The sequence below is a fragment of the Bufo gargarizans genome, chromosome 2 (genome assembly GCF_014858855.1).
Source record: "Bufo gargarizans isolate SCDJY-AF-19 chromosome 2, ASM1485885v1, whole genome shotgun sequence".
In the NCBI taxonomy this organism is placed as follows: domain Eukaryota; kingdom Metazoa; phylum Chordata; class Amphibia; order Anura; family Bufonidae; genus Bufo; species Bufo gargarizans.
In genome coordinates, this window is record NC_058081.1 from 634,373,627 (window position 1) to 634,445,715 (window position 72,089).

Here is a 72,089-nt window from a genome sequence, read left to right on the forward strand (position 1 = left end):
TAGCATGGAGCCCTGGTGCTCTACAAGCTACTTCCTTTTTGTGGCTCCTGCTCCAGCTCAAGAACACTTTCATCTGGCTGCTACTTCTTTCAGGTTTTCTCAGCTCCAATATGGAGTCTAAACTGGAATAATCTAGAACTGTAACCCTTCCCTTCTGGTAGGAAGCGGATCTGGTCCACTTCTGCCTAAAGGGGAGAGAATGGAATTGTAAGTTCCATTCTATCTAAGGATAGCTCTGCCATACATGCTGCCACCTGCTGGTGAACCTGGCACATTACATGAACATAACAGTTTCAGACCAATATTATCAATGCACAGTGTTGAAGGACCTTGGAATAAATACAAAAATGATATTTATGTTAACCATTAGAGACAGTAGCGGAGTGCAGAAATGGTAATACCACTCTGGGGTATTACACATGGCTGCAAAAATACGCCAATGACCCTGACAGCAGTGTGGAACATGGGTAGTCAGACAGGATATAGTACCTTCACTGGTATATTAGACAATAAAAACCTAAAGCTCAGGCAACATCCTGTGCACTGGCCCTTTTAGATGCTGGGAGAGTGTGTGCACCCTATCGGACACCAGGATATATTAGCAAGAAGCAATGCACACAGGCCACAGCCTGCAAAAGACACTACATGTGCCAGTGGCCAAGAATGGCCAGGAGAAGAGTGGGACTGGACTAGGAGAGGGCCATCTGGGTGAGAAGTGTGGCTCCCATGTCCGCAGGGAACAGAGGGGCACCAGTGGGCATGGGGCACTGACCAATAATATGTAAATGTCCTGGTAACCCTCTTTAATGATAAGTTTGATAACCTCTCTAAGAATGATTTAAAGTGATTGTCCATCATTTAACATCATGCTGTTTTTAGGTAAAATATTAATTTAATATTTTTATTTTCACTTTTTGTCACAAATCTCCAGATTCCCAGCTTCCTTTTACACAAGGAGAAAAGATGGCTAGAAGGTTGGAGGAGTGTTTAAACTAGGGACTGGGGGAGGGAAATTACATTATAGGAGGGGAAGATAGTGCAGATAGAGATGGGGGCAAGGTAGTGGGACTGGGGGAGGAATGGAAGGAGGGACTTGAACAGTTCAGAAGGAAAGGTGTAGGGAAAAAATATACATAAACCTCTCAAATGTATGTATACTAATGCCAGAAGCCTGACTAATAAAACTGGTGAACTGGAATTAGTGATGTGTGAGGAGGACTACGACATAGTGGGAATAACTGAGACATAGCTGGATGATAGCTATGACTGGGCAGTTAATGTACAGGGTTACAGTCTGTTTAGAAAGGATCGTCAAAACCGGAGAGAGGGAGGGGTCTGCCGTTATGTAAAGTCCTGTCTAAAGCCCACACTCCGTGAAGATATAAGTGAGGGACATGAACATGTGGAGTCACTGTGGGTAGAGATACATGGAGCTAAAAACAATAATAAATTACTAATAGGAGTTTACTATAAACCACCTAATATACCAGAGTCCACAGAAAATCTTCTACTAAATGAGATAGACAAGGCGGCAAATCATAATGAGGTGGTTATTATGGTGGACTTCAACTGCCCAGATATAGACTGAGAAACTGAACCCTGGCTTTCCCTAAGATGAGCCCTAGATAGTGAATAGGGCGGTGGGAACACTAGTCCGCACCACTAACTCTAAAGGAAAACACCAAGGGGAGGACAGACAATACAGACAGCATATAATCCCAGGTGGGCGACAACAGAAGACAACAAAAAGCCCAACAGAGATCCGGAGGGTAACACTCTGGAACAACAACCAGGATTCACAGCTCCAGTGGGTCAGTATAGAAGTCCAGGCAGGAAGCTCTATATCTGGCAACCAGTGAAGTGAGAGAGGAGAATATAAGGAGATTGGGAGTGACAGACAAGAAACAGCTGAGGAGGAGAAGCTACGGATCCCTGAGTGAGACAAAAAGGATAGTAAGGCAAACACAGAAAACTATCATTAAGAAACAGCGTGATCTTTAGACATAGAGCGCGCAGCCACCCGCTGCGACTTCCTGACCCCGGGTATAACGGAGTCAGACGTGGCTCTTGACACCCTCGTGACAGTACCCCCCTTTCTACGAGGGGCCTCCGGACACTCAGCACCAGGTCTCTCAGGATGAGAGGCATGGAAAGCCTGAACTAACCTGTTGGCGTTTACCTCTGACGCTGGAACCCACATTCTTTCCTCGGGGCCGTAACCCCTCCAATGCACCAGATACTGAAGAGAGCGGCGGACCAGACGAGAATCAACAATTTTGGATATTTGAAATTCCAGATTACCATCCACAATAACAGGAGGGGGTGGCAGTGGTGATGGTTCTAGAGGTGGAACATACTTCTTGAGTAACGACTTATGGAAGTTGTTATGGATCTTAAAAGTCTGAGGTAGCTCCAGGTGAAAATCCACGGGGTTAATGACGGCTACTATTTTGTAAGGACCAATGAACCTAGGACCCAGTTTCCAAGAGGGAACCTTCAACTTAATATTCCTAGTAGATAACCACACATAGTCATTCACTCCTAGGTCCGGACCTGGCGACCGTTTCTTATCAGCCATGCATTTATATTTGCCTCCCATATTTTTCAAGTTAGCTTGCATCTTCTGCCATACAGATGAAAGAGATGAAGAAAACCGTTCCTCTTCGGGAACCCCAGACCCCCCCTCTTTGAAAGTACAGAATTGGGAATGAAAACCGTATGCACCAAAAAATGTTGCCAGTGGATTCCTGACGGCGATTATTTATGGCAAACTCGGCTAACGGTAAATATGATGACCACACCTCTTGATTTTCAGACACAAAACACCTTAGATATGTCTCAAGGTTTTGGTTGGTACGCTCAGTCTGTCCATTCGACTGAGGATGGAAAGCTGAGGAAAAGATAAGTGTACCCCCAAACGGGAACAAAAAGCTTTCCAAAACTTAGAAATAAATTGGGTTCCCCGATCCGAAACCACATCGGAAGGGACCCCGTGAAGCTTCACGATTTCACTGATGATCACTTGAGCAAGAGTCTTAGCATTAGGAAGTGCGGGTAACGCAATGAAGTGTACCATTTTGCTAAACCTGTCTACTACAACCAAGATAACTGTTTTACCTGCAGACAAAGGTAAGTCAGTGATGAAATCCATTGACAGATGTGTCCATGGCCTATTGGGAATGACAAGTGGCAATAAAGACCCTGCAGGACGTGTATGAGAGACTTTCGCGCGTGCACAAGTAGAACAAGTAGACACAAAATCCATTACATCCTGACGCAACCTTGGCCACCAAAAACGACGAGACAATAGCTCCAAGGTTGCTTTACTACCCGGGTGCCCAGCAAGTGCCGAATTATGATGTTCCTTTAATAATTCGAGACGCAGGTTTAACGGTACAAACAATTTCTCTGAGGGGCAAGAGACCGGGACGTCCCCCTGGGCTTCTAACACCTTCCCCTCCAGAACAGAGTGTACAGCAGAGACAACCACTCCTCTTTGTAAAATGGATACCGGATCACTAACATTACCCCCTCCAGGGAAACTACGAGATAATGCGTCTGCCTTGGTATTTTTTGCCCCAGGACGATAGGTGATGACAAAGTTAAACCTGGTAAAAAATAGCGACCACCTAGCTTGTCTAGGGGTGAGACGCTTAGCCGATTCGAGGTACAGAAGGTTTTTGTGATCCATAATCACCGTGACGGGGTGGATTGCTCCCTCTAAGAAGTGACGCCATTCTCCAAACGCTAGTTTAATCGCTAATAGTTCCCTATTTCCAATATCATAGTTTTTCTCAGCTGTAGATAATTTTTTTGAAAAGAAAGCACAAGGACGCCATTAGCCAGGAGACGGACCCTGAGACAGTACAGCCCCCACTCCCACCTCTGACGCATCTACTTCAACAAAAAAAGGCTGGGAGACATCGGGTTGAATTAGAACAGGTGCCGAAGTAAATCTCTCTTTTAGAGAGGAAAATGCAATTTTAGCGGCGTCAGACCATTTAGAAAAATCAGTCCCCTTCCTAGTCATGTCAGTAAGGGGTTTGACGATCACTGAATAATTTTTAATGAACTTTCTATAGAAATTTGCGAAACCCAAAAACCGTTGTAGAGCTTTAAGGTTCTCAGGAAGATCCCAATCTAAAATTGCCTGGACCTTCCTAGGATCCATACAGAAACCTGAAGCAGATAATAGATATCCTAGGAACTGTATTTCCTGAACGGCGAAGACACACTTTTCAATTTTCGCATATAATTTATTCGTTCGTAGGACCTGCAGTACCTGTCTGACATGTACTTCATGTGTTTTCAGATCAGCCGAATAAATTAAGATATCATCTAGGTATATCACCACAAACCTGCCGATAAGATGACTAAAAATATAATTGACGAAATGTTGGAAGACAGCAGGAGCATTGGTCAGACCGAAAGGCATGACTAAATTTTCATAATGCCCCTCAGGGGTGTTAAAAGCTGTCTTCCACTCATCCCCTTCCTTGATACGAATCAGATTGTAGGCCCCCCAAGATCAAGTTTGGAGAACCACTTAGCACCCGCAATCTGATTAAAAAGGTCAGGAATTAGAGGAAGAGGGTATGGGTCTCGGATGGTTATCCGGTTTAGCTTGCGGAAATCTAGGCAAGGACGCAGGCCCCCATATTTCCTTTTAACAAAGAAAAACCCTGCAGCCACGGGTGAAGAAGAGGGTCTGATGTGTTCCTTAGCCAGACTCTCGGAGATATAATCTTTCATGGCTTGTCTCTCGGGACCCGAAAGATTATATAACCTGGTCTTGGGTAATTTTGCACCGGTAATCAGGTTAACCGGGCAATCATAAGGACGGTGAGGTGGTAACTTCTGACAGGTAAGTCCTTTTCAGAAAAAACGTCCTAAAAGTCCGAAATAAATGTAGGTAGGGTAGCTATGGAGGCGACTAAGCAATTGCTATTTAAGCAATTTTCTCTGCAATGCTCACTCCACTTCAATATCTCCCTGGCCTGCCAATCCACCACAGGATTGTGCGCTACCAACCAGGGAAGACCCAATACCACAGGAGAGGGAAGGCCCTCCAGAACGTAACATGAAAGACACTCATTATGGTGGTCCCCTACCCGAAGGTGTAAGTTATGGACAATGTGAGTGAGGTTTCTCTGAGACAGAGGAGCAGAATCAATAGCGAATATGGGAATAGGTCTCTGCAGCGTACAGAGAGACAAACCCATAGTGCGGGCAAAATGGGCATCAATCAAATTTACCCCTGCTCCACTGTCTAAAAAGAAAGAAATAGTCTCAGTCTTAACACCAAAAACAATAACCGCTGGCAACACAAATTGAGATGTTCGTATGGAGGAAACGTATACCCCCCGGCTGACATCCTCCACACAGCCTGGGGTTAGTGGTTCCGACGGTCTTTTGTTTTTGAGAAAGGAAGGACAGACATAAATGAAATGACCCCTTTCCCCACAGAAAAAACAAGCCCCACGCCTACGGCGAGCCTCAGGAGGATGGACCTGACGAGTAGTTCCTCCTAGCTGCATTGGCTCGTCTAGGTCAGTACAGACTAACTGCTGCTTGGGAGAGGTTACCAATTGCTCAGGAATTTTCAATCTCTCCCCAAGACGTCTATCTATTTTGATAGAGAGGGACATAACAGCATCAAGGGAAAGGGGAGTCTCATACAGCGCAAGCGCATCCTTAACCCTTTCGGATAACCCAGAGCAGAACTGACTCCTGAGAGCCGGGTCGTTCCACTGAGTATCCGTAGCCCACCTATGGAACTCTGAGCAATATTCCTCTGCTGGCCGATCTCCCTGTAGGAGTCTCCGTAACTTCGACTCAGCCAGGGCGACTCGGTCAGGGTCATCATATATGAGACCCAAGGCCCCAAAAAATTCATCCACTGACTGCCCTGACGTCCCTAGACGGGTTCCTCACCGTAAGCCGATCGCGTGCCTAAAACCCTGGCTTTCCCTAAGATGAGCCCTAGATAGTAAATAGGGCGGTGGGAACACTAGTCCGCACCACTAACTCTAAAGGAAAACACCAAGGGGAGGACAGACAATACAGACAACATATAATCCCAGGTGGGCGACAACAGAAGACAACAAAAAGCCCAACAGAGTTCCGGAGGGTAACACTCTGGAACAACAACCAGGATTCACAGCTCCAGTAGGTCAGTATAGAAGTCCAGGCAGGAAGCTCTATATCTGGCAACCAGTGAAGTGAGAGAGGAGAATATAAGGAGATTGGGAGTGACAGACAAGAAACAGCTGAGGAGGAGAAGCTACGGATCCCTGAGTGAGACAAAAAGGATAGTAAGGCAAACACAGAAAACTATCATTAAGAAACAGCGTGATCTTTAGACAAAGAGCGCGCAGCCACCCTCTGCGACTTCCTGACCCCGGGTATAACGGAGTCAGACGTGGCTCTTGACACCCTCGTGACAGGAAACAGGTTCTTGGCAATAACCAAAGACAATTACCTCTCCCAACTGGTTCAGGACCCGACTAGAGGGACGGCCATACTGGACTTAGTATTAACCAATAGACCTGACAGAACAACAGACGTGCAGGTTGGGGGACACCTGGGAAATAGTGACCATAAAGTAATAACCTTCCAATTATCATTCAAAAGAGCGTTTCTACAGGGAGGAACAAAAATACCAAACTTCAAAAAAGCTAAATTTAGCCAACTAAGAGAGGCCATAGGCCAAACTAAATGGGATAAAGTTCTCACAAATAAAAATACAGCCACAAAATGGGATATCTTTAAAAGCATCCTAAAATCTCATTGTGAGAAATACATAGCGTATGGGAATAAAAGGTTAAGGAACAAAAAGAAACCAATGTGGATAAACAGAACTGTAAAGAAAGCAAATGACAAAAAGAAAGCATATAAAACAGTAAAACAGTAGGGTAGCACGGAAGCACTGAAAAACTATAAGGAAAAAAAATAGAACATGTAAAAAACAAATAAAAGCAGCCAAACTAGAGACCGAGAGATTAATTGCCAAAGAGAGTAAAACTAACCCTAAAATGTTCTTCAATTATATAAATGTTAAAAAGTATAAATCTGAAGGTGTCGACCCTTTAAAGAGTAATGAGGGGGGAGTTGTAGAGAGCGACGAGGAGAAAGCAAAGCTGTTAAATATTTTTTTCTCCAATGTATTCACTGAGGAAAATAAACTGTCAGATGAAATGCTGAATGTTGAAATAAATTCCCCATTAAAAGTGTCCTGTCTGACCCAGGAAGAAGTACAACAGCGACTTAAAAAGATACACACCCGCATCCTAAGGGAATTAAGTAATGTCATAGCCAGACCCTTATTTCTGATATTTGCAGATTCTATACTGACAGGGAATGTCCCACAGGATTGGCGCATGGAAAATGTGGTGCCAATATTCAAAAAGGGTCCAAAAACAGAGCCTGGAAACTATAGGCCGGTAAGTTTAACATCTATTGTGGGTAAACTGTTTGAAGGTTTTCTGAGGGATGCTATGTTAGAGCATCTTAACGGAAATAAGCAAATAACGCCATATCAGCATGGCTTTGTGAGGGATCGGTCATGTCAAACTAATTTAATCAGTTTCTATGAGGAGGTAAGTTCTAGACTTGACAGCGGAGAATCAATGGATGTCGAGTATCTGGACTTCTCCAAAGCATTTGACACTGTACCACATAAAAGGTTAGTATATAAAATGAGAATGCTCGGACTGGGAGAAAACGTCTGTAAGTGGGTAAGTAACTGGCTCAATGATAGAAAACAGAGGGTGGTTATTAATGGTACACACTCAGATTGGGTCACTGTCACTAGAGGAGTACCTCAGGGGTCAGTATTGGGCCCTATTCTCTTCAATATATTTATTAATGATCTTGTAGAAGGCTTGCATAGAAAAATATCACTTTTCGCAGATGACACTAAACTGTGTAAAGTAATTAACACAGAAGAGGACAGGATACTACTACAGAGGGATCTGGATAGATTGCAGGCTTGGGCAGATAAGTGGCAGATTAGGATTAACACTGACAAATGTAAAGTTATGCACATGGGAAGGAATAATGCAAGTCACCCGTACATACTAAATGGTAAAACACTCGGTAACACTGACATGGAAAAGGATCTAGGAATTTTAATAAACAGTAAACTAAGCTGCAAAAACCAGTGTCAGGCAGCTGCTGCCAAGGCCAATAAGATAACGGGTTGCATCAAAAGGGGCATAGATGCCTGTGATGAGAACATAGTCCTACCACTTTACAAATCACTAGTCAGACTACACGTGGAGTACTGTGTACAGTTCTGGGCTCCAGTGAACAAGGCAGACATAGCAGAGCTGGAGAGGGTCCAGAGAAGGGTAATAACTGGAATGAGGCAACTACAGTACCCTGAAAGATTAACAAAATTAGGGTTATTCACTTTAGAAAAAAGACGACTGAGGGAAGATCTAATTACTATGTATAAATATATCAGGGGTCAGTACAGAGATCTATCCCATCATCTGTTTTTCCCCAGGACTGTGACTGTGACGAGGGGACATCCTCTGCGTCTAGAGGAAAGAAGGTTTGTACACAAACATAGAAGAGGATTCTTTACGGTAAGAGCAGTGAGACTATGGAACTCTCTGCCTGAGGAGGTGGTGATGGTGAGTACAATAAAGGAATTCAAGAGGGGCCTGGATGTATTTCTGGAGTGTAATAATATTACAGGCTATAGCTACAAGAGAGGGATCGTTGATCCAGGGAGTTATTCTGATTGCCTGATTGGAGTCGGGAAGGAATTTTTTATTCCCCTAAAGTGAGGAAAATTGGCTTCTACCTCACAGGTTTTTTTTGCCTTCCTCTGGATCAACTTGCAGGATGACAGGCCGAACTGGATGGACAGATGTCTTTTTTCGGCCTTATGTACTATGTTACTATGTTACTATTATGTACTATGTTACATCTATATAATTAAATTACAATCATATTGCTGCCTATAGTGATCACTAAATGGAGCTTACTGCATACTACTTTATCATGTTATGTTCAGGGGTTAGAAGAACCACTGAATATATCGCAGGAGTTTGCAGACAAGACATAAGAACACAGAAAATGCAAAAGTGAACGCTAGTACAAGTACAAGACGAACATAATCAAAATCAACCTGAACATAAGGCCAGCCATGCCCATGCTGTGGACCGCAAACTGTGGTCTGCAATGCATGGGCACCGACCGTGTGCCTGCTGTCTGCAGATGCAGATCCATTCACTTGAATAGGGTATGCGATCTGCATCCAACAGTCTGCACCACAAAAAAGTAGTGCTTTACTTTTTTGAGGTTGCGGGGGCAGGGTCAGAGAACCTGCTTCTGTGGGCTTCTGATCTGTGCCTCGTTCCGCACCAGATTTGCAGACCCATTCAAGTCAATCGGTCTGCATCCGTGAGTTTGCAGGCCGCAATACAGGCATGGGCCACCTAGTCGTGTGCATGAGTCCAAAGGGTAGGGAAAAGTGCAGAGCTAGACTCACCCCACCACTGTCCCTACCTGCTTGGACAATCTGTCCTAAACGACAGCCCTCAACTGGTCGACAGTCCCTATGCTGGCTGATCTTTGCTGCTCAAAAGCCTGCCCAACATGTGGAATGTGGAGTTCCGCCATGTGCTCATGTCGCACAACAGACGGTGAGCTGTCAATTGTAAGCGCTGCTGCAACAGTGACAGACCGGCAGACGCTATCAATGACTTGCAGAAATGGGCACACATGTGCTGCACCTTCACCAGTAGCTCAGGCAAATTTGGGTAGGTTTTGAGAAAGTTGAAGACGTGGGTTTGGCATGGTATGTGTGTGAGCTTCCCAAGCTCCAAAGCTGCCACCAAGTTACGTCCATTACCAGACACAACCATGCCTGGTTGTAGGTTGTGTGGCGAGAGCAGCAGCTCAGTCTGGTCTCTTATCCCCTGCCACAGCCTTGCAGCGGTGTGCTGTTTGTCACCTAAGCAGATCAGCTTAAGCACGGCCTGTTGATGCTTCCCCACTGCAGTGCTACACTGCTTCCAGCTACCGACTGATGGCTGACTGGAGCTGCAAGAGGATAATTCTGAGGTGGAAGTGGAAGAGAAGCTGGAGGAGAAGAAGTAGGGGTTGGATCCACTAACGTAGGTGGTGGCGGAAACCCTGATGGAATTAGAGCCCTCAATCCTTAGCGTCTGTAGAACCTGTGCCATCCCAGAGTACGACTCGCTCCTGGCCTCCGCAACATTCACCCTCAGTGTCCACATTTCCAGGGCCAGCAATTTGAAAAGGTGCACATTTAGCGCTATAGCCTGTGGATGGGTGGCTGGGTATTTGCGCTTTCATTCAAATGCCGGGGGTAAGGACATTTGGATGTGGTCACTGATGGTGCTTGCAAAGGTCCAGGTGCCGGACGGGAGTTATCCGGGCCTGCGCCTTTGACAGGGGATTGGCCAGCACGTAACACAGGGGAAGAGGAGGCAGTGGTGTGACCCGCAGACACAGATTGTGGACCCAGGTGTTTGGCCCACCTATTACGGTGCTTGGATGCCATGTGGCGGATCATGTTGGTGAGGTCGCTAGTGTTCACGCCTCTGCTCATTTTTGTATGGCACAGGTTGCAAATTACAATTCTTTTGTCGTCCACACTTTCCTCATAAAAGCGCCAGACTGTGGAATACCTACACCTTGGCTAGTGAGATTTCTGTATGGGTGTGCTCTGGGGAACATTTGCGGACCAGTTTGGTGTGAACCGTCTTCTCCCTTTTGCCAACCCACTGCCTCTTCCAGCCTGTTGCAGTGCTGCGGATCCCTCCCCCTCTGTACTGCTGTCCTTGCTTGGCTTGCCACCTTCCCAGGTTGGGTCATTGACTTCATCATCCACCACCTCCTCTTCCACTTCCTCACTCTGCTCATCCTTCTGTCCTAAAATTACATTAGTGGTAAACGAGTCCCTATCAGACTGGAACAGTTTCAATGGAGTCCAGGAGAAATGGGACTACTTAAAAGTGGTACTATTGAAGGCAACCGATAATTACATTAGGCTTGCCAGTAAAAGCAAAAAAAGGAAGAGACCACTGTGGCACTCAGCAGAAGTGGCCAAAATCATTAAAAACAAAAAGATAGCATTTAATAATTATATTTAAAAAAACAAAAAACGAGGATGACAAGGAAATTTATAAGATTAGGCAGAGAGAGGCCAAGCAAATTATAAGAACTTCTAAAGCACAGGCAGAAGAGAAATGAGCTCAGTCAGTGATAAAAGATGAAAATACATTCTTCAGATACATAAATGAAAAAAGGAAATTAAAACAAGGAATTACCAAATTAAAAACAAAAGATGGAAGGAGATAAAGAACTAGCCTCAATGAATACTTCTGTTCCGTTTTTACAAAGGAAAATAAAGGAAAAGGATCTCAGTTAGGGAGGAAGACTAATGAATATTTTTATGCATGTGTCTTTACAGAGGAAGAGGTTCTAAGTCAGCTGTCTAAAATGAATACAAATAAGTCACAGGGGCCTGATGGGATACACCCAAAGCTATTAAAAGAGATTAGCAGTGTACTAGCAAAACCATTAAAAGATTTATTTAACCAATCACTGGTAACAGGAGTCATCCCAGAAGATTGGAAATTAGAAATGTTGTGCCCATTCACAAGAAAAGTAGTATGGAGGAATTGGGTAACTATAGGCCAGTAAGCCTGACATCAATAGTGGGGAAATTAATGGAAACCATACTTAAGGAGAGGATTGTGGAACATCTAAAATTCCATGGATTGAAAGTAAAAAAACAGCATGGGTTTACTTCAGGGAGATCATGTCATACTAATTTTATTGATATTTTTGATTGGGTGACTAAAATTATAGATGGCGGAGGTGCAGTAGACATTACTTATCTAGACTTTAGTAAGGCTTTTGATACTGTTTCACATAGAAGGCTTATCAATAAACTGCAGTCTTTGAGCTTGGACTCCAATATTGTTGAATGGATTAGGCAGTGGCTGAGGGACAGACAACAGAGGGTTGTAGTCAAGGGAGAATATTCTGACCATGGTCTTGTTACCAGTGGGGTACCTCAGAGATCTGTTCTGGGACCCATATTGTTTAATTCTTTATCAGCGAAATTGCAGAAGGCTTTGATGGTAAGGTGTGTATTTTTGCTGATGACACAAAGATTTGTAACAAGGTTGATGTTCCTGGAGGGATATATCAAATGGAAAAGGATTTAGGAAAACTAAAGGAACGGTCAAAAATCTGGCGACTAAAATTTAATGTTGATAAGTGCAAGATAATGCACCTGGGGCGTAAAAACCCAAGAACAGAATATAAAATCTGTGATACAGTCCTAACCTCAGTATCTGAGGAAAGGGATTTAGGGGTCATTATTTCAGAAGACTTAAAGGTAGGCATACAATGTCATAGAGCAGCAGGAAATGCTAGCAAAATGCTTGGGTGTATAGGGAGAAGCATTAACAGTAGAAAGAGGGAGGTGCTCATGACGCTCTACAGAGCACTAGTAAGACCTCATTTGGAGTATTGGGCGCAGTACTGGAGACCATATCTCCTGTAGGATACTGATACTTTGGTGAGAGTTCGGAGAAGAGCTACTAAACTAGTACATGGATTGCAGGATTAAAGGACCTTAACATGTATAGCTTGGAAGAAAGACGAGACAGAGGGGATATGATAGAAACTTGTAAATACATAAAGGGAATCAATATGGTAAAAGAGGAGATAATATTTAAAAGAAGAAAAACTGCTACAAGAGGACATAGTTATAAATTAGAGTGGCAAAGGTTTCAAAGTAATATTAGGAAGTATTACTTTACTAAGAGAGTAGTGGATGCATGGAATAGCCTTCCTGCAGAAGTGATAGCTGCAAATACAGTGAAAGAGTTTAAGCATGCATGGGATAGGCATAAGGCCATCTTTCATATAAGATAGGGCCAGGGGCTATTCATAGTATTCAGTATATTGGGCAGACTAGATGGGCCAAATGGTTCTTATCTGCCGACACATTCTATGTTTCTATCATCATCATTCACCTCGTGAAACACTAATTGCCATTCCCCACCATCATCTTCTTGTGACTGTGAATGCTCAAGAGTTTGGGAATCAGGGCACAAGATCTCATGTCCCTCTTCAAGCGGGCTTGTTGAGGGGCCCAAATGAAGGATGGGCACTGAAAAGAGCTCCTCGGAATATCCAAGTGTGGGATCACTTGTTTGGCAAGACTCTCCATGGTGGGAGGAAGGAGGATCAGGGTGAGGATTGTGTTGACCAGACTCTTGGCTACTGAGGCTGGACTTGTTGGAAGACAGGGTGGTGCTCAACCGACTGGAAGCATTATCTGCTGCAATCCAACCGACCACCTGTCGCACTGGTATGACTTCGAGAGCGTTGTCCTGCGCCGCCCTGCAAACTGGGACATGAAGCTAGGTATCATGGATGATTATTTTCCTTGTGCTCTTGCAGCAGGCACAGTTTCAACGCGTCCAGGGCCAAGGCCTTTGCGTGCACCATCATCATCATAGCCACTTCCCTGTCCCTTACTCCTCTCCTTCTTCATATTAAATGTTAAATATGCTTAAAAGTATGTCACGCATACAGTAGCGTAGGATTTGTAAGTGTATGCACAATTTTTTTAAAAAAGGCATTTGGGATGTGGAAACGTCACACAGGAGAAATACCGTAGATAATGTCACTGAGTTCAGCAGCGGCTAATATAAAATTACAGGGAATGCCACAGGTATTTGGGATGTAGAAATGTTACACAGGAGAAATACTGCAGATAATGTACCTGATGTCACCAGCGGCTAATATAAAATTACAGGGAATGTCACAGGTATTTGGGATGTGGAAACGTTACACAGGAGATGTACCCCAGGTAATGTCACTGTTTGCAGCAAACACCATCTACGGAAAAAGTACACTGGATGTCACTGATATTTTCTTGGATGTGCCACGTTACACAGGAGATGTAGCTCAGCTAATGTCACTGTCTGCATCGGACACCGTCTATCGGAAAAAGTACACTAGATGTCACAGATATTTTTGGGATGCACACATGTTACACAGGAGAAATACCGCAGATAATGTCGCTGATGTCAGCAGTGGCTAATATAAAATTACAGGGAATGTCACAAGTATTTTGGATGTGTAAACGTTACACAGGAGAAATACCGCAGAAAATGTCGCTGATGTCAGCAGCGGCTAATATAAAATTACACGGAATGTCACAGGTATATGAGATGTGGAAACGTTACACAGGAGATGTACCCAAGGTAGTGTCACTGTCCACAGCGGACACGTATACGGAAAAAGTACACTGGATGTCACTGATATTTTTGGGATGTGTACACGTTACACAGGAGATGTAGCGCAGCTAATGTCACTGTCCGCTGCGGACACCATCTACAGATAGTGTCGCTGTCTGCGTGTAATGACCGGCGTCACGCACAGGGAGGGAAAAGGGAAAGCCCTGCCCAAGGGAGAGGGAAAGGTGGTGACCCCTGACTCACCTTGCGGCTGGCACCTGACTGCCCTGACATCCCTAGACGGGTTCCTCACCCGTGCGGCGATCACGTGCCTAAACCCTGGCTTTCCCTAAAATGAGCCCTAGATAGTGGGATCGCTAGTCCGCACATCTGACACTAAGAGGAAAAACACCAGGGAGAGGACAGACAATACAGACAAACACATAAACCCAGGTGGGCGACCACAGCAGACCACAAAGGTCCAACAGGGATCCGGAGGGAAACGTTCTGGACCAACAACCAGAGAACGCAGCAACACAGCTCCAGTGGGTCAGTATAGAAGTCCAGGCAGGAAGCTCTATATCTGGCAACCAGAGAAGTGTGAGAGGGGAATATAAGGAGGTTGGGAGTGCTGGACAAGGAACAGCTGAGGAGAAGGAGCTACGGATCCCTGAGTGAGCCAAAAAGGGTTGCAAAGCAAACCCAGAAAGCTACCATAAGGAAACAGCCCTATCTTACTACATAGAGCGCGCAGCCAACCGCTGTGACTTCCTGACCCCAGGTATAACGGAGTCAGGCGTGGTTCTTGACACCCTCGTGACACTGCAGCGGCCTAACTATTGCATGCTATTTAGCACAGGATGCGATAAAAATAGATATTGCTGCCACACACAATAGTCCTCAAAAGGACTTTTGGGTCTGTAAAGTTTTAGCAATTTGGCGCAGGTTCCGCAAAAAATATATATTGCTTCTTCCACACACAACAATAGTCCTTAAAAGGACTTTTGGGTCTGTAATGTTTTAGAAATTTGGCGCAGGTTGCGCTAAAAATATATATTGCTGTTGACACACAACAATAGTCCTTTAAAGGACTTTTGGGTCTCTGACAAGTTTTTCAACTTAAAAAAATAAAATAAAAAATCTTTCCCTACACTATCTTTCCCTTCCTAAGCACAGCTCTCCCTGACTAACACTTAGCCAAACACGTGCCATCAGGTGCTATATAGCACCTGATGACGCGTTCCGGCCAGCCAATCACTATTGTGGCAGTAACTAACATGGCTACGGCATAAGGCATTACAGTGAAGGGCAGTACTTACCTGCATGTTTATTAGCTGTGTAACAGCCAACAAACATGCAGTGAGGAGACTCGAGCTTTGCACTTGAGCACATGCGGTATTCGGCCGAATACCGCCATCTGCCGAACATCGAGATGCTCGAGGCGAACTGGTATTCGGCCGAGCATGCTCGATCAAAACTACTACTTACGCCTCACAGTATGAGCGTCCATCATTTGCCTTAGCTACCTCTACCAAAGGTCCTCATTCAGCACTCACCCCCAGCAGGAGTGGGGGATGATATTATAATCAGCAAACTATCATTGCATCTGTTGAATGCTTGTATTTGGGCTCTTTCCTGCCTCATGTAAGTGGGTGATGCAATAGCTGTGTTAATGCTCATCCTAGCAAAAGGGGACATCCTCCTTCCTCTGCTCTTACTATACAGAGGGCAGCAAAGCATATTGATTTGTGGTGCAATATCTGGTATTGGGACTTAAAGGCTATGTACACCTTTGGAGGCAATTTATTTTTATGATTGCATTTTACAAATTTTTGGCTAAAAATCATATCTTTAATTGGCCTTTATTAAAAATATTGAGACACTCTGTCACAAACGGTTAACTGTTTGTCTAGCTGTGTGAATAGTACTATCACTTTTACTTTGTGCAGTCATCTAATAACCCTTCTCTCTAAACTATTGAGAAGTCATAAACACTTATTTAAGCCACATTCTTATCAGTAATATAAGGATTGAGCTTTGATGAGTGTTTATAATGTGAGAGCAGAGATAAGTAGTCTTGATCGAGCACCAAAGTGCTCAGGTGCTCTGGTGCTCGAGTAGAACACTTTGGGATGTTCAGGTGCTCTACAAAGCACCCGAGCACAATGGAAGTCAATGGGAGAGCCAGAGCATTAAACCAGGAACCCACTGCTCTAAAATGGTTTGGGAACAGAATGGGAAGGATGTCTGGATGCATCTTGGACTCCCAGGTCGCTGCTGGGAACTATGTTGTCCGAGTAGTAAGCCACTTTTCCAGACTGACAATAATCCGCACAAAACTGGAGATAAAATCGATTTTAAAGTAAAAATTGTTAGGAAACATTCTTTCCTGTATATTTATTTGTATATAAAGTGCAAGTGCTAACAAAAATTACAAGGAAGAGGCACTCCGATACAACCTGTATATCACATAAAGGAGGGCCTCATTCACATTGTGGTACAATTGTTCAGGTAGTGGGTCTCCTACACTTATAAAGCCTATGCACTAAGTGAAAGGGCTGACAAAAATTACAAGGATCCATAACTCCAATACATCCTTTATTACACATAAAGGAGGGCATCATACACACCCTTGAAAAATTATGATTAATGGCCTGCTGGTGACCCTCAAAACAATTAGGAGCAAGGGCCTGCGGGTGAGCCTCTAAAACATTAGGGGCGAGGGACTGCTGCTGATCTGACCATCTAAAACATTAGAGGTGAAGGTCTGCTGCTGAGCTGACCCTCTAAAACATTAGGGGCGAGGGTCTGCTGCTGATCTACCATCTAAAACATTATGGGAAAGGGCCCGCTGCTGATCTAACCGTTTAAAAGATTAGGGGTGGGGGTCTGATGCTGAGCTGACCCTCTAAAACATTAGGGGAGAGTGCCTGCTGCTGAGCTGACCCTCTAAAACAGTAGGGGTGAGAGTCTTCTGCTGAGATGACCCTCTAAAAGGAGTGAGGGCAGCCTCATAAGCATGTTGATATGATGGAAGAGGAGGAGGACGAAAAACGTAATATTGAACCATATACCTTTTTTTGTGGTGGAAAGGGTGCATGGGAATACAGTGTATTCAATACACCATAAAAGCCACATATAAAGTGCCTTTATGTTCAGCCGCTTTCCTCTGATGGAGTGGAGAAGTCAAGGGCAATCCTGGCCTTGTTCATTTTGATAAGAGTCAACCTGTCAGCGTTTTCAGTTGACAGGCGGATGCACTTATCAGTTATTATGCCCGCACTAAATACCCACTCTGACAAAACGCTGACAGCAGGGCAGGCCAGCAACTCCAAGGCGTAGAGCGGCTGTTCGTGCCACGTCTCCAGCTTTGACACCCAATAGTTGTAAAACACAGAGGGATCACTGAGGACGCTGACACGGTCTGCTACGTACTCATTCACTATGATTCCCTCCTTGTGACACTAGGCCGCGCATCAGTGTGAAGGTGTTGGCGGGGTGTCAAGAAACTGTCCCAGGCCTTGGAGAGTGTTGCCCTGCCTCTGTTGGAACTGCTGTGTGTCTCCCCTCCTTGGCTGCCCAAGGAACTACGTACTCTGGCGCCAGCGTAGTCAGCTGGAAATTTTTGGAGCAATTCTTCCACAATGACCTTCTGGTATTGCACCATTTTTCTAGTCCTCTCCACCACAGGAATGAGAGATGAGAAGTTCTCTTTGTAGTGGGGGTCGAGAAGGGTGAACAACCAGTAATCAGTGTTGGCCAAAATGCGTATAATGCGAGGGTTATGGAAAAGGTAGCATAAGATAAAGTCAGCCATGTGTGCCAGAGTCCCAACAGACAAGACTTTGCTGTCCTCATCAGAAGAATGACTCTCAATCTCCTCATCCTCTTCCTCCTCTTCATCCATGGAAAAAACCTGCTATGGGTACAACCCTCTGTAGCGGAGGGAACCGTATCCTGCTCCTCCTCATTATCATCAAATTCGAAGAGAAGACAAACTGAGGGTGGTCTGGCTATCACCCTGTGTACTGTCTTCTCCCATTTACACCTCTTCCACATGCAAAGCTCCCGCCTTCATTGTGAGCAGCGAGCGTTTCAGTAGACACAGAAGTAGGATGGGTACGCTGATAATAGCAGCATCCTCTGTGTTGATTCCTCAAAGTTGCGTAAAACCTCACAAAGGTCAGACATCCATGCCCACTCATCGCTTGTAAAGAGTGGAAGCTGACTGAAAAGGAGACGGCCATGTTGCAGCTGGTATTCCACTACTGCCCTCTGCTGCTCACAAAACATGGACCACATGTGGAACGTGAAGTTACAGCACATGCTCACGTCGCACAACAGTCGGTGAGCTGGCAATTGCAAGCGATGCTGCAGCGTTGCCAGATCGGCGGCAGCTGTAGATGACTTTTGGAAATGGGCACACATGCGGAGCACCTTCACCAGTAGCTCATAAAAATTGGGGTAGGTTTTGAAAAACCTCTGAACCACTAAGTTGAACACATGGGCTAGGCATGGTATGTGTGTGAGCTTGCCGAGCTCCAAAGCCGCCACGAAGTTACGGCTATTATCAGACACAACCATGCCTGGCTGTAGGTTGAGTGGGCACAGCCATAGTTTAGTCTGGTTCATTATACCCTGCCAAAGCTCTGCAGTGTTGTGCTGTTTGTCACCTAAGCAAATTAGTTTCAGCGCGGCCTGTTGCCGCTTCACCACTGCAGTTCTACACTGCTTCTAGCTACTGACTGATGGCTGACTGGTACTGCAAGATCATAATTCAGAGGTGGAACTAGAGGAGAAGGTGGAGGAGGAGGAGAAGGGAGGGTTGCAGCCACTAATGTAGGTAGTGGCGGAAATCCTGATGGAAGTAGGGCCTGCAATACTTGGCGTCGGTAGCTCCTGTGCCAGTCCAGGGTAAAACTCGCTCCCGGCCTCAACAACGTTCACCCAGTGTGCCGCCAGGGAAATGTAGCGCGCCTGGTCAAAAGTACTTGTCCATGTGTCAGTCGTTAAGTGGACCTTCCCAATAACTGCGTTGGTCAGGTCACGGGTGATGTTACGGGACACGTGCTGGTGTAAGGCGTGGACAGCACATCAGGAAAAATAGTGGTGGCTGGGGACTAAGTAACGAGGGACAGTCACCACCATCAGTCTGCGAAAAAGCCTCAGTTTCCACAAGCCTAAATGGCATATTTCCAGGCCCAGCAATTTGGAAAGGAGAGCATTTAGTGCTATGTGGGTGGGTGGCTGGGTATTTGCGCTTTTGTTCAAAGGCCTGGGGTATGGACTTCTGTATGCTGCGCTGGGACACAGAAGTGGATGTACTAGATTATGGTGCTTGCAAAGGTCCAGGTGCCGGGCGGGAGGCATCCGGGCCTGCATCTTGGATAGGGGATTGGCCAGCACGTAACACAGGGGAAGAGGAGGCAGTGGTATGACCCACAGACACTGATTGTGGACCCAGGCGTTTGGCCTACCTATTAGTGTGTTTTAAGGCCATGTGGCGGATCATGCTGGTGGTGGTGAGGTTGCTAGTGTTCACGCTCCTGCTCATTTTGGTACGGCAAAAGTTGCAAATGACAATTCTTTTATAGTCCCCATTTCCCTCAAAAAAGCACCAGACTCCAGAACACCTACCCCTTGGTAAGGGAGATTTCTGCAAGGGGGTGTCTGGGGAACAGTTGCGGGCCTGTTTGGTATGGCCCGCCTTCTCCCTTTAGCCACCCCACTGCCTCTTCCAGCCTGTTGCAGTGCTGCAGATCTCTCCCCCTCTGTACTGCTATCCTCGCTCAGCTTGCCTCCTTCCCAGGTTGGGTCCGTGATTTCATGGTCCACCACCTTCTCTTTCACTTCCTCACTCTGGTCATCCTCATGACTTGTGGACCTAACAAGAACCTCAGTTATTGACAACTGTGTGTCACCCTCATCATCAACCTCTTGATACACTAATTGCCGTTGACTTATTGGCAACTGTGTCTCATCATCATCATCCACCTCGTGAAACACTAATTGCCGTTCCCCACCATCATCTTTTTCTGACCATGGATGCTCAAGAGTTTGGAAATCAGTGCACAAGATCTCCTCATGTCGCTCTTTAAGCAGGCTTGGCGAGACGGCCAAATCAAGGAATAGCGATGAAAAGTGCTCCTCGGAATATCCGAGTGTGGGATCACTTGTTTGCCAAGACTTTCCATGGTGGGAAGAAGGAGGATCAAGGTGAGGATTCTGTTGACCAGACTCTTGGCTACTGAGACTGGACTTTGTGGAAGACAGGGTGGTGCTTAACCGACTGGAAGCATTATCTGCTACAATCCAACTGACCCACAGTCGCACTGGTGTGACTTTGAAAGTGGTGTCCTGCACCACCCTGCAAACTGGTGGTGTCCTGCACCACTCTGCGCCCAGGGCCACGGCCTCTGCGTCCACCATCAGCAGTACGGCTACTTCCTCTTCCCATACTGCTCGCCTTGAGCATATTAAATGTTATATATGCTTGAAAGTATGTCACACATACAGAAGAGCAGGTTTTGTAAGTGTATGCACAAATAAATCACACTGAATGTCACAGATATTTAGGATGCGCAAAGGTTACACAGGAGATGTAGCGCAGGTAATGTTGCTGACACCAGTGGCAAAAATATTACACTTTATGTCACAGATATTTAGAATGCGCAAACGTTATACAGGAGATGTTGCGCAGGTAATGTCGCTTTCACCAGCGGCTAAAAAAAGATTACACTGAATGTTACAGATATTTAGGATGTGCAAATGTTTTACAGGAGATGTAGTGCAGGTAATATTGCTGTAACCAGCAGCAAAAAAATTACACTGAATGTCACAGATATTTAGGAATGCGCAGGTAATGTCGCTGTCATCATCAGCAAAAAAATAAAACTGAATGTCACAGATATTTAGGATGCGCAAACGTTACACAGGAGATGTAGCGCAGGTAATGTCGATGTCACCAGCAGCGAAAAAATTGCACTTAATGTCACAGATATTTGGGATACGCAAACGTTATACCAGAGATGTAGCGCAGGTAATGTCGCTGTCACCAGCGGCAAAAAAATTACACTGAATGTCACAGATATTTTTGGAATGTGCAAAAGTTATACAGGAGATGTAGCACAGGTAATGTCACTGTCACCAGCAGCAAACATTTTTTACTTAATGTCACAGATTTTTAGGTTGCGCAAACGCTACACAGGAGATGTAGCGCAGGTAATTTTGCTGTCACCAGTGGCAAAAAAATTACACTGAATGTCACAGATATTTAGGATGCGCAAATGTTATACAGGAGATGTAGCGCAGGTAATGTCACTGTCACCAGCAGCAAAAATTTTTTACTGAGTGTCACAGATATTTAGGTTGCGCGAACAATACACAGGAGATGTAGCGCAGGTAATGTCGCTGTCACCAGTGGCGAAAAAATTAAACTGAATGTCACAGATATTTAGGATGCGCAAATGTTATACAGGAGATGTAGCGCAGGTAATGTCGCTGTCACCAGTGGCGAAAAAATTAAACTGAATGTCACAGATATTTAGGATGCGCAAATGTTATACAGGAGATGTAGCGCAGGTAATGTCGCTGTCACCAGCAGCAAAAAAATTACACTGAATGTCACAGATATTAAAGATGCGCAAACGTTTTACAGGAGATGTAGCACAGACAATGTCGCTGTCACCATTGGCAAAAAGAATTACACTGAATGTCATAGATATTTAGGATGCGCAAAGGTTACACAGGAGATGTAGTGCGGGTAATGACGCTTTCACCAGCCGCAAATTTTTTTTACTGAATGTAACAGATATTTAGGATGCGCAAACTATATACAGGAGATGTAGCGCAGGTAATGTCGCTGTCACCAGCGGCAAAAAATTTAAACAATGTCACAGATATTTAAGATGCGCAAACGTTATACAGGAGATGTAGCGCAGGTAATGTCGATGTCACCAGCAGCAAAAAAATTACACTGAATGTCACTGATATTTATGATGCGCAAACGTTATACAGGAGATGTAGCGCAGGTAATGTCAATGTCACCAGCGGCAAAAAATTTTGAATGAATGTTACAGATATTTATGATGCGAAAACGTTATACAGGAGATGTAGCGCAGGTAATGTCAATGTCACCAGCGGCAAACAAATTACCCTGAATGTCACAGATATTAAGGGTGCGCAAACGTTACACAGGAGATGTAGCGCAGGTAATGTAGCTGTCACCAGTGGCAAAAAAAACTCGCTAAATGTCACAGATATTGGATGCGCAAAGGTAACATAACAGATGTAGCAGAGTTTGTGTCACTGTCAGCAGCGGCCAAACAATTGCACGCAATTTATCGCAGGTTGTGCTAATAATATATATTACAGTCAGTTAAAGCAATAGTCCTTAAAAGGACTTTTGGGTCTCTAACACCTTTCAACACGAAACCCTGCCTAAAAAAAAAAAAAAAAATATTCCTGTCCCTACACTATCTGCTCCTTTTGCTGCAGCTCGCCCTGACTAAGGCCTCATGCACACGACCGTTGTGTGCATCCGTGGCCGTTGTGCCGTTTTCCGTTTTTTTTCGCGGACCCATTGACTTTCAATGGGTCCGTGGAAAAATCGGAAAATGCACCGTTTTGCAGCCGAGGCCGTGATCCGTGTATCCTGTCCGTCAAAAAAATATGACCTGTCCTATTTTTTTGACGGACAACGGTTCACGGACCCATTCAAGTCAATGGGTCCGTGAAAGAACACGGATGCACACAAGATTGGCATCCGTGTCCGTGATCCGTGGCCGTAGGTTGCTTTCATACAGACGGATCCGAAGATCCGTCTGCATAAAAGCTTTTTCAGATCTAAGTTTTCACTTCGTGAAAACTCATATCCGACAGTATATTCTAACACAGAAGCGTTCCCATGGTGATGGGACCTAGTTAGAATACACTACAAACTGTGTACAAGACTGCCCCCTGCTGCCTGGCAGCACCCGATCTCTTACAGGGGGCCTGTGATCAGCACAATTAACCCCTTCAGGTGCGGCACCTGAAGGGGTTAATTGTACTATCATATCCCCCTGTAAGAGCTCAGGGCTGCCAGGCAGCAGGGGGCAGACCCCCCCCTCCCCAGTTTGAATATCATTGGTGGCCAGTGCGGCCCCCCCTCCCTCCCTCTATTGTAATAATAGCTTGGTGGCCAGTGTGCGCCCCCCATCGGGCCCCCCCTTCCTCCCTCTATTGTAATAAATCGTTGGTGGCCAGTGTGCGCCCCCCATCGATCCCCCCCTCCCTCCCTCTATTGTAATAAATCGTTGGTGGCACAGTGTGCGCCCCCCATCGGCCCCCCCCTCCCTCCATCTATTGTAATAAATCGTTGGTGGCACAGTGTGCGCCCCCCTCCCTCCCTCTATTGTAATAAAACGTTGGTGGCACAGTGTGCACCCCCCATCGGCCCCCCTCCCTCTATAGCAGTAACAACATTGGTGGCCAGTGTGCGGCCTCCCATCTCCCCCCCCCCTGATCATTGGTGGCAGCGGAGTTCTGATCGGAGTCCCAGTTTAATCGCTGGGGGCTCCGATCGGTAACCATGGCAACCAGGACGCTACTGCAGTCCTGGTTGCCATGGTTACTTAGCAATAGTACAATAGTAGAAGATTCATAGTTACCTGCTTGCTGCTGCGATGTTCGTGTCCGGCCGGGAGCTCCACCTACTGGTAAGTGACAGGTCTGTGCGGCGCATTGCTAAAGAACTGTCACTTACCAGTAGGAGGAGCTCCCGGCCGGTCACAGACATCGCAGCAGCAAGCAGGTAAGTATGAATCTTCTACTATTGTACTATTGCTAAGTAACCATGGCAACCAGGGCTGCAGTAGCTTCCTGGTTGCCATGGTTACCGATCGGAGCCCCAGCGATTAAACTGGGACTCCGATCGGAACTACGCTGCCACCAATGATCGGGGGGGGGGGGGGTTAGATGGGAGGCCGCACACTGCCACTAATGTTGTTACTGCTATAGAGGGAGGGGGGCCGATGGGGGGTGCACACTGTGCCACCAACGATTTATTACAATAGAGGGAGGGAGGGAGGGGGGTGCGATGGGGGGCGCACACTGTGCCTACCAACGATTTATTACAATAGAGGGAGGGAGGGGGGGGGGCCGCACTGGCCACCAATGATATTCAAACTGGGGAGAGGGGGGGGTCTGCCCCCTGCTGCCTGGCAGCCCTGATCTCTTACAGGGGGATATGATAGTACAATTAACCCCTTCAGGTGCGGCACCTGAGGAGTTAATTGTGCTGATCACGGCCCCCTGTAAGAGATCGGGTGCTGCCAGGCAGCAGGGGGCAGTCATGTACACAGTTTTTCAGTATATTCTAACCTGAAGCGTCCCCATCACCATGGGAACGCCTCTGTGTTAGAATATACTGTCGGATCTGAGTTTCACGACTGTAGCTCATATCCGACAGTATATTCTAACATAGAGGCGTTCCCATGGTGATGGGGACGCTTCAAGTTATGTTCGGGTGTCCGCCTGGCCGTGCGGAGGCAAGCGGATCCGTCCAGACTTACAATGTAAGTCAATGGGGACGGATCCGTTTGAAGATGACACACTGTGGCTCAATTTTCAAACTGATCCGTCCCCCATTGACTTTCAATGTAAAGTCTGGACGGATCCGTCTGAGGCTACTTTCACACTTAGAAATGTTTTAACAATATAATGCAGACGGATCCGCTCTGAACGGAGCCACCGTCTGCATTATATGAACGCAAGTGTGAAAGTAAAGGGACTCCTGACTTTACATTGAAAGTCAATGGGGACGGATCCGTTTGCAATTGCACCATATTGTGTCAACGTCAAACGGATCCGTCCCCATTGACTTGCATTGTAATTCAGGACGGATCCGTTTGGCTCCGCACGGCCAGGCGGACACCAAAACGACTTTTTTTTCATGTCCGTGGATCCTCCAAAAATCAAGGAAGACCCACGGACGAAAAAACGGTCACGGATCACGGACCTACGGACCCCGTTTTTGCGGACCGTGAAAATAAACTGTCGTGTGCATGAGGCCTAAGACTGAGCTGAACCATGTGTCATCGGGTGCTATATAGAACCCGATAATGCGTTCCAGCCAGCCAATCACTGTAATGCCAGTAACCAACATGGCTACGGCATTACAGTGAGTGCCAGTACTTCCCCGACTCGAGCATCAGGGGAAAATGGTGTTCGGCCGAACATGCTCGCCCAACACTAGAGATAAGGAGTCCTCTTCTTCCCACAAAAAAATCCACGGGCAGCTAGTAGAGTATGTCAGCTCTGTACTTAAAAAAAGATTTCATATTTTTAATAAAGACTTATTTAAAAAAAATATTTTTAGCTCAAAATAAGTACAATACAATAATAAAAAAAAATTCCCCCCAAAGGTGTACATAGCCTTTAAAGGGTTTTTCGAGGTTGTGATATTGAGGACCTTTCCTCAGGATAGGTCATCAATATGACATTGGTGGGAGTTGGACATCCAGAAATTCAGCCAATTAGCTGTCTGAGGAGGCCACAGCTCACCAAACCCAGCGCCGTCCATTGTATTATGGCTGTGCTTTGTATTGCAGCTCAGTCCCATTCACTTGAATGAAACTAAGCTGAGCCTAGGACACATGACCAATGAACTTGACGTCACTGGCCTGGCAAAAGGCTTGATAAGCTGTGTCCTCTTCAAACAGCAAATCAGCGGGGGTGCCAGAATCTTGTTAACCCTTTTAACTTGCCAGTGTAGTAATGCCACTTATGTCCTTAAAGGAGCCACGCTGCTTTCTTCTCTAATTCCCCCTTCTTACATGCCGCTTGGTACAGAATGTAAAATAATCATCAAATTGAAAGGTTACATTTATGCTTTATTTAAAGATGATTTTTCTTTACGGCTGACAGACACCATTAAGCGCATCCATATGGCTAATGCTGTGTTTACACAATGTTCCTGCACATTTGTAGTTGGTGTTTAAAGGCTTTTCAGCCCATCAATTACTTGCTTTCTGCGAGTTCCAGAGGGGCAGCGAGCGCTTCCATTGCAGGGTGACCCCAATTAAAACCTTTACTTTAGCAGGCAGAAAGTACTTTCAACTGAGAGATGGTTATCTATCAACAGGATAAAAGCCAGGACTTAGGATACTGGTAATTTCAGAGTTTATTTTCTATTTAATCACAGAGAGATGTTTTAGTATTAAGTAAATCTTTGAAAAAAAACTGAATATATCCAGGAGTGTACAGCCCATAAAATTAAAGGGCTCATCTCATAAAATGATTGATCACCCATCCACAGAACAGGTAATACATTTAAGGAGTATAACCTCTGGGGTCCACCCAGGGGTGTAGCTATAGGTTCATGGGCCCGGGTGCAAGGGTTCAGTTTGGGCCCCCCCTTACCTCAATACCGTTTCCTAACACGATCAGACCCCTGCACGCCCACCATGCCCAATGGCAGAACTAAAATCTCACCGAGAAAATACATTTTAATCCAATAAGTGCATGCACAGCTGCTCTCCATTCATTTTCTATGGGGTGGTGAAAATAGCCGAGCGGTGGCTCGTCTATTTCCGTCGAGCCCATAGAAGTGAATGGGAGCGGGGGACGTTCATGCGCGGTACGCTCCCATTCACTTCTATGGGGACCCGGGTTGGTGATGGCCGGACTGGAGTCCTCCAGCCACCACCTTGCGGTGCTCCGTTCCCGATATGGGTGCGGGTCCCAGCGGTTGGACCCGCACCTATAAGACAATGGGGGCATATCCTAGCGATATGCCCCCATTGTCTATGATGACACAACCCCTTTAAAGGGATAATTGACTTAGGGTTAGGCTGCTAAGTTCACATGGCTATGGCGCTGCTGTGCCTGTGGCACCACAGCTATGTGAATGTACAATACTTGACATTTTAAGTCAATTCGAAAACGGGGATACATCAGAAGGCAAGGTAGTGGCAGTGTACCCCCCAAACTGAGGTGACAAGCTGTACAGTCACATTACAGCAGTGTCACTCACCCAGTCCAAGTAGAACCCAGCCCCATCCCAAGCCAGCACAATCTGGGGAAACCAGTAGAAACTAGCCACTTTATACACAGACTTTAGCAACTAGGTCCTGGGCCCCTGGCCCTATCAGCCTGTAGCAGGGGTGGCCGACCCTTTCACATCAGTCAAGCCTCCACTGCGCTGGAGACCTTTAAGCTCATGCTGGCTGCTGTGCTGGTATCTCCCAGACAGTCCCTATTCCTTCCCACCCGGCACCATCGCTTTGTAGAGCTCTGCTGGTCACGCCGCCTCACCTCACTCACTCCCTGCAGCAGCCATGCACAGCTTCACCTCAACGTCCGGCTCACAACTCTACCACACACTAACAATGGGAGCGGGGCCACTCCCTCTCCTGGCTGCGCCTGCACGTACACACGCTCTGCCTCTGCCCCCACCACTTAGCCGGAATTGTATGTAAATCACTCTAGCACTGCCTGCAGACAGTGCTGAAGCAGCACTTTCATTGTTTACTGGGACTCTGTCTCTCCTGGGGGGCCCCATGGGCCCCCTGACTTAGGGGCCCGGTCGCAATTGCGACCGCTGCGACCCCTATAGCTATGCCACTGGGTCCATCTGCCATCCCAAGAACCAGAATCCCCCAGTCTCCTCTCTAGATGGAGTGGTAGTGCGCATGTTGGTCCACCTTGCTACTCATTTATATCAGGCCTACATAGACAGCGCTCCGTCAGAGCCTTGGAAATGAATGGAGCAGTGAACTGACATGCACACTTACCAATCCATTCAGAAAGGGGACTCGGGAAACTCTTGCTCTTAGGATCCTGGGGTCTGACTGCTGGTATAGGTAATAAATCATGTTTGTTAGATAACTCCTTAAAGGGTTTTTTAACCCCTGAGGACCTCTAGGGCAGACCCCCTAGTGTGGCCGGACCTACGGAGGGAATCATACTTATCTGACCCTCACTGCTGAGTTCTGGCTCCTTTACTCCCCTGAGCTGCTGCAGCTCTTAGGTCTCCCCACGTCAACCTCCAGTTTGACAGGGGTATCCTGTCCACTGCAGTCAATGACTGGCTGCAGCACTGATGTGTCTCCAATGCATGAAGTCACTGGGTCATATGATTTATGGGAGACAAGTCAACACTGCAGCCAGTCTTGTCATAAGATCAGAGTTTTGTTTCTCCGTGTTCTCCAGAGTTGTGTTCTCTGGAGCTCAACGGGTTAAAAATTCCAAACTCTGCAGCAGGAAAAGCTGTTAATGGGCTTGTTAATCATCTGGGAGCATGTTGGTTTAACCCTCTCGTTTCCAGAGCACACAGCTTTATTTGAAGCTTTTTAAAACGGCATACAGCAGGTAGACTAAAAGAGAGGCTGTTATAACCAATTAGCTTGTTGCCTCACGTGAGCCTGTAACCATCAAGCTAGTTGTCTCCTATAAGACCAATGTAACTGCCACGCTGGTTGCCTCGCTTGTGATCAGTAAAGTCATTACTCCAGTTCCATATGTGTTGGTCGGATTCCTTATACCAACCTTCAGTAGGTAACTGGCCAAAGAGATCCTCCATAAGGTCTGAACCCCTTACAAATCATTACAATTTTTGCTCAGATTTTTCTTTAAGGGAATGGTCATCCCAGATCACTATTTGTGTAGTTGAACTAGGTCCAACTTTCTAATGATACAGTTCCAGAAAATATTTTGTAGTAATTGGAGCTTTTTTTTGTTCTGCGTATATCTTCAAATGCTCTGCATAGACAGAATCGAATAATAAAATATTGATTGACTGCAGCAACCACTAGGTGGAGCTCACAAGCTTTTTTATTTATGAAAAACAGATTTTTTTTTATAGATTTGTAGCAAATACTTAGGCTACATTCACACGACCATATGTGTTTTAAGGTTCACAAATTGCGGATCCTCAAAAAAAAAAAAATGATGTTCCGTATGGCATCCGTTTTTTTTGCGGATCCATTGTAACAATACCTATCCTTGTCAGCAAAATGGACAAGAATAGGACATGTTCTATCTTTTTTGCGGGGCTACGGAACGGACATACGGATGCGGATAGCACACGTTGTGCTGTCCAAATTTTCTGTGGACCCATTGAAATGAATTGGTCTGCATCCTATCCGCAAAAATAACGGAATGGACACGGAAACAAAATACGCTCGTGTGAATGTAGCCTTATGGTGTGAGAGGACTAATTCTTTGATGGTTTCCCATGCAGGTTACATTATAGCATGATCTTAATTAAGTTTATGATACACATGTCACTGTAAATTGTGTCCTTAGAGCTTCCAGACAAAATAAAATTGTGTCCTAACACAAGAGAAGTGAACACTGGTCCTTCTACACAGACTGAATTCAGCCTGAAATTAGCAAAAATCAACAATTTCACCAGTCACTTGTTATTGTCATTTGCACTCATTTAAAGGACCTGTCACATGGACCAATGAAATCTGAAAGTCAAATGGAGAATTGTTAGTAACATCATTTCTCCCCATTCAGTTTGCACATAGGGAGATGTGCTGTCGGCCAGCAGGCATGTTTAACCCCTTAAGGACACATGACATACCAGTACGGCATGTTTCCCGAATCCTTAAAGGGATTCTGTCACCTCCCCTAACCCAAAAAACGATTTTAAAGCAGCCATGCAGCACAGCTTACCTGGATTAGGCTGTGCTCTTCTATCTTGTAATCCGTCCAGCAGTTTCTGCAAAAAACGACTTTGATTGATATGCAAATGTATCCTGAAGGTGCCCATAGGGGCGTTTTGTTCTTCTTAGAGAGCCCAGTACCGCCCCTCTTACAGTGCCCAGCCCGCCTTCCTTGCACTGTCTAACCGCCGCCCCCAGCCTGCCACAGCCTCTCCTCCCCCTCCCTCACGCCGAACGAACTCTCGCACAGGCGCAGTACCCACTGAGGGCTGCGCCTGTGCGATCAGCAGGAGACTGAGGGCAGGAGCTTCATCCTCGTCACTGGGCATGCGCCGACCCCAGTGACGTCCGATGCTCGCTCTTCCCTGCTGACTGAGGGAAGGGCGAGCATCGGACGTCACTGGGCTCGGCGCATGCCCAGTGACGAGGATGAAGCTCCTGCCCTCAGTCTCCTGCTGATCGCACAGGCGCAGCCCTCAGTGGGTACTGCGCCTGTGCGAGAGTTCGTTCGGCATGAGGGAGGGGGAGGAGAGGGAGGAGAGGCTGTGGCAGGCTGGAGGCGGCGGTTAGACAGTACAAGGAAGGCGGGCTGGGCACTGTAAGAGGGGCGGTACTGGGCTCTCTAAGAAGAAAAAAACGCCCCTCTGGGCACCTTCAGGACACATTTCCTTATCAATCAAAGTCGTTTTTTGCAGAAACTGCTGGACGGATTACAAGATAAAAGAGCACAGCCTAATCAAGGTAAGCTGTGCTGCATGGCTGCTTTAAAATCGTTTTTTGGGTTAGGGGAGGTGACAGAATCCCTTTAAGGACACATGACGTACAGGTACATCATGAGCGATTGCGGCGCTGCGGGGGTTAATCGGAACAGGATGACCCCCACGTATCGGCGATCGCAGCAAACCACAGGTCAATTCAGACCTGCGGTTTGCAGCGCTTTCTGCAGTTTCTGATTCCCGCGGTCCCTGACTACTTCTATAATACGTAGTACTACCTGATGTCTTCTTTCCAAACGCAGGCGCAGTACGCACAATAACAGTGTGTATGCGCCGGTATCTCCTCTCCGGCTCCGGTCAAAAAAGCACTGCGCATGCGCTGTTATTTCCTCTCCGGCTCCGTTTAAAAAAGCACTGCGCATATGCGAATATCGCCAATGAGGTAATCGGGATTTTCATACACTACTCACATTACAAATATAATACATTATATTTTGTTTTATTTAAACTTTGGCAGGCATTTGGTTTGCTATATTCAAAAAAAGTTTTTTGCAGTGATTTGTTTTTAGCTCACATTAGCTCCATAATAATAATCAGCCCGGGTCTAGTTACTTTTCTGGCTCCAAAAGGTATCTAATATGTCTCTCTCTCTCTCTCTCTCTCTCTATATATATATATATATATATATATATATATATAGCAAAAAACAGGTTTCACAGCACTCCTTAAAATATAAAATGTGCTCTTTTATTCACACATATCAAGTGACAACGTTTCGGTTCTCTCACAGAACCTTTCTCAAGTCAGGTGAAACATAAAGTGCAATGGTGCCAATATAAATACATAGTAAGGTTGTTACCAATCAATTCATCAACCAATACAAAAATGGTACACTCCCCTTTTGTGGACATATTACAATTCATTCATTTGTGACTCGTGTCTATATAAACAGACCAACAAGCCTTGTCTATATATACCATAGTGTTGTAACCGTACTGCATAATCATAGTGCATATATAAAGTGCCAATAATAAAGTGCATAGTGCAGTTAAAAATCCTTAATTTCTATACCTTGCTGGGGGTATATGCAATGAGCTGAATGGATGGCGTCTTGACTCGTGTAGGTACGCGGTGATTCTCCACGTCTCGTCCTCGCCACTGCGCATGTGCCAGTCACTCACCAGCTGTTAGGCCGCACATAAACTTCATGCGTCACCAACAGGCGGAGTCAAAGCGCCGTGACGTCTGGCATACTGCGTCACACGTAACCCGTGCATCATGTGCCCGAGCGTCCGCCGCCGCATCAGCCCGCGTCACTTCACTTATCTTTTCCGCCATTTTACAGCAGGGCAACCTTTTGGGCAATAACTCTATCTACCGTCCTCCTTATTCCCATTACTTCCTACAGACCTAAGTACCATCCCAGCAAGATAAATTAGCAGTGCTGCTGTACAGTAATCAAACAACATAACCAGTCATGTTGTAATATAATTAAAAAGCATAATTTTCCACGGGGTTCACCCAATACAGCATTCTGGACACACAAGAAGAATGGACAACAGGGACGGGGCATTAGCCCACCATCCCCCCTGTTACCCTAAACTCGACGTTTAATCCTTTTGGTTTCAAAGTATCCAAACAGAAAATCCATCTGAGCTCATTTTTCTTTAAAGCAGTTAACCTGTCCCCTCCTCTTTCTAATGGTTTGACATGATCCAAGATCATAAATCTCAAATCACTTTCTTTATGATTCTTCTCCACAAAGTGTTTTGACACCGGTAGATCTTTTCTTTTATTTCTGATGGATCGTCTATGGTTATTTAACCTAGTTTTCAAATCACATGTGGTTTCACCCACATAAAGCTTTTTGCAAGGACACCATAACACATAGATTACCCACGATGAATCACATGTGAGATAATGTTTAATGTTAAATATCTCTCCTGTTTCGGGATGTGTGAATGCCGACCCCTTATGCATGAGTCTGCAATTCACACACCCCAAACATGGGAAACATCCTGTGCGTTTCGTCTTTAAAAAGGTTTGTCTTAATTGATTTTTCTCAGGGACTTTGGAATGCACCACTTTGTCCCTGATATTCCTTGCTCTTTTATATGCCATCATAGGCGGTTCCTTAAAGGCCGCTATGGTAGGGTGACCGCTGCTTAATAACCCCCAATGGCGCCTCACTATACGCTCTATATTTGGACTCAACTCATTGTAAGATGACACAAAAGGTAATCTCTCACTAGCCTGTTTTGGTTTAGTAGTTAACAACTCCTCTCTGGACATGCCTCTCACTTTATCCGCATGTCTTTTTACCAGATTTCTGGGATATCCCCTATTTACAAAAGATTGCTCCATATTTCTTAATGCCTGATTCATATTATCATCCTTATCCACTATTCTCCTTACTCTGAGCATTTGATTAAATGGTAAAGAATTTACCATTCTTCTTGGGTGTCCACTTGCAAAATGCAGCAATGTGTTCTTATCAGTGGGTTTTATATTCAAATCCATGTGTATTTGTTCATTCTCTATATAAACCTGAGTATCCAAATACTGCACCCGGTCCACCGATGCCGTTAATGTAAACTGGATCTCCTTATCTAAGGAGTTCAAGTATACATGAAAGTCCATCAGTGCATCCATGGTGCCAGTCCAAATGAGGAAAATGTCATCTATGTATCTCCACCACGTCAAAACTTGATTGAAGTGGGGAGATACATAGACAAGACGTTCCTCAAATGACCGCACAAATATGTTTGCATAAGTCGGCGCGGCGTTGGACCCCATCGCCGCGCCCACCATCTGCAGATAGAACTGTCCTTGGAACACAAAATAATTGTTCCGCAGCGGCAGCTCCAGTAGTGTCAAAATGAACTGGCGAGTATGTGCAGGATATTGCGAATCTCGCAACATCTCAGCAACAGCCAGCAAGCCCTTTTCATGATTAATTGAGGTGTACAATAATACAATGTCAAAAGGTGCCAATATAGCCCCCTTCGGGATCCGTATCCCTCTTAGTTTGGTGAGGAAGTCTCCAGTGTCCCTGATGTATGATTTTGCACCCATGGCATATTCTCTCAATATTTTGTCAAGAAAGACATTAATATTTGAGAAAATCGAGTTCCTGCCAGAAATTATCGGCCGCCCCGGAGGATCTTTTAGCCTCTTATGTATTTTGGGTAATACATATATAGTTGGGGTAACTGGAGACTTCACAACCAAAAACTCCTTGAGTTGTTTGTTAATAATGCCAAACTTAGCTGTACCTCTATTGTTTTGACAATCTCAAACCTGGGGTCCTTACCCAATGGTTTGTACACACCAGGTTCTGCTAATTGTCTGTGTATCTCCTTTACATATTGAGAGGTGTCCATGACCACGATCCCACCACCCTTATCAGCGGGTTTTATGGTGAGATCGGGGTTCATGGACAAACTCTCTAAGGCAGACATTTCTTGCGCAGTAATATTTGGTTTCACAAATGCATCAGATTTAGTTTTTCGCCTCAATAAAGCTATATCTCTTTTCACTGCCTCAATAAAACATTCCAGGGCATGAGAATTCACAATAGGAAAAAAATAACTTTTTAAATGCAAACCAAATTGTCTCAATGTTAACCCCATATCTGGTGAAACAGCCTCATCTGCAATAAAAGTATCAGTGGAACCAGAGTCGAACCACACCCTCAGTCTGAGATTCCTGATGAGGCGGTTCAAGTCCAGTTCCAACTGAAACCAATCAGGCTTAGCCTGTGGACAAAAGGACAGTCCTTTATTTAATACTTTCAATTCATGTTCAGTCAATGTATGTAAAGAAATGTTTACCACTACATTCTTCGCTATTTCTTCTTGGCATTCATCTGTCTGGAGTTGTTGGTCCTCATCAATCTTTGCGCTCTGGTTTTTCCCGGATCTTCTGTGTCTTCGACCTCCCCTTCGTGTTTGTATATATACACTCACCTAAAGAATTATTAGGAACACCATACTAATACGGTGTTGGACCACCTTTTGCCTTCAGAACTGACTTAATTCTACGTGGCATTGATTCAACAAGGTGCTGATAGCATTTTTTAGAAATGTTGGCCCATATTGATAGGATAGCATCTTGCAGTTGATGGAGATTTGAGGGATGCACATCCAGGGCACGAAGCTCCCGTTCCACCACATCCCAAAGATGCTCTATTGGGTTGAGATCTGGTGACTGTGGGGGCCATTTTAGTACAGTGAACTCATTGTCATGTTCAAGAAACCAATTTGAAATGATTCGAGCTTTGTGACATGGTGCATTATCCTGCTGGAAGTAGCCATCAGAGGATGGGTACATGGTGGTCATGAAGGGATGGACATGGTCAGAAACAATGCTCAGGTAGCCCGTGGCATTTAAACGATGACCAATTGGCACTAAAGGGCCTAAAGTGTGCCTGGAAAACATCCCCCACACCATTACACCACCACCACCAGCCTGCACAGTGGTAACAAGGCATGATGGATACATGTTCTCATTCTGTTTACGCCAAATTCGGACTCTACCATTTGAATGTCTCAACAGAAATCGAGACTCATCAGACCAGGCAACATTTTTCCAGTCTTCAACAGTCCAATTTTGGTGAGCTTGTGCAAATTGTAGCCTCTTTTTCCTATTTGTAGTGGAGATGAGTGGTACACGGTGGGGTCTTCTGCTGTTGTAGCCCATCCGCCTCAAGGTTGTGCGTGTTGTGGCTTCACAAATGCTTTGCTGCATACCTCGGTTGTAACGAGTGGTTATTTCAGTCAACGTTGCTCTTCTATCAGCTTGAATCAGTCGGCCCATTCTCCTCTGACCTCTAGCATCATAAGGCATTTTCACCCACAGGACTGCCACGTACTGGATGTTTTTCCCTTTTCACACCATTCTTTGTAAACCCTAGAAATGGTTGTGCGTGAAAATCCCAGTAACTGAGCAGATTGTGAAATACTCAGACCGGTCCGTCTGGCACCAACAACCATGCCACGCTCATAATTGCTTAAATCACCTTTCTTTCCCAATTTGACATTCAGTTTGGAGTTCAGGACATTGTCTTGACCAGGACCACAACCCTACATGCATTGAAGCAACTGCCATGTGATTGGTTGACTAGATAATCGCATTAATGAGAAATAGAACCTGGTGTTCCTAATAATTCTTTAGGTAAGTGTATATATATATATATATATATATATATTATATATAGAGCGATATACACTGTATGTCTATGAGCCTTTGGCCCGGGACCCCAGGTTTGATATTGCTAGAAAAATTGATACACAATTGAGCATTGCGGAACAGAATGGTGTCATAGATAAACAACTTAAAGAGTTTTTGGTGGTGAAATCTCCGGTTACGCCGACTATATATGTATTACCCAAAATACATAAAAGGCTGATCGACCCCCCAGGTCGGCCAATAATTTCTGGCAGGAATTCGATTCTCTCAAACATTAATGTCTTTCTTGACAAAATGTTGAGGGAATATGCGTTGGGTGCAAGATCATATATTAGGGATACTGGGGATTTCATCACCAAAATTAGTGGGACACGGATCCCGCCAGGGGCGATTGTAGCATCTTTTGACATTGTGTCATTATACACCTCGATCAATCACGAAAAGGGCTTGAGGGCTGTAGCGGAGATGTTGCAAAGTTCAGAACATCCCGCTGCAGTTCAGCAGTTTGTACTGACACTATTGGAGTTGTCCCTAAGGAACAATTATTTTGAGTTCCAGGGGCAGTTCTATTTGCAGGTAAGGGGCGCGGCAATGGGGTCCAATGCCGCGCCCACTTACGCAAATATATTTGTACGGTCATTTGAGGAGCGTCTCGTCTATGTATCTCCCCACTTCAATCGAGTTTTGACGTGGTGGAGATACATAGATGACATTTTCCTCATCTGGACCGGTACCATGGATCAGCTGATGGACTTTCACGCATTTTTGAACTCCCTTGATCGGGAGATCCAATTTACGTTAACGGCATCGGCTGACCGGGTCCAGTTTCTGGATACGCAGGTGTATATTGAGGATGAACAACTACACATGGATTTGAATGTTAAACCCACCGATAGGAATACATTGTTACACTTTACGAGTGGACACCCTAGGAGAATGGTGAATTCTTTGCCATATAGTCAAATGTTGAGAGTGCGGAGAATAGTTGATAAGGACGAAAATATGACTTCAGCATTGTCTAAAATGCAACAATCCTTCATAACGAGGGGGTACCCTAGTGGGTTAGTGAAGAAACATGCTGATAGAGCAAGGGATATCCCTAGAAGGGAATTATTGATGTTGAAACCAAGACAGGCCAATGACAGATTACCGTTTGTGTCAACTTATAATGAATTGAGCCCCAATATTGAAAAAATAGTGAGACGCCATTGGGGGCTGCTTAGCAGTGGACATCCCAACATAGAAGCCTTTAAACAACAGCCTATGATGGCATATAAAAGAGCGGGCAATATTAGGGATAAAGTGGTGCGTTCCAGATTGCCCGAAAAGGGTCAGTTGAGACAGACTTTTTTGAAGACGAAGCGCTTGGGATCTTTCCCGTGTCTGGGATGCGTTAATTGCAAACTGATGCAAAAAGGATCAGCGTTTGCGCATCCAGACACGGGAGAAATCTTCAAGATAAGGCATTATCTCACATGTGATTCAGCATGGGTGATATATGTTTTATGGTGTCCATGCAAGATGCTATACGTGGGCGAAACCACATGCGATGTAAAAACTAGGTTGAATAACCACAGACAATCTATTAGGAATAAAAGACGTGATTTGCCCGTATCGAAACATTTTGCCGAAAAAAATCATAAAGAGAGTGAGTTGAGATTCATGCTTTTGGATCATGTAAAACCATTGGACAGAGGAGGGGACCGTTTAACCATCTTAAAGAAAACTGAGCTTAGATGGATTTTTCGGTTAGGTACTTTGAAACCCAAAGGGTTAAATGTCGAATTTAGGGTGACAGGAGGGATGGTTGGATAATGCCCTTTCACTGATCTAACTCCTGTGTGTATTCATTATAATGTATGGGGTGGACCCAATGGATGTTGCATGACGAATTCATGATAGAATATTCTATGCTCTTTTTGAAGATATGGTTCAAGCCTGTACCTTTGCTGGCTGGTAAGAGGTAAGAAGGAAGAGAAGGAGTTAAAGGCGCAAGACAATGCCCAAACGATTGCCCTAGAGTAAAATGGCGGAAGAGATCTATGACTTGGCGTGGATCACTGCCGCGGCTTACTGGCACGCATGCGTGCGTGGTGGTGGCTGACGGAGTGGATCTGACGTCATGGCGTTAGATCGCGCCTTCGGATGACGCAGAGAGGTTATGTACTGCGTTGTCAGTGGGGATGGAATTGACACATGCGTACTGAGGAGGGAGAGACGCGAGCGGTGGCGTGCCTCCACACAAGTTCAGACGCCATCTCCTTCTGTTCCTTCATATATAACCACAGCAAGGTAACTTAGGAAATAGGGTTTATATTGCACTTTGCACTTTAATTTTGGCACTTATATGTAGTAAATGTGAATCATGAATAGAGAAGCACTGTGATTAGTCTCTATCTAGGCACAGAGAGAGAAGGAATGAATTGTAACATGCCCTAAATATGGGAGTGCACTGATTTTGTATTGGTTGATGACTAATTGATTACAATGTGATGATGTATTTATACTAGCACTTATGCACTTTATGTTCACTTGACTTGAAAAAGGTTCTGTGAGAGAACCGAAACGTTGTCTTATTTGACATGTGTGAATAAAACTACACATTTTTTCTACACCTCAAGGAGTGCTGCGGATTTTCTTCATTGTTTTACGTCTCGAATCGAGGGACCACCGCCGGCACCACACAGCTACGGCTGAGAAAAACGACAGGAGTGCTGCCTGAAACTTCTTTTATGTATATATATATATATATATATATATATACAGTGGATATAAAAAGTCTACACACCCCTGTTAAAATGTCAGGTTTCTGCGATGTAAAAAAATGAGACGAAGATAAATCATTTCAGAACTTTTTCCACCTTCTTTAATGTAACCTATAAACTGTACAACTCAATTGAAAAACAAACTGAAATCATTTAGGTGGAGGGAAGAAAAAAAAAAAAAAAATAATAATAATAATGTGGTTGCATAAGTGTGCACACACTCTTATAACTGGGGATGTAGCTGTGTTCATAAATAAGCAATCACATTCAAAATCATGTTAAATAGGAGTCAGCATACACCTGCCATCATGTAAAGTGCCTCTGATTAACCCCAAATAAAGTTCAGCTGCTCTAGTTGGTCTTTCCTGAAATTTTGTTATTCACATCCCACAGCAAAAGCCATGGTCCACAGAGAGCTTCCAAAACATCAGAGGGATCTCATTGTTAAAATGTATCAGTCAGGAGAAGGGTACAAAAGAATTTCCAAGGCATTAGATATACTATGGGTGTTCATCATCAAGTGGAGAAAATATGGCACAACAGTGACATTACCAAGAACTGGACGTCCCTCCAAAATTGATGAAAAGACGAGAAGAAAACTGGTCTGGGAGGCTACCAAGAGGCCTACAGCAACATTAAAGGAGCTGCAGGAATATCTGGCAAGTACTCGCTGTGTGGTACATGTGACAACAATCTCCCATATTCTTCATATGTCTGGGATATGGGGTAGAGTGGCAAGATAAAAGACCTTTTCTTTCAAAGAAAAACATCCAAGCCAGGCTACATTTTGCAAAAACACATCTGAAGTCTCCCAAAAGCATGTGGGAAAAGGTGTTATGGTCTGATGAGTTTAGATACCCAGCTCAGCAGGCTGTATCACACAGGATAGGATTGATACAGATTTGTTTGGCTGTGCTTGCCGATTCCAGCTGTTTATTACACTCTGGAGATGGTGAGGGCAGAGCCTGTGGATGGTCAGTGATGGGATTTAGACACTTAGTGAGAAGCAGAATCATGTCTGTGTGCAGAAAGATGGACACAGAAGTTGCAGTGGGTGTAGCAGCTGTAAGCAGAGCAGAGTGGGGGGGCGTGTCCAGCCTGCGAAGTGCAGCCAGGCTTGTGTATCAATAAAGTTATATATTCAAAAAACAAGAAGGGGAGAAAGTAAACAGATCTGCCAGGATAATGTGATGTCTTCCAGGGGGGAAGGAAAGCTCGGACATGAAAAACAGGTATTGGGGCATATGTAGGCATGGTGAGGGGTGTTAGGAGCACATAATTTTTTTTTTATTTTGGGACCGGACAACCTCTTTAATGCAAATTATAAAGCCCCTTTTAAATCTTCTGACCGTAGCCCAGTTTTACCCCTAGATTTGGCATAGTGCATGTATTCTTAAAGGGTTTTCCAAGACTTAAATGCTGATGACCTATCCTCTGAATAGGTCATCAGTATCTGATCGGTGGTGGTCTGACACCAGGGACCCCTGTCGATCAGCTGTTTGAGAAGGCATCAGCGTTCACAGTAGCACCGTGTCCTTCTCTCAGTTTTCCAGCCAAGTGACGTCACCTCGGTCACATGGCCTTGGTGCAGCTCAGTCCCATAGAAATTAATGGGGCATAGCTGCAATACCAAGCACAACCGCTGTAAAATGTACGGCTTTGTGCTTGGTGAGTTAAGAGAACGCCACGGTGCTCACAGGAGCACTGGTGCCTCCTCAAACAGCTATTGATGACCTATCCAGAAGAGAGGTCATCACTATTTAAATCTCGTAAAACACTTTTAGAGCTGTGTAGTACACAGATTAAGGCCTGGCAAGTACCAGCTTGCGAGACTGGCTGGGAATTCCAAATATCCTTAAAGGTCCATTCACACGTCTGTATGTGTTTTGCGGATCCGCAAATTGCAGATCCGCAAAACACGGACACCGGCAATGTGCATTCCGCATTTTGCGGACCGCACATCGCTGGCACTCTCATAGAAAATGCCTTTTCTTGTCCGCAATTGCGGACGAGAATAGGACATGTTCTATTTTTTTGCGGAACAGAGGTGTGGATACGGAAGTGCGGATCAGCAAATGCGGATGCGGACAGCACATTCCGGCCCCATTGAAAATGAATGGACCCGCACCTGTTCTATAAAACTGCAGAACAGATGCGGACCCATTTTGCGGATGCGAGAATGGACCCTAAAGAGAGCCTGTAAAATGGATCAAGTGTCAAATTTTTGGGTATCATGATATATTTTATTAATTCAAATCTCTGTTCTTTCAATGCTTTGGAGTTTAGTAGGTGGTCCTACTTAGTAATTGACCGCTATCGCTGTATACACACTCATACAGAGAGGTCTGTCAGTCACTAGTAGGACCACTCATCTGACTCTTAAGCATAGAAAGAGCAGAGATCTAAATTAAATAAACGTTATACTGAATCTTTATCCTATTTATCAATCTGCTCAGTTCTCTTCTCTACATCACACTGACCATAACTTACAGGTTCCCTTTAAACAATTTCTGCTTTTCATTAATATGATTGTCCACTGAACAAAACAAGCATTTTGAGAATTTGTTATTTTGTCTATTTGTCTTTGTGGCCGGGGCTATGTGTGAAAGAACCTACCGCCCTGAAATACCTTCCAAACAGAACTGGCGGCTTGAGTTGTGGCATAACCGCTTCTGTCGAGAGTACACCTGAAAGAGGGTATACCCTATGGGAGAATGTAGAGGAATGGGGCGGGCTGGGAGGGGAACACTGCTGCCGTCCGTCGTCACATGGAGAGAGGTATGAGCCAGATATAGGCCAGGACGCCCCTCCCACAAATACAGGCCAATGAATCGGCCTTGCTACTTGTGGCCGGGGCTATGTGTGAAAGAACCTACCGCCCTGAAATACCCCCCAAACAGAACTGGCGGCTTGAGTTGTGGCATAACCGCTTCCGTCGAGAGTACACCTGAAAGAGGCCAAAAACCCAGCATGAAAATACAAACGTGTTTATTGACATATTACAACGCCAAATTCTGAAAGGCACAATAAATCTCACTGACAGGGTTCGGAACATACCGGCTGTAACAAGATGACCGCCATCGGCCCAACTTACGAATAATGTGAGCTGGCACCTGATTCCTGGAAGCGGCAGAGGCTGCTCCTATCCTGAACGAATGCCCTGACACCGTGAGGGGGTCTAAACCTAAATTGGCCGCCAGTATGCGTGCGTGCGCTATGAATTGGGATGTGGACAATGCTGCTGTCCCGAAGGGTAACAGTGGGGTGTCAGTGCCGCGACTGGCCAGTGCCTCTGACAATTCCTGCAGAACGTGGACCGGACACCATTTGTGTGAGGTGGGGAAGAATTTGATCTGGGTAGGGGGACCCGACTGGGAGGTCTTGGTCACAGGCAAAGACAAGACAAAGCCCTCTGGGCTGGGAACCAACTGTCGGCGGGATAGGAAGGGGCCGCTAAGTGACAGTGACGTGAACTCCCCCGGCCTCATGAAGCCGTAAAAGGCCAAGTAAATGGCAGCTTTAAGTACTAAGCTTTGCAGAACCCCGAAGGGCCTAAGGTCTAACAAATCGGACATGCCTCTGAAGATAGGGCCGGACACGGGCTGTCTACGGGAGGTGACACCTGGGGTACAGTTCTGTAAACCTTTCAACGTGGCCTTGACCACGTGACTGGAAAACAACGACGTTCTTTCTGGCTGAGAGCGAGACAAATGATGTTGGACCCCTGCCAGGTAAGTTTTGACGGTGCCGGGAGAAAGGTGCATGTGCTCATGGCAGTACCCGATGAACGCCAATATGAAGTCTATATGGCCCAGGCCGCCTCGGGGGTGTTCCTGCTGGAATTTGCAGTACAACCGCCAGCCAGTGTTGTACGCTCTGGTGGTATTAGCCGAGAGCGACCTGGCAAACAGCCCATGGGCCGTGGTCAAGTATTGGTTTAACTGAGAAAGAGCGTGGCCGGAAGAGGAGACGGGGTTCTCGATGTGTCGGCTTCGGGGCAAACCTGGGAAAATAAAGAGTAATTCAGCTTAGCTAAGGCGTCAACTGCTACTACCTGCGCATCACATATGAGGGAACCACAGAATAAGAAGTTGTGTAGGAGCGACAACTGTACCAGACGTCTCATCAAGGACATGACCAGTTGAGACCTGGATTTGCCACTGTCAAGGATGGCTAGGGAGGAGGGACTAGCAGAGGCGAAGACCACGGTACGGCCTGTCCACTGGTTACCCCAAACGCGAGCCGCCGCCACTACGGGATACAAGTCCCTAGCCTCCGTTGTCTGGGAAACTCCCGTGGTCTCGCAAATCTCCTCCGGCCATGCCCCGTTCAGCCAATGGGGGCCAAAAATAGCAGCGAAACCAGTGCTGACCCCGCTGCTGGAGAATATGACGGGGGAGCTATGCGAGACCGCCGGGACAAACATGGACACGCCATTCCAATGACTCAAGAAGTGGTCCCACATGCTCAAATCCGCTTGCGCTTGACTGTCCAGGAATACTGGACTATCCTGACAGGGAGCTGCTGAGAGGAGTGGTAACAATCTGGCTACAAAAGACCTACCCTGGGGAATGACGCGCATAGCAAAATTTAACATGCCTAACAACGACTGTAGTTCCACCTTGGTGGTGATCCTCCCAGTGACGAAACTGCGAATGAACTGCCCGGACCCTAGCCAACTTGTCTTCTGGCAACTTTAGCTGACATGCTCTCTGTGTCCAACACGATGCCCAGGAAGGTGATGGTGGTCGCAGGACCATCCACCTTCTTGGGGGAAACGGGAACTCCTAGTTGGGCGAAACAAGCTAACAAGCTCTGAAGATCGCGACGCGAGCCCTGTGGAGATTCGATCAGCAAAAAATCGTCCAAGTAATGTATCACGTGTTCGCAACAAAACCTGTTCTCGAGTATCCAGTGCAAGGCTTTCGCCAGCTGATCGAAAATCCAAGGGCTGCTACGGGATCCGAAAGTCAACTTTGTGGCGAAATAATAAAGGGAATTCCACTTGATCCCGTGCCACCGCCAAAGTTCTGGCCTGATTGGCATCAACTTGAAGGCGTCTGATATGTCCGCTTTGGACAAGATCGCCCCAGGGCCTGTGGCAAGGATGAGTGCAATAGCCTGATCGATGGAGGCGTACACCATGCTGACCTCCTCCGCTGGAATGAGTGAATTCATACTGGGAGTAGCTAACCCGTGAGGCGCTGACAGATCAAAAATCAATCTCTCTTTGCGGCTGAACTTTCCCGTGACCACCCCTATGGGGCTGACCCTCCAGCGTTCGAATGGGGATGACAAGAAGGGGCCGATGATGTATCCCTTGTCTAGCTCCAACTGGAGGAGTCTATCTATGGACCCGGGGTTGAGGGATGCGGACTGCAAGTTCCTACACTCATGGGTGTGGTCCGGTAACGCCACAAGACCTGTGTGGAAACCGTAGGTGAAACCTGACACAAGAAAGTCGCAGAAGGAAGCATCCTCATGCCCCTGTAAGTACAATTCCAAGAGGTCTACTTTTACCACGCTCATGCAATGTTTATCGGTTTTTAATGAGCAGGCAACTTTCGGGTGGGCTCCAAAACAGTTGGCGCAAATGTGCAACAGACGGCACTGACTATAATTGCAAGTGGCAAAATTGTAGTTGTTGCAGATTTGCGACCTGCCCAGATACTTGATTGGCCGGCCGAGTTTATCAACCGCAGAATTCTGCTGGATGCCAGTCGATGGACCAGGAATAGGAGGAGAAGGATTGGACCTTGGGGCGCTTGCAGCATTATGACACCATTCTCCAGTATGATAGATAGACTGGCATGAAGAGCATGCCGGTGCTTTAAGCCCAGCGAAGTGCCTACAGAATATTTCTGTGTCTATGTTGGCCCAGTTGGTAGTAAACTGGAACTGACTGAGCGCAGCTGCTGCCTTAGCAGAAAACGAGCAATGGTAATCATAAAACCCGAAGCCTCCGTACTTGTAGCCCAACTCAGTGACCCTGAAGAGATACAGGTCCAACTCTTCTCTCCTATCTGGTCGTACCGAACAGATGATATCTCGGTAGAGACTAAAGGCAAGTACAAACTCCGGAATCGTCAACTTCCTGCTAAGCCTAAGATCGCGTCCCTTCAGGACGACAGAAACATCGCCGCACGCAATGACCCTATTGTCCGATAAGTCACGAGTGGCAATTAGGAGGGAGGCTAGGTTCACGTCTCTGCCATCGAGGATGTCCTTCTTGATGTTAGCCGGAATGAAATGAGCTGGAGTGACGTTGGGCACTGTAACAAAGTTACCTGAAGTACTGGCAACGGGTGCCGCTACGACTGGCAACAGAGTGGCGGGTGAGGACAAGCCAGCGACCCTAGCCTCCACCGACTCCAATCTGGATTGCACACCGGACACGGAGGAGGTGAGGCTATTCAGCATGACGTGGAGCTGAGTTAACGAGGTCTGAACCGTGGCCATAGAGACCTCTTGCTGGCCAGGTTCTGCAGGGGTGGACACCAGTAGCCTATATAATTCCGCCTTCCGGGCAGCGGCCGGGAAAGGAATGCCTCTTTTGGCTAATTCAGACATGAGTTTTGGCACAGTCCAATTGCGCAGAGATGGAATACTGCCGGATTCCGATGCCCTAGAACCCAGGTCTTCGCCAGAAGCATCCACGATATCTGACCCGTGAGACATGACCGGACTGTTGAAACAAGCAAAATGACGAACCGTCACTACCACTGTTAAGTGCCAAGATTGACTAACACCCATGCTTTGACACCACCACCGCCACTGCAGAAACCGTCATGCAAAGAAAACCGACCCTGGTGACCACCTGACAGCTGAGGTATGGAGAAAGAAGAGACGTGGAGGAATTTGGAGCCAAAGACCTTACCGAGACAGGACAAGATGCTGGTATGAGAAGAACACAAAGGGATCAACCGCGGAAGTAGACCTGTACGCATGGATTAAACAAAATAAGTTTGTTTTTTTTTGCTAGCGCCAGCGTACAAATGACCCAGGCTGGGTGACGAGGTACGACTGTCTGATTACCGGGAGAAATCGCGGAGTTGGCTGAACGGCTGACGAGCCAGCGACAGAAAAAACACTGCTATCTAAGTGGTAAGCAAAGAGTTGAAGGTGTATGAAGACAGGCAACTGAAAAACCTGCCCAACTACCACAGAACAATGAATTAAATGCCATGCAATGTGAAGGGTCCGGCGTGCCCCTGCTGGCAAACGTTTTAGGGGCGCTTGTTACTGGGGGCACGGCACCCAAACAATTCATCACCACCACACTGCATGGCATAGACCCCCCCCCCCTACCTAACTAACAGCACGGCGGCCCGTGCCAGAATTTGCCCCCCACAAAATGCTGTCTGCAAGCTCCCTTTTTTTTTTTTTTTTTTTTATCATCATGGGATAACCCCTTTAAGGGGTTAACATTTGAGCCCCAAGGTGAACATTCTGTTGATAAAATACAATTCTTAACGTGATGTCTATGGTTGATGAGACGGGACTCAAAACTGTCACATTTTCCTACATTTCTGCCAGTGTATGATAGAGTCAATTTCCAGGGAGAAAACATGTGTAGAAGTAAGCGTGAATATTAATACCACCAGAACCCAAATGTATTTCTGCCGTCTCTGAAGGTACATCTGCTTAGACACCTGCATAAATTACTGCAAGCTGGCAATTGTGCTCCTGAGGTTATGTGTTAGGTATGGCATCTGCCAGGATGATGGGACTACTGAGTCAGGAGGATTCCAGGCCAATCAGGAAAGAATTGGAAAGACATCTCACACATTCTTCCTTCTATGAGAGTCGAGCTATTGATGCCCCCCCTCTCTCTCACAGGCCTCTAGCAATATCACCCTGAGAAAATGAAAAACGAACTGGACGGAGGAACACTTGAAGAAATCGGAGTCTCGCTGACTCCTGCTACCTGCGTGCGAGTCACGTGGGAGCGGGGCGTGCTGCCAGACTGCCGCTCCAGTGTGGGGATGTCCCTCTCTTACCTTAGAGGGACCGACCCCACCGACCGGACTCGACGAACCGATGCTGCGCTGAGGCAGCAGCTACTTACCCGCCGCACGAGGAGGACCAGGACGCCGGACTGCCGGAGGAAGCGCCGAACGGAAGTGACGCTGTGTTACCTAGGAAACGCTGACGCCGCCGGCTGTAACAGGAACACTGCTGCCGTCCGTCGTCACATGGAGAGAGGTATGAGCCAGATATAGGCCAGGACGCCCCTCCCACAAATACAGGCCAATGAATCGGCCTTGCTACTTGTTTGTATTACAATTGTGGCCATATGTTTTGAGACTGACACACATTTTTGTTTTCAAACATTTTGCTGCTTCAGTGTGTGGCGAAACCAACCTCGCCACTGGGTTTTGGAGAGGGCTGTTTCAAAGCCTCTTGCCTCAGGATTATGGCCCATAGTAACTTGAAAGGAGAAGACAGACCGGCCGCACAGCGTAAATCTGTCTGTGGAATTGTATTTTATGTCATTATGCGTTCGGTTAAATTGTATGTTATGTGAGGGTACCCAGATAGCTAATATTATTGCATTCGTGTATTCTGAGTGCCATTCACTTAATGATATGCACTCAGACTTGAGCTATCTGGGGATATGTTAAATGTCTGTGTTTGCTGTGGGTGTGTGACATTGTGTGTTTAAATGGTGATGTCTGTCCTGTTGTCTCCACATGTGTATTGGTGATCTCCCTTTGTCCTGAGAGATAATTGGATTGCCTTTGGTTGTCTCCGGGACAGAGAGGAGGAAACCATGATGCATTGTGGGGATATGTTGTATCTGTCCTGTGTCGCAGTCTCCCTTCTGGTCCTCTGGGGGCGTGAACTATTGGTTGCTGTATTTACATTGTATGTGTTGTAAATTACTGATTGGTTGTATTTCAAAACCCTGTGGGCGGACCTGTATTTGCAACAACTGTAATAAAAACCAGGCTGGGTGTGCCAGCACGTCAGAGCACTGCTTGACCCTCAACACGGAGCCTTGTCTCGTTATTGGGGGGATTCCCTGTATGCTGTTGGAGACTGATTGCCAGGAGTGTAAGCCGATTGTATGCTTTTCCTGTTCGTCTGCCGGCAGCTATTCGTAAGGTTTCAGTTTGGAGTGCTATTTTGTATCCAGTTCGGGAGGTTGGTGTTCTGCAGTAGCTGTGCCTGTCTCTCAGAAAGGGGCATATCGCCTAAACTGATTTTAACCCCTTGTCTGCTGAAACGGTCCGTTACACAGTGTTTTTGGATATTTGTGTCAGACATTGGTATACTGAAGTACAATTATAAGCATTTTATACATAATTTTTTTTTTTTATAAATCCATTAAGTTTCTACAAAGACTCAATAGTTCCATTGTTGACCCTTGTTTTTCAAGACTTCTGAAAGTTGCCCTGGCATGCTGAATATCAGCTTCTGGGCCACATTTTGAGAGATAACAATCCATTGTTGTCTAATTAGTGTTTGTACGGTAGTTTATCACAATATCTGTGTTTTTGCTTGTCCACTCACTTTTGGAGGATTGACAACAGGTTCTCAAAGGGAATGAGATCTGGGAAGTTTCCCAAATTGGACCCAAAATATCAGTGTTTTGTTCACCAAGCCACTTAGTTATCACATTTCTTGTGCCATAGTGCTCCATCATGCAGAAAAAAAGCAATAAAAAGAATATTTTAATACCATTATTTATTTATGGCAGTGTTCCTAGGCAAAAGAGTGAGTGAACCCACTCCTTTGGATGAGAAGCAACCCCACACATGAATGGTGTCAGGATGCTTTACTGTTGGCAAGACACAGGACTCATGGCAACGCTCTCCTTTTCTTCTATGGACAATTATTTTTCAGATGTCCCAAAAAATCTGGAGGGGACTTCATCAGAGGAAATACCCCAGTCCTCTGAAGTCCAATCCCCGTACTTCCTGTAGAATGTCAGTCTGTCCTTGATGTTTTTCTTATCTAGTCAACACAATGGTAGGCAGGAAGACAGTGGCATGATGGCAGTGCAACGTCCTTTAAACCAGGCGTCTGGGGTATTCCTTACCCTTTAAGAGGTTTTTACGATATATGTCCCTCTGATAGAGCAAGTTGTTGTGATGCCAGTTGCATTTCTGCAACGAGGACATGGTCCCTTTTAAGATGGAATAAATGTGGACACCCAGGTGTAGGATTGCCAGAGTGGCCTACAATCTCCCTGTAGGTGTTGTATACACGTGTCACGGTGCTCCTACCTGGATACCCTTGGATCCCAAACGTGGTTGGACGAATCAGTGCAAAAAGGGGTAATTAGCTTAGATGATGAGTGAGTAGAATAAATGGAGTCCAGACTTGTATTAACATAGTTAACAGCTTTACTTGGCATAATCTTTCATCAAGAAACAATCTTCCAACTTTATCTTGGTCATAAGCAGGTTTTGGCATGAAAATGGCAGCCAAACAATCTCAGCCCTGCTACATCTGTACTCTCTCAGCTCTGCTATGTTGGCTGAACTTTTCCTCTTCTGCTGGAACTTAGCTGTCTGTAGTCTGTCTCTTACTGTGATCCTAGGAACTTCCTCCTGGCTTCAAGCTCACTTAGCTTGGCTTTAGGCAATGCAAGCCCATGACATGCAGCCATTTAGAACTCACAGGCAGGGCATGCCCAGGAGGGGTGAGGGCCTGCTCCTTCCACAAGGAAGGGATCCTTGAGACTGACTCACATCATCTTTACAGGACGGCCACTCCTAGGGAGAGTAGCAGCAGTGCTGAACTTTCTCCATTTATAGACATTTTGTCTTACATTGGACTGATGAACAGCAAGGCTTTTGGAAATACTTTTATAACCCTTTCCAGCTTTATGCAAGTCAACAATTCTTAATTGTAGGTCTTCTGAGAGCTCTTTTGTGCAAGGCATCATTCACATCAGGAAATGCTTTTTGTGAAAAGCAAACCCAGAACTGGTGTGTGTTTTTTATAGGGCAGGGCAGCTGTAACCAACACCTCCAATCTCATCTGATTGATTGGACTCCAGTTGGCTGACACCTCACTCCAAATAGCTCTTGGAGATGTCATTAGTCACATACTTTTTCCACCTGCACTGTGAATGTTTACATGGTGCGTTCAATAAAAAAACTGTAACATTTTATTCTTTGTGTGTTATTAGTTTAAGCAGACTGTGATTGTCTATTGTTGTGACTTAGATGAAGATCAGATCACATTTTATGACCAATTTGTGCAGAAATCCATATAATTCCAAAGGGTTCACGTACTTTTTCTTGCAACTGTATATAATTACACCGAATCAACCAATAAGAATAGTGGGGGTCACAAAAAGGTGGTAATGCCACTCTGGGTCTTTACATTCCCCGGCACTTAAGAGGCAAGCCACCCTCGGCTTGTGCTTAGGGTATATATAAGTACCAATAACAAAACAATATGCTCAGGGTACTAAAATTGTAGAGAAAGTGCTGCAAGATAAATAAGACATGCATTTGTTACCATGTGATATAGCAAAGGCAACGGCTACCAAAAGGTCTCTCTGCCCGTATGAGAAGGGTGTCCGAGAACAGTTTTCCTCTTGGGTATAACCAGAGAACCAAACAATGTGCACAAAGCGCTCATTTCTGACTTTACTTTGAGTATTGGGCTACTAATACCAAAGAAAGTGAGGGGTTGTATTTACTCTGTATTCCCACCACTATACAATGCAACGCCCGCAAACAGAAGGGTGGCTTTATACTGTATTCCCTTCCAAAAACAAAGCCTAATTAGGCTTTACCCTTCCTCACCTTGTTGAGTAAAAACGGTAGCTGAACACTTTTCCTTAAAGCGGCATATAGTGTTGATCGAGCAAGCTCGGCATATGGCGATATTTGGCCGAATACCGCATGTGCTCGAGCACAATGCTCAAGTCTCCTCCCCGCACGTTTGTTGGCTGCTACGCAGCCAATAAATATGCAGGTAAGTACTGCCCTTTGCAGTAATGCCGTAGCCATGTTGGCTAGCTGGAACGAGTCATCGGGTGCTATATGGCAACCAATGACACATGTTCAGCTCAGTGTTAGTCAGGGAGAGCTGTGCTGAGGAAGGGAAAGATAGTATAGGGAGAGAAGTTTTTTGGGGGGAAGTTGAAAAACTTGTCAGAGACCCAAAAGTCCTTTTAAGGACTATTATTGTATGTGGCAGCGGCAATATATATATTTTTAGCGCAACCTGCGCTAAATTGCTAAAACTTTACAGACCCAAAAGTCCTTTTAAGGACTATTGTGTGTGGCAGCAGCAATATATCTTTTTAGCGCAACCTGCGCTAAATTGCTAAAACTTTACAGACCCAAAAGTCCTTTTAAGGACTGTTTTGTGTTGAAGCAATATCTATTTTTAGCGCATCCTGCGCTAAATAAAGTGCAATAGTTAGGCCGCTGCAGACAGCGACATTATCTGCACTACATTTCCTGTGTAACGTGTGTGCATCCCAAAAATATCTGTGACATCCAGTGTACTTTTTCCGTAGACGGTGTCTGCTGCGGATAGTCACATTATCTGGGGTACATCTCGTGTGTAACGTTTCCACATCCCAAATACCTGTGACATTCCCTGTAATTTTATATTACCCGCTGCTGACATCAGCGACATTATCTGCGGTATTTCTCCTGTGTAACTTGTGCGCATCCCAAAAATATTTGTGACATCCAGTGTACTTTTTCTGTAGATGGTGTCCGCTGCGGAAAGTGAAGTTAGCTGCGCTACATCTCCTCTGTAACGTGGCACATCCAAAAAATATCAGTGACATCCAGTGTACTTTTTCCGCTGTGGACAGTGACATTACCTTGGGTACATCTTCTGTGTAACGTTTCCACATCCCAAATACCTATGACATTCCCTGTATTTTTTTTATAAGCCGTTGCTGATATCAGCAACATTATCTATGGTATATCTCCTGTGTGATGTTTCCACATCCCAAATGCTTTTTTTTTTTTTTTTTGCGCATACACTTACAAATCTTACGCTACTGTACGTGTGACATACTTTCAAGCATATATAACATTTAATATGAAGAACGCGAGCAGTAAGGGACAGGGAAGTGGCCGTGCTGCTGATGGTGCACCCAGAGGTCCTGGTCGCGTTGAAACTGCTGCCAGAGCACAAGAAAAACAATCATCCACAATACCTAGCTTCATGTCCCAGTTTGCAGGGCGGCGCAGGACAACACTCTTGAAGTCAGACCAGTGCGACCAGGTGGTCGGTTGGATTGCAGCAGATAATGCTACCAGTTGGTTAAGCACCACCCTGTCTTCCACCAAGTCCAGTCTCATTAGCCAAGATAAATGAAAGAAATAGTTTCGGCACTAAAGTTGTAGTCCAATAAAAACGTATTCTTTGAACTTATGTACATTAGCAGACATAACCACAAAGCATGCAGTAATCATTGACGCGTTTCGGGCAGTCTGTCCTTAGTCGTAACAATGTTCCATGTTAGTTTGAGATATTTACAGACCAAAATCCCATCCCCCACATAATCGCAGGAGGAGGTATCTCCCCACGATTGGTCAATCTAACATGGAACCACCCTTAGCCCAATATGTCATTATCAAACTTCACCTGTGCAACAATGTTCACTAATGCTTTAAATCAGGTTAACCCCATCCTCCCCACCCGAATCAAATGAATGACTCAAATGCTTTTGGGTATAGGGACCTTTAGATTATCACAGATTAACTGGTATATCACATTATTTTATATTATATTATTATACTGCTATTGCTGGTAAACATACATTAATTCCTTTCTCTGGTTCAAACCTGTAAGAACCCTGACATTTAATCTGAAGATCCAGAAAGCTTTTCTCAAAAGCAGTTTCTTTCTATGGTCACCACCCCGTAGGGGCGCTATAACTTTTTAAATTGCAAAAGCACGAAAAGGTGTTCGTTTTCCGACTATGGGTGTGAATAAAATGTTTGGCTGCATTTGAGATATTTAGAGCTGCGGGATTAGTTATATAGTTCACATGTTCAAGAATCCTATTTTTGAACTTGCGTGTTGTGCTGCCCACATACACTCACCTAAAGAATTATTAGGATACTATCATACTAATACGGTGTTGGACCCCCTTTTGCCTTCAGAACTGCCTTAATTCTACTTGGCATTGATTCAACAAGGTGCTGATAGCATTCTTTAGATATGTTGGCCCATATTGATAGGCTAGCATCTTGCAGTTGATGGAGATTTGAGATATGCACATCCAGGGCACGAAGCTCTCGTTCCACCACATCCCAAATATGCTCTATTGGGTTGACATCTGGTGACTGTGGGGGCCATTTTAGTACAGTGAACTCATTGTCATGTTCAAGAAACCAATTTGAAATGAATCTAGCTTTTGGACATGGTGCATTATCCTGCTGGAAGTAGCCATCAGAGGATAGGTACATGGTGGTCATGAAGGGATGGACATGGTCAGAAACAATGCTCAGGTAGCACGTGGCATTTAAACGATGGCCAATTGGCACTAAGGGGCCTAAAGTGTGCCCAGCAAACATCCCCCACACCATTACACCACCACCACCACCAGCCTGCACAGTGGTAACAAGGCATGATGGATACATGTTCTCATTCTGTTTACGCCAAATTCGGACTCTACCATTTGAATGTCTCAACAGAAATCAAGACTCATCAGACCAGGCAACATTTTCCCAGTCTTCAACAGTCCAATTTTGGTGAGCTTGTGCAAATTGTAGCCTCTTTTTCCTATTTGTAGTGGAGATGAGTGGTACCCGGTGGAGTCTTCTGCTGTTGTAGCCCATCCGCCTCAAGGTTGTGCGTGTTGTGGCTTCACAAATGCTTTGCTGCATACCTCGGTTGTAACGAGTGGTTATTTCAGTCAACGTTGCTCTTCTATCAGCTTGAATCAGTCAGCCCATTCTTCTCTGATCTCTAGCATCAACAAGGCATTTTCGCCAACAGGACTGCCGCATACTGGATGTTTTTCCCTTTTTACACCATTCTTTGTAAACCCTAGAAATGGTTGTGCGTGAAAATCCCAGTAACTGAGCAGATTGTGAAATGCTCAGACCGGCCCGTCTGGCACCAACAACCATGCCACGCTCAAAATTGCTTAAATCACCTTTCTTTCCCATTCTGACATTCAGTTTGGAGTTCAGGAGATTGTTTTGACCAGGACCACAACCCTACATGCATTGAAGCAACTGCCATGTGATTGGTTGACTAGATAATCGCATTAATGAGAAATAGAACAGGTGTTCCTAATAATTCTTTAGGTGAGTGTATATAAGATCACATTCATCACATTGGATCACATACACTACTCATGTGCTATTGCAATTTATAGTAACATAGTACATAAGGCCAAAAAAAGACATTTGTCCATCCAGTTCAGCCTGTCATCCTGCAAGTTGATCCAGAGGAAGGCAAAAAAAAATATGAGGTAGAAGCCAATTTTCCCCACTTTAGGGAAATAAAAAATTCCTTCCCGACTCCAATCAGGCAATCAATCAGACTAACTCCCTGGATAAACAGCCCCTCTCTAGTAGCTATAGCTTGTAATATTATTACGCTCCAGAAATACATCCAGGCCCATCTTGAATTCCTTTATTGTACTCACCATCACCACCTCCTCAGACAGAGAGTTCCATAGTCTCACTGCTCTTACCGTAAAGAATCCTTTTCTATGTTTGTGTAGAATCCTTCTTTCCTCCAGACGCAGAGGATGTCCCCTCGTCACAGTCACAGTCCTGGGGATAAATAGATGATGGGATAGATCTCTGTACTGACCCCTGATATATTTATACATAGTAATTAGATCTCCCCTTAGTCGTCTTTTTTCTGAGGTGAATAACCCTAATTTTGATAATCTTTCAGGGTACTGTAGTTGCCCCATTCCAGTTATTACTTTAGTTGCCCTCCTCTGGACCCTCTCCAGCTCTGCTATGTCTGCCTTGTTAACAGGAGTCCAGAACTGTACACAGTACTCCATTTTGCTGCATCCCATTATCTTATTGGCCTTGGCAGCAGCTGCCTGTGACACATTTTTTTTGCAGCTTAGTTTGCTGTTTATTAAAATTCCTAGGTCCTTTTCCATGTCAGTGTTACCGAGTGTTTTACCATTTAGTATGTACGGGTGACTTGCATTATTCCTTCACATGTGCATAACTTTACATTTGTCAGTGTAAAACCTCATCTGCCACTTATCTGCCCAAGCCTCCAATCTATCCAGATCCCTCTGTAGTAGTATACTGTCCTCTTCAGTGTTAATTACTTTACACAGTTTAGTGTCATCTGCGAAAATTGATACTTTTCTATGCAAGCCTTCTACAACATCATTAATAAATATATTGAAGAGAATAGGGCCCAATACTGACCCCTGAGGTACCCCACTAGTGACAGTGACCCAATCTGAGTGTGTACCGTTAATAACCACCCTCTGTTTTCTATCATTGAGCCAGTTACTTACCCACATACAGACGTTTTCTCCCAGTCCGAGCATTCTCATTTTATATACTAACCTTTTATGTGGTACAGTGTCAAATGCTTTGGAGAAGTCCAGATATACGACATCCATTGATTCGCCACTGTCAAGTCTAGAACTTACCTCCTCATAGAAACTCATTAAATTAGTTTGGCATGACCAATCCCTCACGAAGCCATGCTGATATGGCGTTATTTGCTTATTTCCATTGAGATGCTCTAAGATAGCATCTCTCAGAAAACCTTTAAACAGTTTACCCACAACAGATGTTAAACTTACCAGCCTATAGTTTCCAGGCTCTGTTTTTGGACCCTTTTTGAATATTGGCACCACATTTGCTATGCGCCAATCCTGTGGGACATTCCCTGTCAGTATAGAGTCTGCAAATATCAGAAATAAGGGTCTGGCTATGACATTACTTAATTCCCTTAGGATACGGGGGTGTATGCCATCCGGTCCTGGCGATTTGTCTATTTTAATCTTTTTAAGTCGCTGATGTACTTCTTCCTGGATCAGACAGGACACTTTTAATGGGGAATTTATTTTTACATTCGGCATGTCATCTGACTGTTTATTTTCCTCAGTGAATACATTGGAGAAAAAATATTTAACAGCTTTGCTTTCTCCTTGTCGCTCTCTGCGACTCCCCACTCATTACTCTTTAAAGGGCCGACACCTTCAGATTTATACTTTTTGCCATTTATATAACATTTTAGGGTTAGTTTTACTCTCTTTGGCAATTAATCTCTCGGTCTCTAGTTTGGCCGCTTTTATTTGTTTTTTACATGTTCTATTTTTTTCCTTATAGTTGTTCAGTGCTTCCGTACTACCCTCCTGTTTTAGTGATTTATATGCTTTCTTTTTGTCATTTATTGCTTTCTTTAAAGTTCTATTTATCCACATTGGTTTCTTTTTGTTCCTTAACCTTTTATTCCCATACGGTATGTACCTCTCACAATGAGATTTTAGGATGCTTTTTAAAGATATCCCATTTTGTGGCTGTATTTTTATTTTTGAGGACTTTGTCCCAGTTAGTTAGGCCTATGGCCTCTCTTAGGAGAAAGTCAATGAATGATCAGCATTCTGGAAATATTTTGTTATACTTACATAATTACATGTTTTACATGGGTAATTGCCACACTTTTTGCAGCCCATGGTCAAGAGGGGCCAGGATATCGTAGGGACATGACAGATGTGTTACGAGCAATGTTTAACCTGGTCTGGAATCGGAATACAGATGGGTTACTTCAGATGTCGTGTCCCTATATCCATCCCTCCCCCACAGGATTGCTTTGTTAGCCTTGGAATTCCACCTCCATAAATATAGTACTCACTCGAAAGATTTCATAGATTATATACCGTATTTTTTGCCGTATAAGACGCACTTTTTCCCCCCCAAAAGTGTGGGGGAAATGGCAGTGCGTCTTATACGGCGAATGCTGCTGATTTTGCAAGTTTTCAATGATAGACCCGCCGTGATGCCGCGCGGCGGGTGTATCAGCTGTGAGGGAGGAGGGGCTGGGGGCCGGCATCTGGTTTTATAATGACAGCGGGGCCCGTGCAGTGACTGTATTCTACTACACAGGCCTCGCTCACTGTATAATCGTATCTCTAATAGTAAATTGTTATGCATATAATTGCATAATGAGCGCTGTGTATTACTTACAACTACAAGCGCTCGCCGCTCGGTAGGTAGCAGAGAGGAGGGAGGAGGCAAGCTGGGAGGACGGGCGCTGGCAGTGTGAGTCATACATCACGCGCATGCGCCGCCCACTTTATGAATGAAGCAGGCGGCGTGGGCGCATGACGTATGACTCACGCTGCCAGCGCCTGTCCTCCCGGCCTGCCTCATCCCTCCTCTCTGCTACCTACCGAGCGGCGAGCGCTTGTAGTTGTAAGTAATACACAGCGCTCATTATGCAATTATGTACATAACAATTAACTATTAGAGATACAATTATACAGTGAGCGGGGCCCGTGCAGTAGAATACAGTCACTGCACGGGCCCCGCTGTCATTATAAAACCAGATGCCGGCCCCCAGCCCTGTATTGGAGGGGATCTGTGGATGACACATAGCATAAGATGCTATATATGTGTCATCCACAGATCCCCCCCATAACTGTCATACACAGATCCTCATAACAGTGCCATCCAGAGAGCCCAATAAGAGCCACCCACAGATCCCCCATAAGTGTCACCCACAGATCCCCCATAAGTGTCACCCACAGATCCCCCATAAGTGTCACCCACAGATCCCCCATAAGTGTCACCCACAGATCCCCCATAAGTGTCACCCACAGATCCCCCATAAGTGTCACCCACAGATCCCCCATAAGTGTCACCCACAGATCCCCCATAAGTGTCACCCACAGATCCCCCATCCACAGACCACAATTAGTTCAAAACCCACCAAAAGCACACCTTTTGGTTCAAAATATATATTTTTTTATTTTCCTCCTCAAAAACCTAGGTGCGTCTTATGGGCCGGTGCGTCTTATACGGCGAAAAATACGGTATGTGAAATTACTTTGTTTCTACTTATGCACAATTATTTTATGTTTGATGGAGTTTTTTATTTACAGATGAAATTTTCACCCTCACTGGCAAATTTGATAATCTATAATGTAAACAACCCCTTTTTGTCTGGAGTGGTCTGGTATGGCAGATACATTGGCGATTTGCTCCTTATTTGGGGCAGCGATGTGTCTGCCATACCAGATCTTCAGACTTATCTGAATGACAATCCTTACAATCTCCATTTTACATGTGCAGTGAAAACATTCAATACTTTTTTTTTGTATCTGAAATTGAGTGGTTGTTCAGACAGTATTGTGTTCACTGAAACTTACAGAAAGGAGGTGGCTGGCAACTCTATTTTAAGTGCCACTTGTCACCAACCAGTGCAAGTGATTAAGGATATTCCTGTGGGGGAATACATACGAGCATTAAGAAACTGTAGCACAGAGATTGAAAGGGAATGTTCTAAAATTGACAATAGATTAAGGAAAACAAATTATCCTGAATGGATGCTACAGAGAGAGAGGAATATAGTGTCCAACCGTTCCAGATATAAGATACTATTTGGTGACCACAAAAATAAAAACAAAAATAAAAATAAAGGTAGAAATATAAAGGAAGATAAAATTAAAACAAAAAGTAAAGTGAATCAACACAATGTGGCCAAAGAGATATCTTCTAGTGACAAACAAGGTATAAGTGTCATGGAAGATGTTAAACAAAGTGCTGGTGGCGAAAGTGAGCAGGACAATTTGCCAACTCTAGTTTTGACATATAGTAGGCAATAAAAAAAAAAAAGAGATTTAGTGAAGATCTGCCTACCTATTCTATATGATGATGAAATACTGTACGATGCACTTAAACATGGGTGTCGTGTAGTTCCAAGAAAGGCTTCTACATTGTCCAGCTCTCTCTCGCCATCATTATTCACACGGGATAACACCAAAAATCCAGGCAGCACATGGTTAAGTTACAGGGGATTCACAAAGTGTGGATGTTGCCCATGTAAAATGTGAAATTATGTAACTGTAACAAAATATTTCCAGAATGCTGATCATTCATTGACTTTCTCCATCAAAAGCTACATAAATTGCAATAGCACGGAAGTAGTGTATGTGATCCGATGTGAGGAATGTGATCTTATATATGTGGGCAGCACAACACGCAAGTTCAAAAATAGGATTCTTCAACATTTGAACTATATAACAAATCCCGCAGCTCTTAATATATATAATGCAGCCAAATATTTTATTCGAACACCTTTCGTGCTTTTGCAATTAAAAGGTGACCATAGAAAGAAACTGCTTTTGAGAGAAGCTTTCTGGATCTTCAGATTAAATGCCAGGGTTCCTACAGGTTTGAACCAGAGAAAGGAATTAATGTATGTTTACCAGCAATAGCAGTATAATAATATAATATAAAATAATGTGATATACCAGTTCATCTGTGATAATCTGGTTTTGAAGGTTCATAAAGTGGCTTGCTACATTGTTTTAAATATTTTGTATCTGTCACTGTGCACTGTATCCCCCTCCTGCGATTTTGTGGGGGATGGGATTTTGGTCTTTAAATATCTCAAACTAACAAGGAACATTGCTATTAGGGATGAGCGAACTCGAACTGTATAGTTCGGGTTCGTACCGAATTTTGGGGTGTCCGTGACACGGACCCGAACCCAGACATTTTCGTAAAAGTCCGGGTTCGGGTTCGGTGTTCGTCGCTTTCTTCGCGCTTTTGTGACGCTTTCTTGGCGCTTTTTGAAAGGCTGCAAAGCAGCCAATCAACAAGCGTCATACTACTTGCCCCAAGAGGCCGTCACAGCCATGCCTACTATTGGCATGGCTGTGATTGGCCAGAGCACCATGTGACCCAGCCTCTATTTAAGCTGGAGTCACATAGCGCCGCCCGTCACTCTGCTCTGATTAGCGTAGGGAGAGGTTGCGGATGCGACAGTAGGGCGAGATTAGGCAGATTAACTCCTCCAAAGGACTTCACTTGATTAATCGATCGATCTGCAGCTGTGCATCATTGAGCTGCTGATACTCAAATGCTCACTCACTGTTTTTAGGCTGCCCAGACCGTTTGTCAGTCACTTTTTTATGGTGTGATCGGCGGCCATTTTGTGTCTTGTGCGGTGCTGCGACCAAGTGCATCCAAGCTGCGACCAAGTGCATTTAACCCTCAATGGTGTGGTTGTTTTTTGGCTGAAGCCTACATCAGGGTGAAGCTGTCACACCAAGTGCATTTAACCAGCAATAGTCTGTTCATTTTTTGGCCATATACTAAATCAGGGGCAAGCTGCGCCTGTCACCAAGTGCATTTAACCCTCAATGGTGTGGTTGTTTTTTGGCTAAAGCCTACATCAGGGTGAAGCTGTCACACCAAGTGCATTTAACCAGCAATAGTCTGTTCATTTTTTGGCCATATCCCAGTCTAATTCTGTCACTAAATCCATACCGGTCACCCAGCGCCTAAATACTAGGCCTCAAATTTATATCCCGCTAAATCTGTCCCTAGTGCTGTAGCTGGGCGAGTTATTTAGTGTCCGTTCAAGCACATTTCTTGTTCTGGGTTGAAATACAATTCCCAATTTAGCAATTTCATAATTTAGTGGTTTCTGCTATATCAGAGCTATTTGAAATCTATCCCTAAAAGGGTATATAATATTCAAGGTGCACATTGGGTCATTCAGAATAACTTCACACACACCCGCTACTGTGTATTTCCAAGTCTAATTCTGTCACTAAACCCATACCTGTCACCCAGCGCCTAAATACTAGGCCTCAAATTTATATCCCGCTAAATCTGTCCCTAGTGCTGTAGCTGGGCGAGTTATTTAGTGTCCGTTCAAGCACATTTCTTGTTCTGGGTTGAAATACAATTCCCAATTTAGCAATTTCATAATTTAGTGGTTTCTGCTATATCAGAGCTATTTGAAATCTATCCCTAAAAGGGTATATAATATTCAAGGTGCACATTGGGTCATTCAGAATAACTTCACACACACCCGCTACTGTGTATTTCCAAGTCTAATTCTGTCACTAAACCCATACCTGTCACCCAGCGCCTAAATACTAGGCCTCAAATTTATATCCCGCTAAATCTGTCCCTAGTGCTGTAGCTGGGCGAGTTATTTAGTGTCCGTTCAAGCACATTTCTTGTTCTGGGTTGAAATACAATTCCCAATTTAGCAATTTCATAATTTAGTGGTTTCTGCTATATCAGAGCTATTTGAAATCTATCCCTAAAAGGGTATATAATATTCAAGGTGCACATTGGGTCATTCAGAATAACTTCACACACACCCGCTACTGTGTATTTCCAAGTCTAATTCTGTCACTAAACCCATACCTGTCACCCAGCGCCTAAATACTAGGCCTCAAATTTATATCCCGCTAAATCTGTCCTTAGTGCTGTAGCTGGGCGAGTTATTTAGTGTCCGTTCAAGCACATTTCTTGTTCTGGGTTGAAATACAATTCCCAATTTAGCAATTTCATAATTTAGTGGTTTCTGCTATATCAGAGCTATTTGAAATCTATCCCTAAAAGGGTATATAATATTCAAGGTGCACATTGGGTCATTCAGAATAACTTCACACACACCCGCTACTGTGTATTTCCAAGTCTAATTCTGGCACTAAACCCATACCTGTCACCCAGCGCCTAAATACTAGGCCTCAAATTTATATCCCGCTAAATCTGTCCTTAGTGCTGTAGCTGGGCGAGTTATTTAGTGTCCGTTCAAGCACATTTCTTGTTCTGGGTTGAAATACAATTCCCAATTTAGCAATTTCATAATTTAGTGGTTTCTGCTATATCAGAGCTAATTGAAATCTATCCCTAAAAGGGTATATAATATTCAAGGTGCACATAGGGTCATTCAGAATAACTTCACACACACCCGCTACTGTGTATTTCCAAGTCTAATTCTGTCACTAAACCCATACCTGTCACCCAGCGCCTAAATACTAGGCCTCAAATTTATATCCCGCTAAATCTGTCCTAGTGCTGTAGCTGGGCGAGTTATTTAGTGTCCGTTCAAGCACATTTCTTGTTCTGGGTTGAAATACAATTCCCAATTTAGCAATTTCATAATTTAGTGGTTTCTGCTATATCAGAGCTATTTGAAATCTATCCCTAAAAGGGTATATAATATTCAAGGTGCACATTGGGTCATTCAGAATAACTTCACACACACCCGCTACTGTGTATTTCCAAGTCTAATTCTGTCACTAAACCCATACCTGTCACCCAGCGCCTAAATACTAGGCCTCAAATTTATATCCCGCTAAATCTGTCCTTAGTGCTGTAGCTGGGCGAGTTATTTAGTGTCCGTTCAAGCACATTTCTTGTTCTGGGTTGAAATACAATTCCCAATTTAGCAATTTCATAATTTAGTGGTTTCTGCTATATCAGAGCTATTTGAAATCTATCCCTAAAAGGGTATATAATATTCAAGGTGCACATTGGGTCATTCAGAATAACTTCACACACACCCGCTACTGTGTATTTCCAAGTCTAATTCTGTCACTAAACCCATACCTGTCACCCAGCGCCTAAATACTAGGCCTCAAATTTATATCCCGCTAAATCTGTCCTTAGTGCTGTAGCTGGGCGAGTTATTTAGTGTCCGTTCAAGCACATTTCTTGTTCTGGGTTGAAATACAATTCCCAATTTAGCAATTTCATAATTTAGTGGTTTCTGCTATATCAGAGCTATTTGAAATCTATCCCTAAAAGGGTATATAATATTCAAGGTGCACATTGGGTCATTCAGAATAACTTCACACACACCCGCTACTGTGTATTTCCAAGTCTAATTCTGTCACTAAACCCATACCTGTCACCCAGCGCCTAAATACTAGGCCTCAAATTTATATCCCGCTAAATCTGTCCTAGTGCTGTAGCTGGGCGAGTTATTTAGTGTCCGTTCAAGCACATTTCTTGTTCTGGGTTGAAATACAATTCCCAATTTAGCAATTTCATAATTTAGTGGTTTCTGCTATATCAGAGCTATTTGAAATCTATCCCTAAAAGGGTATATAATATTCAAGGTGCACATTGGGTCATTCAGAATAACTTCACACACACCCGCTACTGTGTATTTCCAAGTCTAATTCTGTCACTAAACCCATACCTGTCACCCAGCGCCTAAATACTAGGCCTCAAATTTATATCCCGCTAAATCTGTCCTTAGTGCTGTAGCTGGGCGAGTTATTTAGTGTCCGTTCAAGCACATTTCTTGTTCTGGGTTGAAATACAATTCCCAATTTAGCAATTTCATAATTTAGTGGTTTCTGCTATATCAGAGCTATTTGAAATCTATCCCTAAAAGGGTATATAATATTCAAGGTGCACATTGGGTCATTCAGAATAACTTCACACACACCCGCTACTGTGTATTTCCAAGTCTAATTCTGTCACTAAACCCATACCTGTCACCCAGCGCCTAAATACTAGGCCTCAAATTTATATCCCGCTAAATCTGTCCTAGTGCTGTAGCTGGGCGAGTTATTTAGTGTCCGTTCAAGCACATTTCTTGTTCTGGGTTGAAATACAATTCCCAATTTAGCAATTTCATAATTTAGTGGTTTCTGCTATATCAGAGCTATTTGAAATCTATCCCTAAAAGGGTATATAATATTCAAGGTGCACATTGGGTCATTCAGAATAACTTCACACACACCCGCTACTGTGTATTTCCAAGTCTAATTCTGTCACTAAACCCATACCTGTCACCCAGCGCCTAAATACTAGGCCTCAAATTTATATCCCGCTAAATCTGTCCTTAGTGCTGTAGCTGGGCGAGTTATTTAGTGTCCGTTCAAGCACATTTCTTGTTCTGGGTTGAAATACAATTCCCAATTTAGCAATTTCATAATTTAGTGGTTTCTGCTATATCAGAGCTATTTGAAATCTATCCCTAAAAGGGTATATAATATTCAAGGTGCACATTGGGTCATTCAGAATAACTTCACACACACCCGCTACTGTGTATTTCCAAGTCTAATTCTGTCACTAAACCCATACCTGTCACCCAGCGCCTAAATACTAGGCCTCAAATTTATATCCCGCTAAATCTGTCCTAGTGCTGTAGCTGGGCGAGTTATTTAGTGTCCGTTCAAGCACATTTCTTGTTCTGGGTTGAAATACAATTCCCAATTTAGCAATTTCATAATTTAGTGGTTTCTGCTATATCAGAGCTATTTGAAATCTATCCCTAAAAGGGTATATAATATTCAAGGTGCACATTGGGTCATTCAGAATAACTTCACACACACGCTTCTGTGCATTTCCAAGTCTAATTCTGTCACTAAATCCATACCGGTCACACAGTGCCTAAATACTAGGCCTCAAATTTATATCCCGCTGAATTTGAATACAATACATTGGGCCAAATAATATATTTGTTGTTGTGGTGAACCATAACAATGAGAAAAACATCTAGTAAGGGACGCGGACGTGGACATGGTCGTGGTGGTGTTAGTGGACCCTCTGGTGCTGGGAGAGGACGTGGCCGTTCTGCCACATCCACACGTCCTAGTGTACCAACTACCTCAGGTCCCAGTAGCCGCCAGAATTTACAGCGATATATGGTGGGGCCCAATGCCGTTCTAAGGATGGTAAGGCCTGAGCAGGTACAGGCATTAGTCAATTGGGTGGCCGACAGTGGATCCAGCACGTTCACATTATCTCCCACCCAGTCTTCTGCAGAAAGCGCACAGATGGCGCCTGAAAACCAACCCCATCAGTCTGTCACATCACCCCCATGCATACCAGGGAAACTGTCTCAGCCTCAAGTTATGCAGCAGTCTCTTATGCTGTTTGAAGACTCCGCTGGCAGGGTTTCCCAAGGGCATCCACCTAGCCCTTCCCCAGCGGTGAAAGACATAGAATGCACTGACGCACAACCACTTATGTTTCCTGATGATGAGGACATGGGAATACCACCTCAGCATGTCTCTGATGATGACGAAACACAGGTGCCAACTGCTGCGTCTTTCTGCAGTGTGCAGACTGAACAGGAGGTCAGGGATCAAGACTGGGTGGAAGACGATGCAGGGGACGATGAGGTCCTAGACCCCACATGGAATGAAGGTCGTGCCACTGACTTTCACAGTTCGGAGGAAGAGGCAGTGGTGAGACCGAGCCAACAGCGTAGCAAAAGAAGGAGCAGTGGGCAAAAGCAGAACACCCGCCGCCAAGAGACTCCGCCTGCTACTGACCGCCGCCATCTGGGACCGAGCACCCCAAAGGCAGCTTCAAGGAGTTCCCTGGCATGGCACTTCTTCAAACAATGTGCTGACGACAAGACCCGAGTGGTTTGCACGCTGTGCCATCAGAGCCTGAAGCGAGGCATTAACGTTCTGAACCTGAGCACAACCTGCATGACCAGGCACCTGCATGCAAAGCATGAACTGCAGTGGAGTAAACACCTTAAAACCAAGGAAGTCACTCAGGCTCCCCCTGCTACCTCTTCTGCTGCTGCCGCCTCGGCCTATTCTGCTGCTGCCGCCTCGGCCTCTTCCTCCGCCTCTGGAGGAACGTTGGCACCTGCCGCCCAGCAAACAGGGGATGTACCACCAACACCACCACCACCACCTCCGTCACCAAGCGTCTCAACCATGTCACACGCCAGCGTTCAGCTCTCCATCTCACAAACATTTGATAGAAAGCGTAAATTCCCACCTAGCCACCCTCGATCCCTGGCCCTGAATGCCAGCATTTCTAAACTACTGGCCTATGAAATGCTGTCATTTAGGCTGGTGGACACAGACAGCTTCAAACAGCTCATGTCGCTTGCTGTCCCACAGTATGTTGTTCCCAGCCGCCACTACTTCTCCAAGAGAGCCGTGCCTTCCCTGCACAACCAAGTATCCGATAAAATCAAGTGTGCACTGCGCAACGCCATCTGTGGCAAGGTCCACCTAACCACAGATACGTGGACCAGTAAGCATGGCCAGGGACGCTATATCTCCCTAACTGCACACTGGGTAAATGTAGTGGCAGCTGGGCCCCAGGCGGAGAGCTGTTTGGCGCACGTCCTTCCGCCGCCAAGGATCGCAGGGCAACATTCTTTGCCTCCTGTTGCCACCTCCTCCTTCTCGGCTTCCTCCTCCTCTTCTTCCACCTGCTCATCCAGTCAGCCACACACCTTCACCACCAACTTCAGCACAGCCCGGGGTAAACGTCAGCAGGCCATTCTGAAACTCATATGTTTGGGGGACAGGCCCCACACCGCACAGGAGTTGTGGCGGGGTATTGAACAACAGACCGACGAGTGGTTGCTGCCGGTGAGCCTCAAGCCCGGCCTGGTGGTGTGTGATAATGGGCGAAATCTCGTTGCAGCTCTGGGACTAGCCCATTTGACGCACATCCCTTGCTTGGCGCATGTGCTGAATTTGGTGGTGCAGAAGTTCATTCACAACTACCCCGACATGTCAGAGCTGCTGCATAAAGTGCGGGCCGTCTGTTCGCGCTTCCGGCGTTCACATCCTGCTGCTGCTCGCCTGTCTGCGCTACAGCGTAACTTCGGCCTTCCCGCTCACCGCCTCATATGCGACGTGCCCACCAGGTGGAACTCCACCTTGCACATGCTGGACAGACTGTGCGAGCAGCAGCAGGCCATAGTGGAGTTTCAGCTGCAGCACGCACGGGTCAGTCGCACTACAGAACAGCACCACTTCACCACCAATGACTGGGCCTCCATGCGAGACCTGTGTGCCCTGTTGCGCTGTTTCGAGTACTCCACCAACATGGCCAGTGGCGATGACACCGTTATCAGCGTTACAATACCACTTCTATGTCTCCTTGAGAAAACACTTAGGGCGATGATGGAAGAGGAGGTGGCCCAGGAGGAGGAGGAGGAGGAGGAGGAAGAGGGGTCATTTTTAGCACTTTCTGGCCAGTCTCTTCGAAGTGACTCAGAGGGAGGTTTTTGGCAACAGCAGAGGCCAGGTACAAATGTGGCCAGCCAGGGCCCACTACTGGAGGACGAGGAGGACGAGGATGAGGAGGAGGTGGAGGAGGATGAGGATGAAGCATGGTCACAGCGGGGTGGCACCCAACGCAGCTCGGGTCCATCACTGGTGCGTGGCTGGGGGGAAAGGCAGGACGATGACGATACGCCTCCCACAGAGGATAGCTTGTCCTTACCCCTGGGCAGCCTGGCACACATGAGCGACTACATGCTGCAGTGCCTGCGCAATGACAGCAGAGTTGCCCACATTTTAACCTGTGCGGACTACTGGGTTGCCACCCTGCTGGATCCACGCTACAAAGACAATGTGCCCACCTTACTTCCTGCACTGGAGCGTGATAGGAAGATGCGCGAGTACAAGCGCACGTTGGTAGACGCGCTACTGAGAGCATTCCCAAATGTCACAGGGAAACAAGTGGAAGCCCAAGGCCAAGGCAGAGGAGGAGCAAGAGGTCGCCAAGGCAGCTGTGTCACGGCCAGCTCCTCTGAGGGCAGGGTTAGCATGGCAGAGATGTGGAAAACTTTTGTCAACACGCCACAGCTAACTGCACCACCACCTGATACGCAACGTGTTAGCAGGAGGCAACATTTCACTAACATGGTGGAACAGTACGTGTGCACACCCCTCCACGTACTGACTGATGGTTCGGCCCCATTCAACTTCTGGGTCTCTAAATTGTCCACGTGGCCAGAGCTAGCCTTTTATGCCTTGGAGGTGCTGGCCTGCCCGGCAGCCAGCGTTTTGTCTGAACGTGTATTCAGCACGGCAGGGGGCGTCATTACAGACAAACGCAGCCGCCTGTCTACAGCCAATGTGGACAAGCTGACGTTCATAAAAATGAACCAGGCATGGATCCCACAGGACCTGTCCGTCCCTTGTCCAGATTAGACATTAACTACCTCCCCATAACCATATATTATTGGACTCCAGGGCACTTCCTCATTCAATCCTATTTTTATTTTCATTTTACCATTATATTGCGAGGCTACCCAAAGTTGAATGAACCTCTCCTCTGCCTGTGTGCTAGGCCTAAATATATGCCAATGGACTGTTGCAGTGGTGGCTGACATGAAGCCTGATTCTCTGCTATGACATGCAGACTAATTCTCTGCTGACATGAAGCCAGATTGTCTGTTACGGGACCTCTCTCCTCTGCCTGGGTGCTGGGCCTAAATTTATGAAAATGGACTGTTGCAGTGGTGGGTGACGTGAAGCCTCATTCTCTGCTATGACATGCAGACTGATTCTCTGCTGACATGAAGCCATATCGTCTGTTACGGGACCTCTCTGCTCTGCCTGTGTGCTAGGCCTAAATATATGCCAATGGACTGTTGCAGTGGTGGGTGACGTGAAGCCTCATTCTCTGCTATGACATGCAGACTGATTCTCTGCTGACATGAAGCCAGATTGTCTGTTACGGGACCTCTCTCCTCTGCCTGTGTGTGTGCTGGGCCTAAATATATGCCAATGGACTGTTGCAGTGGTGGGTGACGTGAAGCCTCATTCTCTGCTATGACATGCAGACTGATTCTCTGCTGACATGAAGCCAGATTGTCTGTTACGGGACCTCTCTCCTCTGCCTGTGTGTGTGCTGGGCCTAAATATATGCCAATGGACTGTTGCAGTGGTGGGTGACGTGAAGCCTCATTCTCTGCTATGACATGCAGACTGATTCTCTGCTGTCATGAAGCCAGATTGTCTGTTACGGGACCTCTCTGCTCTGCCTGTGTGCTAGGCCTAAATATATGCCAATGGACTGTTGCAGTGGTGGGTGACGTGAAGCCTCATTCTCTGCTATGACATGCAGACTGATTCTCTGCTGACATGAAGCCAGATCCTCTGTTACGGGACCTCCCTCCTCTGCCTGGGTGCTGGGCCTAAATATCTGACAATGGACTGTTGCAGTGGTGGCTGACGTGAAGCCTCATTCTCTGCTATGACATGCAGACTAATTCTCTGCTGACATGAAGACAGATTGTCTGTTACGGGACCTCTCTCCTCTGCCTGGGTGCTGGGCCTAAATTTATGAAAATGGACTGTTGCAGTGGTGGGTGACGTGAAGCCTCATTCTCTGCTATGACATGCAGACTGATTCTCTGCTGACATGAAGCCAGATCGTCTGTTACGGGACCTCTCTGCTCTGCCTGTGTGCTAGGCCTAAATATATGCCAATGGACTGTTGCAGTGGTGGGTGACGTGAAGCCTCATTCTCTGCTATGACATGCAGACTGATTCTCTGCTGACATGAAGACAGATTCTCTGTTACGGGACCTCTCTCCTCTGCCTGTGTGTGTGCTGGGCCTAAATATATGCCAATGGACTGTTGCAGTGGTGGCTGACGTGAAGCCTCATTCTCTGCTATGACATGCAGACTAATTCTCTGCTGACATGAAGACAGATTCTCTGTTACGGGACCTCCCTCCTCTGCCTGGGTGCTGGGCCTAAATATATGCCAATGGACTGTTGCAGTGGTGGCTGACGTGAAGCCTCATTCTCTGCTATGACATGCAGACTGATTCTCTGCTGACATGAAGCCAGATTCTCTGTTACGAGACCTCCCTCCTCTGCCTGGGTGCTGGGCCTAAATATATGCCAATGGACTGTTGCAGTGGTGGCTGACGTGAAGCCTCATTCTTTGCTATGACATGCAGACTAATTCTCTGCTGACATGAAGACAGATTCTCTGTTACGAGACCTCCCTCCTCTGCCTGGGTGCTGGGCCTAAATATATGCCAATGGACTGTTGCAGTGGTGGCTGACGTGAAGCCTCATTCTCTGCTATGACATGCAGACTGATTCTCTGCTGACATGAAGCCAGATCGTCTGTTACGGGACCTCTCTGCTCTGCCTGTGTGCTAGGCCTAAATATATGCCAATGGACTGTTGCAGTGGTGGCTGACGTGAAGCCTCATTCCCTGCTATGACATGCAGACTGATTCTCTGCTGACATGAAGACAGATTCTCTGTTACGGGACCTCCCTCCTCTGCCTGTGTGTGTGCTGGGCCTAAATATATGCCAATGGACTGTTGCAGTGGTGGCTGACGTGAAGCCTCATTCTCTGCTATGACATGCAGACTAATTCTCTGCTGACATGAAGACAGATTCTCTGTTACGGGACCTCCCTCCTCTGCCTGGGTGCTGGGCCTAAATATATGCCAATGGACTGTTGCAGTGGTGGCTGACGTGAAGCCTCATTCTCTGCTATGACATGCAGACTGATTCTCTGCTGACATGAAGCCAGATTCTCTGTTACGGGACCTCTCTCCTCTGCCTGTGTGTGTGCTGGGCCTAAATATATGCCAATGGACTGTTGCAGTGGTGGCTGACGTGAAGCCTCATTCTCTGCTATGACATGCAGACTGATTCTCTGCTGACATGAAGCCAGATTCTCTGTTACGAGACCTCCCTCCTCTGCCTGGGTGCTGGGCCTAAATATATGCCAATGGACTGTTGCAGTGGTGGCTGACGTGAAGCCTCATTCTCTGCTATGACATGCAGACTGATTCTCTGCTGACATGAAGCCAGATTCTCTGTTACGGGACCTCTCTCCTCTGCCTGTGTGTGTGCTGGGCCTAAATATATGCCAATGGACTGTTGCAGTGGTGGGTGACGTGAAGCCTCATTCTCTGCTATGACATGCAGACTGATTCTCTGCTGACATGAAGCCAGATTGTCTGTTACGGGACCTCTCTGCTCTGCCTGTGTGCTAGGCCTAAATATATGCCAATGGACTGTTGCAGTGGTGGGTGACGTGAAGCCTCATTCTCTGCTATGACATGCAGACTGATTCTCTGCTGACATGAAGACAGATTCTCTGTTACGAGACCTCCCTCCTCTGCCTGGGTGCTGGGCCTAAATATATGCCAATGGACTGTTGCAGTGGTGGCTGACGTGAAGCCTCATTCTCTGATATGACATGCAGACTGATTCTCTGCTGACATGAAGCCAGATTCTCTGTTACGGGACCTCCCTCCTCTGCCTGGGTGCTGGGCCTAAATATCTGACAATGGACTGTTGCAGTGGTGGCTGACGTGAAGCCTGATTCTCTACTATGACATGCAGACTGATTCTCTGCTGACATGAAGCCAGATTCTGTGTTATGGGACCCCTCTCCTCTGCCTGGGTGCCAGGACCTAAATTTATGACAATGGACTGTTAGGCTACATGCACACGTTCAGGATTCATGTGCGGAGAATCCGCACTGAAATCCGCAGGTGTTCACAGGCAAATCCGTGCGGTCAATCCGCATTAATTGGTGCGGATTTGCATGCAGATTTTTTCAACATCTCTCTAGAACAAAAATACACCCTTTTTTAACATAATTTCCTGTGACAACATTTGAGAATCGGATTTGAGAATTACTGTACGTTGAAATCGTGATGCGATTAATTTAACACGAAATAATCGCATGGCGATTTCAACTTAGTACTGCTATATTCCATATTCGCCGAATATGGAATATAGCAGTACTAATGGAGCGTCCCCATCACCATGGGAACGTCTCCATATACTAGAGTGTACTGTCGGATTTGAGAATTACGTTGAAATCTCAATTCGATTAATTCAAGTTATAATAATCGAATTGCGATTTCAACTTAAGCACTGTTATGTTCCATATTCGTTAATTCTAGCCTACTATGGAATATAGCAGTGCTAAGTTGAAATCGCCATGCGATTATTTCGTGTTAAATTAATCGCATCGCGATTTCAACGTACAGTAATTCTCAAATCCGACAGTACATTCTAGTATATGGAGACGTATATTGCGTCTCCATATACTATATGTAGTATATTGCTTCCTTCTCTTGCTGCAATGAACAGACACAAAATGGTGGCTGATTTTCCTCCCCTTATTACATTATTCTCTGCTATGGGACCTCTCTCCAATTGATATTGGTTAATTTTTATTTATTTTATTTTTATTTTTATTCATTTCCCTATCCACATTTGTTTGCAGGGGATTTACCTACATGTTGCTGCCTTTTGCAGCCCTCTAGCTCTTTCCTGGGCTGTTTTACAGCCTTTTTAGTGCCGAAAAGTTCGGGTCCCCATTGACTTCAATGGGGTTCGGGTTCGGGACGAAGTTCGGATCGGGTTCGGATCCCGAACCCGAACATTTCCGGGATGTTCGGCCGAACTTCTCGAACCCGAACATCCAGGTGTTCGCTCAACTCTAATTGCTATGACTAAGGACAGACTGTTCAAAACACGCCAATGATTACCGCATGCTTCGTGGTTGTGTCTGCTGATGTACATAAGTTGCAATAAAGAAGAAGTTATTATTGGACTGCAACTTTATTGCCGAAACCATTTCTTTCATTTATTTCTGCTACACTGGGAAACACCCAAAGGTTTCTGGACACACGGGAGAACAAAGGCCAAGGAGGTGAGCTGGATAATACTACTATACATGCATTTCATTAGCCAAGAGTCTGGTCAACACAATCCTCACCCTGATCCTTCTTCCTCCCACCGTGGAGAGTCTTGCCAAACAAGTGATCCCACACTCAGATATTCCAATGAGCTCTTTTCAGCACCTTTACTTCATTTTGGCATCTCGACA